The 72,089-nt window shown below is 36.2% G+C and overlaps 2 protein-coding genes across 4 annotated transcripts; both read left to right on the forward strand.

Moving 5' to 3' along the window:
- Positions 1 to 22,369: 22,369 nt before the first annotated feature.
- Positions 22,370 to 24,454, forward strand: LOC127096253 (uncharacterized). Its single transcript, XM_051034848.1, has one exon. The coding sequence runs from the start codon at positions 22,370 to 22,372 to the stop codon at positions 24,452 to 24,454; it is 2,085 nt and encodes a 694-aa protein (XP_050890805.1).
- A 4,799-nt stretch (positions 24,455 to 29,253) lies between these two features.
- On the forward strand, positions 29,254 to 32,150 carry LOC127096627 (uncharacterized). 3 transcript variants are annotated; one of them, XM_051035174.1, is made up of 8 exons: positions 29,258 to 29,537; positions 29,883 to 29,956; positions 30,439 to 30,581; positions 30,691 to 30,737; positions 30,828 to 30,936; positions 31,103 to 31,164; positions 31,476 to 31,587; positions 31,827 to 32,150. In XM_051035174.1, exons 1-8 carry the CDS (start codon positions 29,379 to 29,381, stop codon positions 31,976 to 31,978), a joined length of 858 nt encoding a protein of 285 aa, XP_050891131.1. In that variant the 5' UTR covers positions 29,258 to 29,378; the 3' UTR covers positions 31,979 to 32,150. The 3 variants fall into 3 exon arrangements, with proteins under 3 accessions (XP_050891132.1, XP_050891133.1, XP_050891131.1); XM_051035175.1 differs by lacking the exons at positions 30,828 to 30,936; positions 31,103 to 31,164 and having other exon boundaries at positions 29,254 to 29,537; positions 30,691 to 30,770; XM_051035176.1 differs by lacking the exons at positions 30,828 to 30,936; positions 31,103 to 31,164 and having other exon boundaries at positions 29,255 to 29,537.
- Positions 32,151 to 72,089: the final 39,939 nt, after the last annotated feature.

The following is a 72,089-nucleotide window of genomic DNA, read 5'->3' on the forward strand; positions in this document are numbered from 1 at the left end:
GATGTAGGTCAAATATTTCATGATCAATTCACCATAGGGTAGATCGATGTTCTTATTTTTTTTCTCTAGCATGTGATAAAGCATGGAATCTATCCAATTTTTCTCAACTTTATTTTCCAAAAATCAAACTACAGGAACATCTGATTTTTGGATGATGCTAAAATTGATTTCCTTGGTAAAATAACATAATTCATTTTATATTGAATCAACCTACTGTCTAGGCGTACAAGGCCTACATTGAATGGATATGGAATCCCAGAAGAAGGATCAATTAAAAGAGTGTGATCATAAATGTCAAAGTCAAATTCATTACCTTCAAAGTTTTTTTGATCATAATCTTGTCCAATGAAGGGTAGGTTACAAACCTGTGCAAAATCTTCAAGAGATTGAGTGATAGGGTGTTTCTTGACTTCATAACCAATGATACCATCTTTGTAAGTGAAATTTGCATAAAATATTCTTATCAAATCGGGGTACCTCTCTTGAGGTTTTTCAAATACAATGTTTCTTAGATCGGCAAAGTTTAAGGCTTTCATGAAAAAGCAATCCTTGAAGACTTCTTCATTAAAGTGGTGATAAGTGTGCAATTCTCTATCAGTATAGTGCCGATTGAAGTTGTTCTCTTGCTCTTGAATGGAGAAATCTTCGGAGAAATAGGATGGTTATGATTGAGAGAAGCAAGTTATATTTTATGCCATTTGAGGTGAAGATGGGTGATTGAGAAGGCTAAAGTATTTCTAATGCAATGCACAAGAAAATGTAGGATGATACGAGAAATAAGAAAGACTAACCTTTATTTATAGCCTTTGTCCAATCGATTGGAATAAAATGTCAATTGATTTGAGGCTTAAGATTTTGAGACTTAGCCATTGCAAATAGTCATTGCATTTATGTCTCATCCAACTATCTGTTGTGGTATGCTCCAATTGTTAAATTTATGAATTTTGAGATGACCCAATCGATTGGATCATAATGTGAATTGACTTGCTTCCCCATTTTCAGCATGTTTTGTTTTGGGCTTTTGTGATGTACCTCTGGTTAATTTTTTTAAACCCCCTTTCTAGAAAACACTTATAAACTCATCTTTTTTGTTAGTATACATGATTTATCAAGATGAGCAAAATTAAATTCATTATTTTAAAAGATTAATTAGAGTTTTTGATTATTTCAACCTTAAAATAATGTACTGCCTTTTATATCAAGAGGCCTTTATAAAACATCCCTTGACAGGGGAACACCAATCACATTATGATGTGTCCTTCTCTATGTATCCTTGGATGCGAGTGTTGGCTCAAACCACGAGATTGATAACTCCATCATAGATATATCCACTCAACCTTCTATGATGTTAACTGATCACTATGGATCATAAACATAGAGATATCCTCATAACTCTTGCTTTGATCATTGCCATTGATATTCATTATCATTTTACATTATTGGATCAAATATTTATTATATACTTAAGAGCATGCCTCTTGCCTTGCATAACTCATTAATTATCATTAAAGCTTCGAGCTACAGAGCATAGCTACAACACATTAAGGTTTCACCTTTGGTGCCCAAATTTTCTTAGGTTTCGGTGCATTAGTTTTTTCATAAGGTATAATTTTAAACCTTTTCAATTTGTCAAAACCTAAGGTCCCTAAATGACTAAATATTTTGCAGTGTGTGCATTCATAAACTGGACAATTCTTTTTCTTATGATCTAAATCTTTACTAGTGTTCTAGCCTTGTTAAGTTCTAGTCATTTCTTATTCAAGGAAGGCCTTTGACTTGATAGGATAAAGTCAATATTTGTTCCCTTGGTTAAAATTACCTAGGGTTTCATACAATTAAGTTACTTCCATATTCAGAGACACAAGTCTCACATGATTCACTTGATTTTTTAATCTTGGTTATTTCTAATTTAAGTGATTTATTACTTTATTAAAGAAACCCAAAATACTCCTTAAAGTCTAAGTTTAGTTTTTTAAGCTTATAGTTTTCTTCAACAAACTTTGCACTAATTTTAAAAATTTGAGTATTTGATTGTTTAGTTACCTCAACTTCATCTTCCTCGAATGATGCCTTTAAGAAAACTTCATCTTCTTCGTTGGAAGAGGATTCTTTTATAGTTCTTCCCAAGGCTGATATCTCTTCTCCTTTTCTTATTTCAAAGATTCCACTAGAAGATACATCTTCTTCATTGTTTCTTACACACGAGATTCTTTCATTCGATGTTTAATATTCTAAAGATCGTTCAACTACTGAGTATGTTATTTCAAAGGAACCCATTTGAGTTGTGTGATAGGAGTTTGATGAAGTTGATGATTCTTCAAGATTTGCTCCTTTATCCTTAAGTAATTGAACAAATTCATTCAACTTTTCTATAATTTACTTCTTCTTTGATACTTGTATGTGACAAACATACCAATATAACTTCTAATACTTCTAAGTTTTGAAAAACATTTAAGAGTAACATCTTCATCTTCTTTGCCTCATGTGCTTATCTACTCTTGCGGGATACTTGGAGAAAATTCATATATCATTTCAAGAGTATCCTAAATTTGCTTGGTGGTTTTTCAATTATGAACATAAGAGAATTTGCTATCATCAAGAGACATTACTATATATAAAACTCTAGGTTTTGAAATATATTTTAAGTTTTCTATTTTCTTCTTCACTTTAAGGGTCCAACAATTAATCGCCTCATTGGGCGGAAAGGATCCCACTTAAGGCTCCAATAATTATGATCGCCTCATTGGGAAACAAGGATCCCACTTAAGAGTCCAACAATTGATCTCCTCATTGGGTGGCAAGGATCCCACTTAAGGAGCCATCGATTAAGATCGCCTCATTGAACTCTTAAGTTTCCCGTAAGGAAACAGATAGCCAAACATATGGATTTTAACATAATGAAAAGTGAGACGCCTCATTAAAAACCCATGCCCCTTGTAAGAGCAAAAAAGGGAAAAGAGTGTGCCCCATAAAGTAACTTATTCTTTACAATTGGCATAAATAGAACACTCGCCCATAAAACTAAAAAACCCAAACAATATTAAAGAAAACAAATGGAAGATGGGTTGACGTCTTCAAGGGGTATGTCTCCTGAATCTTTAGACTTTAGTCTCTTCAATGGTTGCACTCTCCACATATTTTTCCAAATTCAATCTTGAGATTTGGAATTCCATTAATAACATCTTCAAACATGATCTTTATCATATTCTTGAGGTTGATATGACCAAGTTTTTGGTGCCATAGCTTGGTCTCATCTACCTTGGATATCAAACATGTTGATAATTGATTTTCATTTTGAGATACCCACAAATAACAGTTGCCTTTGGACCTTGAACCCTTGATTAAAACTTCTTGATCTTTGATAGTGACAATACATTCAACCTTGTTGAAGTTCACATTCAGACCTTGATCATATGGTTGACTTAGGCAAATCAAGTTAGTAGTTAGACCTTCTACCAACAACACATCATCAAGACAAGGTGTCAAACATTAGTGACATCTTAATGATGAGTTCTTGTTTCCTATGTACTGAGGGTACATATGTTGAGCAGGATGTTGAGACATGTGGTCCTTCATCAAAAACTCACTTTTCTTCTCAAGATAAGCAAACTTCTTAGTGTGAATTTCAATTCCTTTATTCATGAAGTTGTAGTCAAACCCTATACCCTTTATACTCCTAGACATTTTCTCAACTTCCAAGATTTCATCTAACATATCTGAACCATTGTTCAACATACGTATATATTATGTCATATTACCAAATTTAGACTTTAACAATGTGACTTCCTATTCTAGGTTTGCAATTATAGAACCCAATTTGTCTTTTTCCACAAGTAGAGCACTTATAGTTTTCTTTTGTTTCACTACTATCAACCATGCTTCCTTTCATTGAGTAGGTAAAAGTCTAAATGTTTCGGCCAACTCTTCTTCAGTGATTTCTTCATCACCAGACTCACTACCAGAATCATATTTTCCAGTAAAATCCATCACCTTGTTAGTTATTTATCTTTCACTCTCATCATTCGAATTAGACCAAGTGATTGACAATCCCTTTTTCCATTTCTTTAGAAAAGTAGGACATTCAACTTTGATGTGACCAAATCCTTCAAATTCATAACATTGTTGAAATTCTAGTTATCAGACTTTAGATGTCACACGGGTTGTTATGACATCCAATTCTGCACAGACAGGAATTATGCAGAACTTAAACGTAAGTGCAGTAAATAACACAAGTAATTGTTTACCCAGTTCAGTCCAACATGACCTACATCTGGGGGCTACCAAGCCAGGGAGGAAATCCACTATTAGTAGTATTAATTCAAAGCTAAACTCACCCGTTTACAACTTATCACTTAATCCCTACCCAATGCAATTTCAATCTTACACTAAGATCAGAGTTCCTACTCACTCCCCCTCAATCACCTCAGTGATTACTACCTTTAATCAATATTAAAGACAATTTGAAGTCACACTTCAAACAACTCTTGATTGTGCTTCACAACTTTAATCAAGATACACAGCACTCACGCTTAAAAGCTTTGAGCGACACAACACTTACAACTCAATGAACACCCTATGCCACAACAATCATCTACTTGATAATGGCTTGGCTTACAAGATACGTCTAATACAAGACTCACAAAAATACAGCAGTGAAGTATGATGGACACACAAAATCTTCACGCCTCAAAATCCCCGAAACTGAATGAAGGAACGCCTTCCTTTTATATTGCAGTACCTGGGCTTTTGCACCTGTATTCTCCTGAATTTAAGGTCACGCGAGTTCCCATAAATTCAACATTTAGGTTACTAACAAATAGGCTATTTGTTAGGTTCATTAAATGTAGCTTGGTTGTTGATTTCCTGGATTTTCTCTCAGCTGTTGAATCCCTGAAGAATAGCCTGAGAAAAAGCTGAAACAGAAAACTGAACAACCTACAATATAGCATATGCTGTCAGGAATGAATGTCACGACATTCAGCTTGACATCAAGGTCCATATGCTGAGTCTGTTTTTCCAGAAAACAGACTGTACAATTTTGCTGACCTGTACATGATCAAAATGACCATACTACAGTAACAGCTTACATTAATAAATGTCAAAGTGTCCAATTTAACATTTACACATTTTGCCTTAAGTTAGTTCTGTTATTCTCTTGAAGAACAAACTAAGTAACATGCTGAAGTATAGCAGAACATCACTCTGTCTAATGTTCAGTAGCTGCTGTCAATGATGAATGTCATAACATCCAGTTTGACATTCAGTCAGTAGGCCTTATGCCAGGTCTGGTCTTTCCTTGATAGCCAGACTGGAAATAAATACTAAGTTCTAACAGAACACCAGCTGTTCTATTCCTTAGTATCTGCTGACAGGTATGAATGTCACAGCATCCAGTTTGACATTCAATAAATCCTGTGTTAGCTAATCCTGCAGTAACTACTCAAGTGTGTCATGACATCAGTCAAGACATCAGAGTACAGTTAGATATTCTAACCTACAATGTAGTCACACATACATACCATGTCATGACATCAGCCAAGACATTAGTAACCAGCTAGTGTTTTACCATATAATGCAGCCAATTAAGCACCTACAATTTCCCCCTTTGGCAAATTTTTGGCTAAAACACTTTGATCCCCATAACAGAGTTCATAGCAGCGGAATCACACACCTAGCAGGAAATAAGCCTAGCTAATACACTCAGAGTGGCAGCACACTCACACACATGGAAGTTAAATAAAAACTTCACAAAGCAGCACACATACAGAGGAGCAGAAGTTAAATACAAAACTTCAACACACATCAGCTGCAGGGGAGGGAATCTGTCATGAGAGTCTGTTGTAGAGACCCACTCTGTTTGTCAGGGGTGGTTATTACTCCCCCTTTTTGTCAAAAATGTTGCCAAAGCCAACAACATAACCAGAGAACAATGACAGAGTTACAGACTTGGTTTTACTTCACAGTTTCAACCAAGTTAGCATCCACTTGATCTTGCTTCACAGCTTTGATCAAGTAATCACCCACTTTTGCTTTACAGTAGGTACCACCATATCAGATGCCATGATTTTGTTTCTGACATCCAGAACCACTCCTGCATGAACAGCATCCTTGAACTCCTGCAGGTACATTGGCCTTCTCACGGTAGGGTGTCTCCTTACCCTCTTGTAGCCACACTTGTTGCAAGTAGCATAACTATGATCTGTTGACCAATCAGAGCATAGTACCAATTGTTTAATAGGCAGAGATATTAAACAATACATCCCAAACATCAGTGGTTGCTATAAGGTCTCAGAGAGACATATTCCCAGTTTGCTCCTTAAGTTTTCAAACTGAGTAGCATCCAGAGCCTTTGTAAATATGTCAGCCAGTTGAAGGTCCGTGGCTACATGTTCCAAAGTGATCACCTTGTCTTCCACCAGATCTCTGATGAAGTGGTGCCTAATGTCAATATGTTTGGTCTTGCTGTGTTGGATGGGATTCTTGGAGATATTGATGGCACTGAGATTATCACAGAACAATGTCATGACATTTTGAGTGACATTGTACTCAGTGAGCATTTGTTTCATCCAAACCAGTTGGGAACAACTGCTTCCAGCAGCTATGTATTCAGCCTCTGCAGTGGACAGAGAAACACAATTCTGCTTCTTGCTGAACCAAGATATGAGATTGTCTCCTAAGAAGAAACATCCACCTGATGTGCTTTTTCTGTCATCAGCACTCCCAGCCCAGTCAGCATCACAGTACCCAGATAGGACAGGCTTAGACCCATGTGAATACAGCATCCCATAGTCACAAGTCCCATTGATGTACTTGAGAATCCTTTTGACTTGATTCAAGTGGCCCACCTTAGGCTCTGCTTGGTATCTAGCACATACTCCAACTGCATAAGAAATGTCAGGTCTACTTGCAGTTAGGTAAAGTAGGCTTCCTATCATGCTTCTATACAAGCATTGATCAACACCAGGCCCTCCTTCATCTTTGATTAACTTCAGATGAGTAGGCGCAGGAGTCCTCTTGTGCCTAGCATTATCCATACCAAACTTCTTAACTATGTTCTTGGCATACTTGCTTTGGGAGAGAAACATAGAGTCCTCCATTTGGTTTACTTGCATTCCAAGGAAATAGGTCAGTTCTCCAACTAGACTCATTTCAAACTCGGATTGCATCTGGTGAACAAATTGTTGAACCATTTGTTCTGACATTCCACCAAAGACTATATCATCCACATAGATTTGAGCAATCATGATTTTGCCGTCTTCATCCTTCACAAATAAGGTTTTATCTATTCCACCTTTTCTGTATCCATTTGAGGTCAGAAATTCAGTCAACCTTTCATACCATGCTCTAGGTGCTTGTTTCAACCCATACAAGGCTTTCCTCAACTTGTATACATGCTTAGGATGGTTAGGATCACAGAACCCTTTAGGTTGTTCCACAAAGACTTCTTCATTCAAGTAGCCATTCAAGAATGCACTCTTCACATCCATTTGGAATAGTTTAAACTTCAGGATGCATGCTACCCCTAACAGCAATCTGATGGACTCAAGCCTAGCCACAGGAGCAAATGTCTCATCAAAATCTACCCCTTCAACTTGAGTGTATCCTTGAGCTACTAGTCTTGCTTTATTCCTAGTAATTACTCCTTTCTCATCAGATTTGTTTTCGTAGATCCACTTGGTACCAATGATGTTGGTCCCTTCAGGTCTTGGAACTAGCTCCCATACTTCATTCCTTTTGAACTGCTCAAGTTCCTCTTGCATGGCAATGATCCAGTATTCGTCAGTCAGGGCTTCTTTCACATTCTTTGGTTCAACCTTGGATACAAAGCAGGAATTTGAGCTTATTCCCCGTGACCTGGTAGTCACACCACTATTGGGATCCCCTATGATAAGATCCTTAGGGTGGTCTTTCTGAATTCTGATAGATGGCACTTTGGTGGTTGCATCTGCTTCACATTCAGGAGGAGGTTCCTCTACTTCTTCAGACTTGACTGGAATGTCAGTTGAACTGTCAAGGAATGTTTCAACATCCTCCATGACATCGGTTCCTTCCTCTTTATCGTCCACAATAACATTTATGGATTCCATCAGGACATTGGTCCTGTAGTTGAACACTCTGTAGGCTCTGCTGTTAGTGGAGTATCCCAGAAATATACCCTCATCACTTTTGGGATCTAGCTTCCTTCTCTGTTCACGATCTGTGAGAATGTAGCATTTACTTCCAAAGATATGAAAGTACTTCACAGTGGGTTTTCTGCCTTTCCATATTTCATACAGAGTGGATGAGGTTCCTTTTCTCAAGGTGACTCTGTTGTGAACATAGCACGCGGTATTCATTGCTTCAGCCCAAAAGTGCATGGGGAGCTTCTTTGCATGAATCATTGCCCTGGCAGATTCTTGAATAGTTCTATTTTTTCTTTCAACTATTCCATTATGCTGAGGGGTTATAGGGGAGGAGAACTCATGACTTATTCCTTCAGAAGAGCAAAACTCATCAAACTTGGAATTCTTGAACTCCGTACCATGATCACTTCTAATCCGGACCACACAACTGTCCTTTTCCCTTTGAAGTCTTATGCACAGGTCTTTGAAGACATCAAATGTATCTGACTTATCTCTGATGAAGCTTATCCACGTGTATCTGGAATGGTCATCAACCACCACGTAAGCATATTTCTTCCCACCAAGGCTTTCAACCTGCATGGGTCCCATTAGATCCATGTGCAGCAGTTCCAGAACTCTGGAGGTTGTGGGATGTCCCAGCTTCGGATGTGACATCTTGGTTTGCTTGCCCACTTGGCATTCTCCACAGACTCTTCCTTCATCAATAAGAAGCTTTGGAATTCCTCTGACTGCTTCCTTGGATATAATCTTCTTCATTCCCCGTAAGTGGAGATGTCCAAGACGTCTATGCCACAGCTTCACCTCCTGTTCTTCCTTGGTTGAGGAGCATATTGTTGAAAAGTTAGAGACTTTAGGTTCCCACAGATAACAGTTATCTTTGGACCTGGTTCCTCTCATAACTTCCTGATTGTCACCATTAGTCACAATGCATAGCTCCTTAGTAAACTGAACATGAAACCCTTGATCACACAGCTGACTTATGCTGATGAGGTTTGCAGTTAGTCCTCTTACTAACAGCACATTATTCAGTTTTGGAACTCCAGAGCAGTCCAGCTTACCCACACCTTTTATTTTTCCTTTGGCACCATCACCAAAGGTCACATAGCTGGTAGTGTGAGGTTGAATATCTACCAGTAGATTTTCCATACCAGTCATATGTCTTGAGCATCCACTGTCAAAGTACCAGTCTTCTCTGGTAGAAGCCCTTAGAGCAGTGTGTGCTATCCTAGCATACCATTGTTGCTTCTTGATGGGAACATAGCGCTTATATGGTTTATGCTTAGGCCTGACATGCGAGGCTTGGTTAGGGAAACCATGAATCCAGTAGCAGAAGGCTTTTATATGACCAAGTCTACCACAGTGGTGACACCTCCACTCCTGGTATTTCCTCTTCTGATGATCATTCATCCTAGTTCCTCGATGTTGAGACATTGGCTTTGACTTCCGCTTGAACTTCTGAACTTTAGCCTTTGGGCGTTTGTGTTCAGCTGAGGATCTTTTCCCAAATCCTAGGCCAGATTTGGTTCCAGACTGCTGTCCCACCTTTAGAATCTCTTCCAAGGTGTCAGTTCCCTTATTCATCATTCTGATGGATTTAGTCATCTGATTCAGCTTGGAGGTCAGCAGGGCTATCTCACCATTTAGACCCTCTATGACAGACAGTTGCTTCTGTCTCTCATCTTCCAGTTCCTTGATGAGTTTCTTCTGCTTTTCTCCTTGTGCACGCACTTCTGCACTGGTGGTACACAGCTTCTTATAGGCTGCAGCAAGTTCATCAAAGGTCAGTTCATCTGCACTTGAGTCATCATCAGAGGCACAAACACTGGTTAGTGCAGTGACATGTTTGGCAGATTCTCCTTCAGATTCACTTTCAGAATCTCCTTCAGACCATGTGATAGTTAGCCCCTTCTTTTGCATCTTGAGATAAGTAGGACATTCAGCTCTGACGTGTCCATACCCTTCACAACCATGACACTGGATTCCCTTGCCTTGGTTGAACTTTTCATCAGAAGTTGATCTTTTCCTGATGTCAGACGGGATGTTCTTGACATTAGGTCTCCCTCTTTGATCAATCTTCTTCACGAACTTGTTGAACTGCCTCCCAAGCATGGCTAAGGCTTCTGATATACTGTCATCACCTTCAGTATATCCTGCTTCTGACTCTTCTTCAGCATTAGATACAAAAGCTACGCTTTTGTTCTTCTTTTCAGTATTCTCACACAAGCCCATTTCAAAGGTTTGGAGAGAACCAATGAGCTCATCTACCTTGATATTGCAGATGTCCTGTGCCTCCTCTATGGCTGTGACCTTCATAGCAAACCTTTTAGGCAAGGACCTGAGAATCTTTCTTACAAGTTTCTCTTCAGCCATTTTCTCACCTAGTCCACCAGAGGTGTTTGCAATTTCAAGAATATTCATGTGAAAGTCATGAATAGTCTCATCCTCTTTCATCCTCAGGTTTTCAAACTTGGTGGTCAACATCTGAAGTTTGGACATCTTCACCTTGGAAGTACCTTCATGAGTTACCTTGAGGGTATCCCAAACTTCCTTAGCTAGTTCACAGTGGTGCACCAGCCTGAAGATGTTCTTACTGATTCCATTGAACAATGCATTCAAGGCCTTGGAATTTCCAAGAGCTAGTGCCTCTTGCTCCTTGTCCCACTCTTCTTCAGGAATCTGCACACTGCCTCCATCCTCACCTGTCTTCGTTGGATGTTCCCATCCTTTGTTGACAGCTCTCCAGACTTTGCTATCTAGAGACCTTAAGAAGGCTATCATACGAGGCTTCCAGTCATCATAATTAGAGCCATCCAACATGGGTGGTCTATTTGAGTGTCCTATATCCTTGTCCATGGTACTAGAAAGTAACTTCCCTAGATCTCACCCAGAAATTCACAGGCAGGGTGCCTGCTCTGATGCCAATTGAAATTCTAGTTATCAGACTTTAGATGTCACACGGGTTGTTATGACATCCAATTCTGCACAGACAGGAATTATGCAGAACTTAAACGTAAGTGCAGTAAATAACACAAGTAATTGTTTACCCAGTTCAGTCCAACATGACCTACATCTGGGGGCTACCAAGCCAGGGAGGAAATCCACTATTAGTAGTATTAATTCAAAGCTAAACTCACCCGTTTACAACTTATCACTTAATCCCTACCCAATGCAATTTCAATCTTACACTAAGATCAGAGTTCCTACTCACTCCCCCTCAATCACCTCAGTGATTACTACCTTTAATCAATATTAAAGACAATTTGAAGTCACACTTCAAACAACTCTTGATTGTGCTTCACAGCTTTAATCAAGATACACAGCACTCACGCTTAAAAGCTTTGAGCGACACAACACTTACAACTCAATGAACACCCTATGCCACATCAATCATCTACTTGATAATGGCTTGGCTTACAAGATACGTCTAATACAAGACTCATAAAAATACAGCAGTGAAGTATGATGGACACACAAAATCTTCACGCCTCAAAATCCCCGAAACTGAATGAAGGAACGCCTTCCTTTTATATTGCAGTACCTGGGCTTTTGCACCTGTATTCTCCTGAATTTAAGGTCACGCGAGTTCCCATAAATTCAACATTTAGGTTACTAACAAATAGGCTATTTGTTAGGTTCATTAAATGTAGCTTGGTTGTTGATTTCCTAGATTTTCTCTCAGCTGTTGAATCCCTGAAGAATAGCCTGAGAAAAAGCTGAAACAGAAAACTGAACAACCTACAATATAGCATATGCTGTCAGGAATGAATGTCACGACATTCAGCTTGACATCAAGGTCCATATGCTGAGTCTGTTTTTCCAGAAAACAGACTGTACAATTTTGCTGACCTGTACATGATCAAAATGACCATACTACAGTAACAGCTTACATTAATAAATGTCAAAGTGTCCAATTTAACATTTACACATTTGGCCTTAAGTTAGTTCTGTTATTCTCTTGAAGAACAGACTAAGTAACATGCTGAAGTATAGCAGAACACCACTCTGTCTAATGTTCAGTAGCTGCTGTCAATGATGAATGTCATAACATCCAGTTTGACATTCAGTCAGTAGGCCTTATGCCAGGTCTGGTCTTTCCTTGATAGCCAGACTGGAAATAAATACTAAGTTCTAACAGAACACCAGCTGTTCTATTCCTTAGTATCTGCTGACAGGTATGAATGTCACAGCATCCAGTTTGACATTCAATAAATCCTGTGTTAGCTAATCCTGCAGTAACTACTCAAGTGTGTCATGACATCAGTCAAGACATCAGAGTACAGTTAGATATTCTAACCTACAATGTAGTCACACATACATACCATGTCATGACATCAGCCAAGACATTAGTAACCAGCTAGTGTTTTACCATATAATGCAGCCAATTAAGCACCTACAATTGTGCTCCTTTGCCTCTGTTAGGTTTGTCTTCATCGTTGCTCTTGCTCTGGGAACTAATGTCTGACACCTTGTCTTGGACATTTGTCCTCCATTTTCTGTCCATCCTTCTTAAAGATTTATTAAAATTTCTCCCAACAAGATCTATACATCCGATAGACTTTCTTCACTTTCACATTGATCTTTATCCTTTTTAGTGTTGGAAAAAAAGGTTATACGCTTGTTCTTCTTTTTTGACATGTCATTTATAGCCATCTCAAAGGTTTGTAGAGAATCAATGAGTTCATTAACTTTGATGTTTCTTAGGTCTCGTGCTTCTTAAATAGTTGTAACCTTAATATCAAACTTCTTAGGTAGTGATCTGAGAATTTTTCTGGTCAGCTTTTCTTCAAACGTCTTGTCTCTTAAGGAAAAAGAAGTGTTGGCAATGTCACACAGTCTGATGTTGAAGTCTAAGATAGATTCATCTTCATTCATTCTAAGATTCTCAAACTTTGTTGTGAGGAGCTGAAACCTTAAGATACATACTTTGGAGGTGCCTTCATGTGCAATTTTGAGAATCTCTCGTGCCTCTTTGACTTCAGTACATGTTTTGATCAATCTAAACATGTTCTTGTCCATGCCATTGAAAATAACATTCAAGGCCTTGGAGTTTCAAAGAGCTTAACCATCTTAAGGCTTTAAGATTGATGTTCCGTCTTTAGAGGTAATCACAGGGTGTTTCCAACCTTTTTCAACAACCTTCCATGTTTTGTTGTCCATGGATTTGAGAAAATCAAATGTCTTGGCTTTCTAATAATCATAGTTGGTGCCATCCACGACAGGTGGTCTATTGACTAATCCTTCATCCTTAGTGTTGTCCATTTGAACATAAATATTCTCCCTATAGCTCACCCAAATAGAATAGGGTGCCTGCTATTCCAATTGAAATTATGTTCTTAAGGAACAGATGTTGGACCAGATGTTAAATCCAATATGTTCAACATTTTATACCAGGTTTGACAGATAATATAAAATAATATGATAAATCATAAATCAAATAAAGAACACAAGAGAATTGGTAACTCGGTTCAATCCAACTCACCTACGCTTGGGGGGGGGGGGGGGGGGGGGGGGAGCTTCCAACCCAATAAAGGAAATCCACTCTCAATAGAACTAGTACAAAGTGTCTTAGATGAACAACCCTTGTTCAATGCCCATCTTCTTAATTCTACCAGTGTATTTATATTTAGGAATCCCCATAAATATGAGTCCCATATCACTTTCTTTCAATCACTAACCCTAGTGATCAATATAATAATCAGAATATTGACTGTTGAATTATAACTCAACTAACAAATCAATATATATATATATATATATATATATATATATATATATATATATATATATATATATATATATATATATATATATATATATATATGAATACAGATGATAGAGTGGTGCACAAACAACAAGACAAAAGAAGGACTCAAAATAGAAACTCTAACACAAAGATTCTTCAATACTTGTGAACAATTCAAACATTAGGTTTGAGTCTCCTTAAATAGAAATGCAACTTATAGACTTTTCTCCAATGGCCATAATATTTGATTAGATCCAGATTTGTAGTGGATTCTGTTTTGATTTTTTTTTCAAAAACCTCCAACAAAAAGATTTAATTTGTTTTGATTCAAATTTAAATCTCTATATAATTAGATGTGATCTTATTAAATATGCCAAAGAAAACTAATTAACAAATTTCTAAAAGATAACAACCAATCTAATTGAAACACAACCATAATTTTTACTCAGAACAACAATAACCATGGTCTGCTGACAAAGGCAAGATGTTATACACATGCTGGAACATCGGTTCCTACATGTGTCATTTTCTTCACCAAAACATCTTGAACAATCCATGTTGTTTTTCAAAATGTATCCAATCTAAAGGAACAACAATTAGGTTTCATACCATCAGGTGAAGATGACTTGGTAGCCAAGGAAATATGAGTACTAGAGACATCATTGGCTTTAGAGTTGGAATTGGGTTGTGATTGTTGTAACAAGCCAAAGAGACTATGATATTGTTCTTGAGTAAAATCAAAAGACTTGGAGCTCGAAGAGCATGAACCAAATGTGTCATTGTTTCCCTTGGAATCATTATAACTACTTACTTGAAAATCCTTGCCTTTGTTCTTTAGTTCTGAAGGATGGTCATGTTTCACAAAATAAGTGTCAATAATGTGATTTGTCCTACCATAATGAGTACATACTCAGTTTGTGCCTCGAGAGGGACCTCTCCATTTCCATTTGGGCTTGACTTAAGAAGTATTAGCCAAGAAATTTGCAGCGATGGAAGACTGGTCAAATGTATCAGAGGGAGGAAGATCAAGAATATGAATAATAAGTCCTCTTTCTTATTGAATAACCAATGAGAAAAAGTTATCAATGTCTGGTTATGGATTCATTGGTATTATATGTGATTTTATTTCACTGAACTTCTCATTGAGGTCTTTAAGAAAGCGTGTGACATAGTCTTAATCATGATAAACCTGTAAAGAATCAATGGTATTGCAACTACATTGAATCGATAATTTACAATGAGAAATGGGACGGTAATTCTCCAACTCATCCCAAAGAACCTTCATCTTGGTGAAGTAATCTGAAACATCCAAAATACCATTTTGAAGCTTGTAAACTTCTTCCTGAATATCAGAGATTCAAAAAATGTCACTTTGTGAGAATCGAGTCTTGAGATTTAACCATACTACAACTTCATATTTGATCCAAAGGATTGGTCTAGCAATGGATTCACCAATGGACCAATGAATCCATGCAAGAACCATGGTGTTGTAACGTGATTGTGGTTCATACAACAGAACAAAAATATTTGGCTTAGGAAGAGTTCAATCTACAAACTTTTCTTTGTTATTAGAGATCAATGAAATATGCATTAAGTGAGCCCAAGAATGATAATTCTTGTTATTCAAAAAGGATGAAACAAGAATGAGAATTGGACTTTAGTTAGGGTGAAGATAATATGAATTAGAATTATTGGTTGGAAAGTCTCCATAATTGACAAGGGCCATTGGATGAATAAGCAAAGAAGAAGAAGAAGAAGAAACCAGAGGTGAAGAAAGGATGTGGAAATTGCTCGTGATACCATATTGATGGAATAACCTGCAAAGGAGAAAACTCATGTTTATTAATGAAGTTGTGATAATTTGCATATATTGAACATGAGAGAGATCTTCCATATATAGAGATATCAAATGGAAGTTAGTTCACTAACAAACTAGATAACTTTCTAATCAACTAATTAACTATAAAAATATAGAAACACATAAAACTTGTACATCAAGTAACTAGTACACCCTCTGGTCACTATTATAAGCAAATTTAACTTTTTTTGGTACAGTTGACAATTAATGTATCTAGTCAATATATGGACTATGTACATTAATTGTCAAATGTACCAAAAAAAACAAAATTTTCTTATAATAATGAGTGAAGGGTGTATATCTAACCGGGTTCACCATTATTCGTCTACTTCTTTTGTTGACTATGAACTTTAGACTAAAAAGTAGTAAAATCGGTTAAGTATGATCCCTCGGTTTACATCATTGATCCTTAATGAACTTGAGATACACAACTTGGCAGCCGATTAAGTGATTGAAGACGGTGCTTGCTCCATGGAGGGGGGTGGTTTAACTGCAATCCATATGACATAAGTTTAAGTTAAATAAGTATGTTCAAGAAACCTAGTTAAATTCTAGGTTAATATGTGTAAAATTGAATTTAATTGCAAACCCCTCTTGTGAGGTTTAGACTTTGTTCGGGAGTTTGAAGGAGCAGGGAGGTGAAGGCTTTGAAAAATATGAATGATGTTAGGTCAAATAGTATATTCATCCAAGTCCCACATCGGGTAGTAGGAAAAAATAGAATTTGAGTATTAATATAGATAGAGATAGTTAGTTTTAGTTTTCTACACACTAATGATCATCAAGAGGGGGAAATATTCACATTGGGCCAAACACTCACCTAAAGGTCAATGACTCACCCAAACAAGTGAAAGAGACACCACATATTCACCAAAAACTTTAAGGTGATAGGTGTACGAATCCTCTTACTTATAAAATGTTCAACATCCACTTTCTAAGCAATATGGGACTTAGAACTCACACTTGTTTCTCAACACAACTCACACTTGTTTCTCACCAATCTCCCCCTCAAATGTGAGTTCATCCACTATGCTCACCCTCAAGCGGAAACTCTTTCATCCACATGCTTGTACCGCCATTGAGATACACTCTTATCTCGTCATGTGTACTTCAATGGAACACGCCGCCTGACCACCATGTCAGGAAGACTTTCGACAGAAGAAGTCGGTCCCTCATTCGAACCAGACTTTAATACCACTAATAGGTCATCAAGAGGTGGAAGCATTCAATTGGGTGAAACACTCACCTAAAAGTCAAAGACTCATCCAAACAAGTGAGAGAGACACCACATATTCATCCAAAATCTTAAGGCGATAGGTGTATGAGTATTCTTACTTATAAAGTGTTCAACATCCACTTTTCTAAACAATGTGGAACTTAAAATTCACAATTGTTTCTCAACACAACTCACAATTATTTCTCAACAAATGATTGCGTGAAAAGAATTGAAGGATTTTGGTTGCATAAATTTTGGAGGGTTTGTGTTTATTCATAACACCAAAAAAACCCTAATTTAAAAAAATTCAAAATTCATATTGAATGAGGATTTTGAAAGATTTTTTTGAAGGAGTTAGACAAATTATTCAAATATATCTTTTGATGTTATAGTATTTCAAAAATTAAAAATATAATCACTATAAACATTATTTATCATTCTAAACTATTTTTTTTCTAAATAATATTAAGAATTTATCAATATTTTTTTATTAAAAAAATATATTTTTTAAAAAACTCCCAACTCCCAAATAAAACCTAAACAAAGATAGAATTTAGAATGAAATAAATAAATAAATAAATAAATAAATAAAAACTTACGGAATATCCACATTATGATATAATGTGAAATGTAGTTACATAATTTCAAAAAATGTTGGCCTACAAGCATAGTATATTTGTATCATTTTGAAAGGATATAAATGGTGGCGAGTAATTTGGTTGAATCTAAAACACTATCAAATTGAAGGAATAATTAACACATACTAGTACTAGTATTACTTTTCCGGAGTGGATTAATTCGTCTGAGAAATCATAAAAAGAAACCTAACAATAGAAACTTCTACATAGGTTTGTAAATTCCATTCCATGGAACTTGGTGACTTTTATGGCCTGCTGTATTTGCCCGCTTGGTTTGGAAAAATATGGATTCCAACTACTTCTAGGTTGACTTGGAAACCAGGTGTTATTCGTGTGCTAATTATCCTCAAATTTTTAATGTTTCTACACCTAAAAGTCAAAGCTGTAGTCAAAGTCTAGAAAAACTAAGTACTGTTAATTATAAATGGGAAAAACTGACAAAACAATAAAACTTTGGTTATAGGAAGTTAGCCAAAGTTTTCTTTAGGTTTATACATACAATAATGATTAATAAACACAAATTTTAAACATCTAACCCGATTAATTACATGATTTTCCTTTTCTATATTTACACGGCTAAAAAGAAAAGAATTTTTTTTCCCCAGCATCATAGGATGTGAGAGTGTTGTTCAATATTGAGAGAAGTAGAGATACGATTAACTACATGTGCGTATTAGGATATTAACGATAGTAGAGATACCGAACTTTGTCATGAAATTATCATTATGATTGTTTTTTTTTGGAATTGTGGACAACTTTAAACATTAATGTTTTCAAGAAGGATGTCTTTATTACTTTGGATTAACATAACATTTTTTATGCTTATTCAAAGTGTTTTCAATGAGACCGATGTTCATAGGAGTTTTTTCCTGCCTTGCCCCTATTTTGAAAACTTTTTTCCACTATATCCCATTTTGAAAAAAAAATTCCAGAGTACCTCCTTTTTAAGTTTGGGCTCGTCACTTCAAGTGACGAGGGGGTGCTGAAAGATTTTTTGCGTCATGGGCTCGGCAAATGGAATGACGAGGGGGTGAATGAATTTTTTTTGCCTCATGGGCTCGTCACTTAAAGTGACGAGGAGGTGCAGGTTTTAAATTTTTTTAATTCTGTAATTATTTAATTCTTTAATATTGAATAAGTTTTTAATTGAATAGTTTTTTTTAATTCTTTAATTCTTTAATTCTTTAATTCTTTAATTGAAAAATAATAATTAATATATTTTTTTTTAATTCTTTAATTCTTTAATATTTTAAATAGTTTATTAAATACTAATAATAATTAATATAATTTTTTTTAAGTCTTTAATTCTTTAATATTGAATAGTTTTTAATTGAATAATTTTTTTTAATTCTTTAATTCTTTAATTCTTTAATTGAATAATAATAGTTAATATAATTTTTTTTAATTCTTTAATTCTTTAATATTGAATAGTTTATTAAATAGTTTATTCTTTAATTCTTTAATTTTGATATAATTTTGATAATTTTTAATTGATTTAAATAAATTGTAAATAATTATAGTTTTTAATGATAATAAAAAATTTGTGATATTATTATTTTTGAAATATTAATAATAAAAATGATTAATTGATATAATGGAAGCAAATTCATTTTATTGATATAATGGAATAAATACATTTTATTGATATAATGGAAGCAATACATTTTATCTATAGTGACCGCCTGTTCCACATCTTGTGCCAACTTTTTTGCGTTTTCCCTTGCCCAAGTCTTCTTGTCTTTGTCTTACGGGAGACGGAGATGAGTCGGAAGACAATTCATCAAGGGCGTTTTGTTGTTGTTGTTGACTTTGACGTTGTTGTGATGTGTTAGGAGGCATATGCATAACGTCGAGTTCTTGAACGCCAAAAGAAGGCATACTCATTAAATGGTCATCAGTGAGCTCAAAGTTGGGTAGTGAATGTGTGGTTTGTGTGTAGGTTTCGGGTGGGGTGTTTCGGATAGGAGGATAATACACATCATCAGGGTTGTATGTGGGAGTGGGATGGGCGTATGTGGTGTTAGAAGGTTGGGGTTGAGAATGAGGGTTTGAGTATTCAAAGTTGGGTTGAGGAATTGGAGTGTATTGTATGGGTGGGCGTAGGTTGGTTTGTTGTTGATATTGTTGGTTGTAAAAGTAGTTTGTTGGAGGGAATGGAGTTTGGGGATTATGGTGTTGGGTTGAGGTGGAATAAATGGTGTGTTGTTGGGTGGTCTGGATGCGTTGGTATGATTGTTGAGCTGAGGATGATGGTTGGTTATGTTGTTGCGGGGGTGATGTTGTGTGTTGGGTTGTGTGTTGGGTTGAGGAAGCTACACGTTGACGGGGATCATCCAAAAATTGTGTCGGAGCAACGTGCATAAAAGGAATTGATAAAAACCAATTCATGTATTCTCTACCCGGCTTAAACTCACCAATGACCGAGTTTCCTTGTAACACCAAATGCCTTCTTCTTTTCCATTCTTTCAGCTCTTCTTTATTTAAATCTTGCCAATGCGTGTCCCAAGCTTGGACCATAGTCATGTTATGGTGTTCACTTAGACATCTTGGCGGAGACGGTATTTGTTATTCAAATCCAAATTGGAGTTTGACTCGATCCGTCTGATGCATCTCAACGGTATAGAAACATATGATATATGTTGTTGCACTCCATACTCGGCTGTCATTATAATCAGGCACTGGATATTGTATGTACGACCTCCAAATAAACTGTTAAAAGAAATATAACTATTAGAATGTATAAAATAAATAACTTTAATATTATAATTAATATTAGAATGTATATAATAAATTTAAATAAGTTAAATATTATAATAAATCATTCTTACATCTTTTTCTTCCATGTGTTCTATTGCAACACGGTACCCTTGTAAATGATGTCGAGGATTAGTTCGATAATTCATACCTCGTTTGCACCATCTTGCATATTAAAAAAAAATACGTTAAAGTGAGGTATAAATAATTTTGATAAATATAAATTGCATTTAAATGAAAATCGTTACCTTAATGCATAAGGAAATGATGGAACCTCGTTACTAACCGGGGCTATCAAGGGTATGCGTGTGAATGCCCATACAGTTAGTAATACCACACATCCTCCTATGCTCTTTACTCCTTTATGGGCCGCCTTGCACATATGTCTATATAATGTAGCCAAACAAGCAGAACCCCAACTGTATGAATTACATTTTTCAAGGTCTCCTACTAAAGGTAACCAAGAAGAATGCAACAAATTATGACTTTTATCTGGCATTAAAAAAGTAGCAATTAAAAGTAAAATATAAATTTTTGCATGTAAAATATTTTCTGCCTCGGACGGGTTAGGGTTATTTTTGAGTTGCGTTAATACTGCTTCTAGCCAAACAATTTTGACAGAAGCCCCATTTTTATCCGAGGCGGTCGGTTCGATTCCCAAATTTTCCATGTAAACGTCATTGGTTACGTTTGTTGGCCCATTGACAGCTTTTCCATGGACTCGGAGACCGAATAACATGCTCACATCCTCTAATGTGATGGTACATTCACCGGTTGGTAAATGAAATGTGTGTGTCTCCGGTCTCCATCTCTCTAACAATGCCACAATGAGTTTAGAGTCTACTTTTAGACTTGCAATTTTTGCCACATTCGCAAAACCTGCTAGCTCCAAGTACGGTATTATAACCGCACTTGGTTGAATATATGAATGCGAATGAACCCGAAATTTTCCATCTTGCTGAAATTAAAATAAATAACAATAATGAATGTTTGGTCTAATAAAGAACGAAAAAAAACGATAATTAAAAACGATAATAAAAATGAATATTTGATTGAGACTTACGTATTCGGCGATGTTTGCCGCCGTCCCACGGTGTGATTCGCCCATCCATAGGAGAGACATCTTGAAAGGTAGTGTAGAAATTGAAGAGAATAAATATTTGATTAGGGAAAAAATGTGTGTAATAGAAATTGTAGGTAGATGATGAGTAAGAAGTGTAGAAGTATTGAATATTTATATGGGTAAAATAATAATAAAAAAATGTGGTAAAATTTTGAATAGTATATGATTAGACTCTTGCATGGCATGGAATGCATGTAAAAAAAATTGGAATCGGATTCCCCTGCAACATGAGATTCCCATGCTGAAGGGAAAACTCAATGAAAATTTTCTGCACCTAGTGCTCGTCACTTTGATTGACGAGTTGTGCCTACTTCTTCATCAACTCATCAAATGGAATGGCGAGTGCATTCGTTCTCTTCATCAACTCGGCAAATGGAATGGCGAGGGCTTTATGCTTAGGGTGTTGGCTCGTCACTCCAAGTGACGAGGTATCACATGCAACTTTCAGCACGCTTTTCCCCTCTCTCTCCTCTATGTTACTTGGATTTTGTTTTATTATGTTTACCAAATTAAATTGATTTTTCCTATAAATACTACTACTACCTCATTTACATTCATCAACTCAAATCCTCAATTTACATTCACACAAAATCAAATTCATATTTCCTATAAATACTACTACTACCTCATTTACATTCACCAAACCAAATCCTCATATATTTTCAAACTAAACTTACATATCCATGGCTCAAAGAAATTTAATTGTTTCTATCCATTCCGAAGGATCACTTTTCACATGTTCAAATGAGGGATTCTCATTTTGCAATACGAATGTAACTATGTTCAAGATCCACATCAACTCCGACTATTTTCATTTAAAAGACCGTATTGAAAAGAAGTTGCAACGTTATGTTGAAGACATCATTTATCGTCAACCATTATTTAATGGAGATGATAATACCGTCTTTCACATAATGACACCGATTAAGACTGACGAAGATGTCAGATCGATGTTTCAATGTCATGTAACATTATCTCAATTACCCAGCATTGAGATATATGTTCGTCTAGTTGATATTCCCGAAGAACAACCGAGTGACAATGTTGAGGAACAACCGTCTCACTGTTATCCAACGCAATCTGTACAGTCACACGACTATGGAATGAGTCAAGCCATTGACGAAGAGCCGACTCAAAATAATGAACCTTTCATACCAAATGAAGAGGTGGGCGAGAATAGTGAGGATGATCTTGAGGAGGTTCGATTTGAAGATCTTTTCGGTGTTAGCGATGACGATGGCAATGAGGAAATATTAGACACACCGGATGTTGCACTAAGAGCGCAACCAATTAGTTTGTACAATCCACCTGCGCACATGCAAAATATAAGTTTGGATGATGCCGAACCAAGCTCCGTTTTCGGCAGTTCCATACCAACTCACAACTCTGACGAAATTGAGGAGGGCATAGAGTATGAAGATAAGGAAGAGTGTCTTCTGGCGTTGCAACAATGGCATATAAAACGTAGTCTAGATTTCTCTGTGGTTAAATCTGACAGTGTACGTTTTGTCATCAAATGTAGAAATGCAACATGCAATTTCAAATGCAGGGTGTCTTTGCGCAAGGGCAACTCAAGGTGGAGAGTTGGTAAGTCTAGTGGGCCTCATACGTGCACAACCACTTCCATGTCACAAGACCATACAAAACTCAGTTCAGAAATGATTAGCAAGAGCATAATGGAGCTTGTAAATCGGGACGCTTCTCTTAAGGTGAAGGTTATCATTGCTCATGTTGTTGAGAAATACCGGTATATCATATCATACAAAAAGGCATGGATTGCAAAGTGTAAGGCGGTTGAGTCGCTCTATGGAAATTGGGAGACATCTTACAACGATCTTCCGCAGTGGATACTTGTAATGAAAACATATCTGCCAGGTACCATTATAGAATTACAAACCCTACCTGTGATTTCAAATGATGGTTCATACTTGGGTGACCAAAGGATATTTCATCGTCTGTTTTGGGCGTTTAGACCATGTATACGTGGCTTCGCGTATTGTAAACCAATTGTGCAGGTTGATGGAACTTGGTTGTATGGCAAGTACAGAGGGACTCTGCTGATGGCTGTGGCACAGGATGGGAACGGGAACATATTTCCGATAGCGTTCGCATTGGTTGAAAGTGAGACAAAGGAAGCCTGGAGTTTCTTTCTTAAGAATTTGAGAATGCATGTTACCCCCCAAGCAAATCTATGCCTAATATCAGACAGGCATGAATCAATAAAGAGTGCATACAACAACCCGGAAAATGGATGGCAATTTCCTCCTTCATCACACGTCTATTGCATCAGACATATCGCGCAAAACTTCATGCGGGAGATTAAAGACAAGGATCTGCGGAAAATAGTTGTTAACATGGGTTATGCGTTAACAGAGGCAACGTTTAACTACTATCGGGGGGAAATCCGAAAAACAAACAACGACGCTTTATCATGGATAGACAACATCCCTCGCGAGAAGTGGGCAAGGGCATTTGACGGAGGGCAACGCTGGGGTCACATGACAACTAACCTAGCAGAAGCAATGAATGCGGTGTTGAAAGAAACCCGGAACCTTCCAATCACTGCATTGGTCAAATCTACGTACTATCGTTTAGGATCACTATTTGGTAGAAGAGGCCATCAGTGGACAAAAATGTTAGCCTCTGGGCAGGTTTTCACTGATAACTGCAACAAGGGGATGGCTGAGGAAGTCATCAAAGCTAACACGCATAACGTCATGCAGTTCGACCGAGAGAGATTTTATTTCATGGTCCAAGAGAAGATTAATCATAACGACGGTCGACCAACCGGAACTTTCAGCGTTGATCTAAGGAAACAACACTGTGACTGTGGGAAATTTCAGGCATTTCACTTACCTTGCTCCCATGTAATCGCAACATGTTCGAGCATACGCCAGGACTATTCCATTCACATTCCAGACGTCTTCAAAATTCATAACGTCTTCAAGGTCTATCAGGAGAGTTTCCTAGGACTTCCCCATGAGGAGAATTGGCCATAATATGAAGGATTTACTCTTTGCCACGACGACTCTATGAGAAGGAGGAAGAAAGGGCGCCCAAACAGCACCAGGATTAGAACCGAGATGGATGACGTTGAGAAGGAGAAGAGAAGGTGTGGAATTTGTCACGAAATAGGACACATACGTAGGAAATGTCCTAATGTTGCAGGATCATCCTAAAGACCTCCCAGATGATTATCTTGTTGTTTTAAATATCCCTTCAGATGACTATGTTTATTTATTTATTTATTAACTACTATGCACATAATATATATAAACCATTTTGTATTTCTAATGTCTTTTGGGAACAAACATTTATGAAATACATTTGTTAATCAAAGGGTTATGGTTACAAAGTAAGACCACATTAACTAAACAACAACAACAACCAACACAACTGGTAATTAAAAAACTAATCAACAACAACAACCAACACAAGTGGACCTTCAACTCCTCTATTAACTTCACCACTATGTGCCGAAAACATACACTGGACATCTTCACCATTTTCTATACGATCCAGGTAATACATGTACGTACCATCGGGGCTTGCATCAGTCAACGTTATGTATGGACAACGATACTCTACTTTCCTCACATTCATACGACGCCCGCCCAACTGTCGGAAGCCAGTGTGGATGGCAGAAATCAGTGTTCTGAAATTCCATTGCGGATCAAGGCAAACACTCATTTTTTCACCGTGTCCATAAAATACAAGACCACAAACAGACATTATGAACTAAAGAAAGGATTTGGTGGTGTGAGTTACATTTCTACAAGTTCTGCTACTTATACAAAAATTAATAAGTGAATACTCGGCAAATCATTGGCCGAGACAGTAAAAACACAAAAACTTTTTGGCGGGAAAAATATCATTCCCAAAAAAAGATTGACATTTTGGAGGGAAAAATAACAATTTTATTATTAATATATAAAACACCAACTATTTCTATTATTAATATTCTAAAAATTATTCATTTTTATTAATAATATTTCAAAAATAATAATATCACAAATTATTATTATAATAATAATAATAATTATTTGCTATTTACTATCTATTATAAATTATTTATTATTTATTTTAAATATTTTTTTATAAACAAATTATTATTATTTTTAATTAAATCAATTATATTAATTAAATATAGAATTAATATATAAAAAACAATTATATTAATTATTATTAGTATTTAATATACTATTTAAAATACTATTTAAAATAAAAACAAAAAAAAAAGTATTCCTTTAGCAACTCGTCACTTCAAGTGACGAGCCCATGAGGCAAAAAAATTTCGTCCACCCCCTCGTCATTCCATTTGCCGAGCCCATGAGGCAAAATATCTTTCAGCACCCCCTCGTCAAATCAAGTGACGAGGCCCAACTAAAAAAGGGGGTAGACTGGGAATTTTTTTTCAAAACGGGGTATATTGGGATTAAATTTTTAAGAGTGGGGCATTTCAAGCAAAAACTCATGTTCATAGAGAATCAAAGTAGCATGGCGCCAAAACCAATACGAGTTGGTATACCATTACAATTTCCATCTACAATAATAATAGTGCAAGAGTAATTTTGGAAGTTATGTGCCCTGTTTAAGGTTTAATGAAGAAAATAAAGAAGGAGTGCTCCATGTAACACGTAGTTGTCGCGACGCGAAAAATGATCATCGAGTACTCGCACGCTCGAGATAATAGATTTGTCACCAATTTTATTTATTTCAAAAAGAAAAAAGGAAAGGGAAAATATCAATAAAACCTTAAAAGAAAAAGAAAATGACTGTCACAATCAATTTTGGGTTCCATAATTGATTATGCAAGGGGATGATATTAACACCTCTCACATCAGTTGTACTCAATGAGAACCTTTTAGTTAGAGTTGCGATTAGAATGTTAGCATATGTCAATTGTTTTCTTCAAGTAATTAATAGTGTAAAAGGAAAGAAAATGGGTCGCAAAAATGTTTTTTATTAGTGTACCTGACAAGATTGTGAGTCTTTCTCCTATGTATCTTCAGGTGCGATGGAGAATTCAATGATACGTAGTTCTGGGTAGAAAATATTTGCTTATTGGTCGATTTTAACAAAATCTATTTTATCATAATCGACGGAAAATATTATTTACCCATAACAGTTTAGAAGAGTGGATGTTTGCATCACACTGAATGGATATCTAAATATCAACATTCGCAGGAAAAACGTCATTTAACTCACTCACACTTATGGTGGACGAATCGTTATTTTGCATCGTCTCGAGACGAAATATCTTTCATTTGTGAAAAGGGTTTCGATCGCGCAGGGGTGAGAAAATAAGTTTGATGCGTTTGGATATTTTTGAATGATTGATGAATATTCAAACGGTAGGCTAATTACGCCCATCACACGAACATTCGGGAAAAATATAAGAAATTACTTTCGCACAAATCCTTTTTTCAATCGAATTATTTATGAAATTCGTGTGGCGAATCAAGTCGTATTTTTTTTAACGGACGACAAGTATTCAAACGGTAGGCTAATTACGCCCATTACACGAATACTCAGGGAAAATAGAAGAAATTACTTTCGCACAAATCCTTTTTTCAATCGAATTATTTATGAAATTCGTGTGGCGAATCAAGTCGTATTTTTTTTAACGGACGACAAGTATTCGAATAGTAGGCAAATTACAATCACCACACGAATATTCGGGGAAAAGAGAAGAAATTACTTCCGTCCTAATCCTTTTTCGTCCAAGAAAGAGTTAACTTGATTCGATTATATAAAAGTGTTTTGATGTGATTGAAGAACGTCCAAACGGTAGGCTAATTACGACCATCACATGAACATCTGGGGAAAGGAGAAGAAATTACTTCCGCCCAATCCTTTTTCAATCGGTTACTTATTGCGAAATAAATTTAATTAAGTTATGAAAATAAGTTCGAAGAAAAGTCGTGCAAAATAATCGAAGCGAGTTAACACGCAAAGGTAAAAGCGTAAAAATGCAAATGGAGTTGACGTTAACGAATAGTAACGCGAGGTCGCGATATTGGTCTGGTCACCTACCTCTCGTAAGGTTGCGAGTTTTTTCGTATGACCACGAGTTCTTTCATATGGCCGCAAGTTCTTTCGTAAGGCCACAAATTCCTTCGTGTGACCACAAACTCTTTCATAATGCCATAAATTCTTTCGTAAGGCCACGAATTATCTCGTATCATCACGAATTCTCTCGTATGACCTTTTTAAATGCAATGATATTGAAACGTCACGTGCCAAATACGAATTGAATGACGGATTGCTACGCGATACATAATAATCGAAAATGGATTGAAATGCGTACAAAAACCAACGCAAAGAAGCGAAAACGTAAATAAATGAAACTTAACGTGGAAAGACATAACGTAATGCAAAGACAATTTGGATTTCAGAACATCAAAAATGACGTCCTCTGTGAGCTCAAAATCAACAGGAGGTTTTGCACCGTTGAAGTACACAAATGTGAGATACTAAAATTGAGACATAGTGAGCTGGGATGTCAACGGGGCAATGAATGTGCGGAGGATGTTTCCCCACTCCTCGCCCACCCCCCAATATTTTCCCCATCCCCATCCTCCGTCACAGGGGAATATTATTCCCCATCCCCACAGATCCCCACGGAGAATCGGAGATCCACAAAGGTCGAGTCTTAAAAAAATTTCTATATATTTCTCGATCAAAACTATAACACTAGTATTTCGTTGTTTTTTCCTTTTTTTAAAAAGATATATTTTTAATCTTTATTTTTTAAAAAGATATATTTTGAATTTTTTTTAAAACACATCTTCTATCAATAAGAAAAAAAGTGCAAAAACACTTGCAGTTACGAAAACATAACTACTAATTTACTAATTGAATGAAAAATAAGTTACTAATTGAAGTGTAGTGAAGTCGAAGAGTAATTACCATAAACCCAATGAACAAAGGATAGTGGTTGTTGTGATGATGATGGTGAGAATGCATGAGATGAGGAATGGAGAACGCAAAGAGAATTGAGAAAAGAAGAATAGGAGACGGTGTGTACACTGTATCTAATGGATGGACTTTTATAGGGTTGGATACTTGGGTATTGAAACAATCCATTATACACTAAAACAAAAAAAATAAAATGATTCATCGATAACTCTTGATTTTCTAATATATTAATTATTATTTTAATGAAAAAACATGTAAAATTATATAAATATATATTATATAATATATTATATATAAAATTTAAGTAGTATGGTCGGGATCGGGGAATCCACAGGGTGCATGGTACTTTCCCAATCTCCATCCCGAAGTGTCATCGGAGAACTTTTCCCTCCATCCCCGTCCCCACGGGGAAGAAAATCTCCAACTTCGGAGTTCTACACATATAATCCCCACAGGGATCCCCATTAACAAATGCAAATTGACATCCCTAATAGTGAGTTGTTTTTATTAAAAACATACGAGATATATTTATACAAGTTTTAAACCATTATGAACAACACAAAACTATCGATGCAATCACAATCCTACAAAAGTGTCGACATAATCACAACAAAAAACAGTATAAATCTTTTGATACGCACCAACTATTTCAACAATCCGGTAAAAACCTAGACCTGATTTTTTGTATGAACTATCGGATTTTTGCGACTGAAAGAAAATTTTACAATATAAAATTAATAAATAAAATAAAAAGGACATTTTTGCCATTATAAAAATTTACGAGGGTAAGAGATTGAATTGAGGGTGTGTCAGGTAGATTTCTCCCAAAGGCCAAACCAAAATGGTTGACTACTTTTATATGGGCCTGACTCATGGGCCATAGTGAAGGATTTCCCGCCATTCTGTTCTTCTCTCCTTCACTGCAAATGCAACGCAACGCAACCGTTTCAGATGAAGACGATAACAATCACAAATTGAAATTGATTTGGTACACAATTTCAAATGTTGCAAACCCTAGTTGCACCCGCAAGCTTTCGCTTCTCGAATCGAATATCCCTCCGAAGCTTCACTGTTCGTGCATTCACTTCCTCTACCGATTATGAAGATCAGTCTCGTGGTGGCCTCCCTCGATTCTTCTCCGAAACTCTCCCTCCTTCCAAGGTATTCTCTTCCCCAATGATTCTTTCACAACAAGATTTCTATAAAATCAATCATGAATTTGACTAATAGGTGTGTTGCTTCAATTTGGAAAAAAAATCAGTTGATAATACCTCTCTTTGTTGAGCTTTGTTGAGTGTAGAGTAGACACAGTACTTGATTTTTTTGAGCGGGGTTTTAAGCAAAAGTTCATAATTTGGGACTTGTAAAGTTAGTCTTTTTAGGCTTGCTAAGAATTCATACTTTTCTGCAAAACCATTGCGGTTGGGATGCGTTTTTTTGTTTGGATTGGCCAATGGTTTGAAGATATTTATTTGTTTGTTTTTGTTTTTGTTAATTTTCACTCAGGGTAATGTTATTCGGGTAAAAGGCGATGAATTCTGGCACATGACTAAAGTATTGAGGTTGTCCACCAATGCTAGGTAACCATTATTCGTAACAGCTAGTGAGTGGAAGGAAATTTGTTTGATTTTCAATTGATTTTGTCTTTGAAATTGGATATTTCTTTTGACAAATTGAATAGTCTTTCAAAGTTATAGTTATAGACATTTGATTTCTAATGAGCATTAGTGCATTCGGTAAATCACAGTAGATTGAATGTAGAACATTCCATGTCTACAAACCTTGTTTGTCTGTTATTAAATGCTAGTTCTTTTTATGTGGTAATGGGAAGGGGTGAGGAGAGTTTAACTATGCAGTGGATTTTCAATGGTTTCTATCAATATTTTGGTTCTTATTTTTTGTTGATGTTGTTTTCTCAATCACTATTTACTCTGCTTTTTAAGTCAATGGAAGTAAAATGTAAGATAGTTATTGCCCGTGTTTCTAGGCCATGTTTCAGTATTTCTGTCTAGCACCATGAGCTAGAATATTTTTGTTTACGATCCAAATTATGATGTTCAAGGGTACAGCTCTTCAATGGGAAAGGGGGTCTGGTAGAAGGGTGCATACAGAACATTGACCGCACTGGACTTGATTTTGTTGCATTAACTGATCCCAAGTTAGTACCTCCACAGAATTCACAATTGCATGTTTTTTCTGGTTTTGGTAAGTTGGTGTAGTATTGCTCTATTGAAGAGAAATTACTTATTTATGATTACTTGTTTTCAATACCTGACTTTACCACTTAATTTTTCACATGTTGAGAATCTTACAGGTACTCTGAAGGGTGGCCGTGCCGACTGGCTTGTAGAGAAGTGTACAGTATGTTTCAATAGCATATTGAAATTTTATCTGGTTAGATTAATGCCTCTATATGTTATGGTTGTTTTTCTTCCATTCATGACTCCATAGGAACTTGGAGCCAGTAGTGTTACTCCTCTATTGACTGAACGTTCTCCGTCAATCTCACAAAATCGGGTGGATAGACTGGAACGTGTAATTTTAGCAGCATCCAAACAATGTAAATGTTTTTCCTTTTTGCATTTGAAGCCAAACATTTATTTTGCTCCTTTCAGAAATTTCATTGGCCTATTTAGACTGAAGTTTTAGAGTTGGGTCTGAAATGAAGGGTGACCCCATTTTGATTTTGGTCAGTGAACCATTTTGTCTTATTGCCTCTTTTTTAGGCCAACGACTGCATGAAATGATCCTGAAACCTCCTGTAGAGATTGGTGATATTTTGCATCTTGTAAGTTCTCCATTCTAACTACATGGCAAGAAAGTTGCCATGAATTTTAATTGTAGTAATTTTTTTACCAGGGAAATGTAAAACCTATCAACATTGATGATTCCATCTTATGTATAAGTGATATATTTGTTATTTCTCTTTTTTTTTTCTTGGAAGTTGGAATTCTTTGAATTAAATAGAGATTTGATTCCAGTGGTGTTAGGTGTTAACAATTCAATATATGTGGCTACGTAATCAATTTATGAATTATGCTCATAGAGTTCCAACACCTGTCTTTATGATCATAACTTGACCTATTTTCTGTCATTTAGATTGCGCAATCAGAGCTATCTCTTGTTGCAACAGCAGAAGCAACTCCTGTTCTTAATGCATTGTCATTGGGAAAGGAAACTAGTGGCTTACTCATAATCGGACCAGAAGGCGGTTAGTATACTTAATAAGTCTAATCTCACTTTATTGTTTCACCACATGTCTAGATATTTGGTAGTGAGTTGAGTTTAGCTGTAAGGTTAATTATCCTGGTAAATTCTCCCTGTTTTTATCAGGCTAAAATCAAAACGCGTGTGATTGGCAAATAATTGTTGTGTTTCTAGGAAGGGTAGGTTTATCATCAGGCTCAAAGTTAAATTAACGCTAGTTTATGTTGTACTGGTGTCCTGCAGATTTCACTGAGAAAGAAGTGAATATGATGATGGAAGCAGGTGCTAAAGCTGTTAGTCTCGGGCCTCATCGTCTTCGAGTTGAAACTGCTGCAATAGCACTTTTGTCTACTGTCATGTTATGGTCTGACTCTCAGCAAACTTCAGTCTCTTGACTCATCTGTATATTATGTTGGGTCAGACATGATTATATTCTACAAACAATATATATTTTGTATTACTTGTCTGTTAGGTTTAATTATTCTAAGTTCACATTGGGGATGAAGATATCAATTATCTATTTGATAGTTGGGTCTTGATCTATTTTTATCAGAATAGATTTGTGTTCTCCCATTGTTTTAAAAAATTCCTAAACAACACAAATGACTCATTTTTCATCGGTCAAAAATGAAGCTGTAAATGTCATGCTTTGATGAGTATGATTCGTGTTAATGAATGGTGCAAAAAATTATAGTTATTTGTATTGTATGTTGTTTTAAATGAAATTACATCTCTAAACAAAGAGTAAATTTTTAAACAAATGTCATGAGCCAAAAACACATTTCAACTTCTCTTCATTATTAGACTCATAGTCGTTGTCTAAAAAAATATTTTTTTTTTGGTCTCTTAACTTAGGGTGTGTTTGTTTGATGGAATGAAATTATAATCTCGGGAATATTATTCTTCAGAGTATTATTGTTAGTAACTTTTGAAATTATAATCTCAAAAATCAATGTGTTTGGAAAAATAATGCATGAAATCTGAAGTGTTAATGAGGAGACATTCACGTATCTTTTGAAGATTCCACTAATGTTCTAGAGTAAATCAAGATTTAGAACTAGTCCAAGGTGTGACACATTGGTGAATAATATGTTAGAGACATTCAATTCAGTATTTATAACTGCAAGAGCCAAGTCTATTGTGACTATGATTAAAGTGTACCTTATGCAAATGTGGGAGACCAACAGGCAGAAGATTATCAAATTTGATGGTAACATTCTACCAAATATCAAAAAGAGAATGGAAAAGGAATCACAAAGAACAAACCATTGGATTGTTAGGTAAAATTGTGATTTGTGTACTGATGAGTTGTTATAAGTTGTGCTTTGTTGTTTATTGATGGATTGTTATGTAAAAATTGTGCCTTGTGTTTTCTGCATCTGTTACAGGCGTGTAGGTGAATTTGACTACGGTATTAGGCATATATCATTCAATGGAGAATAATTTGTTGTCAATCTTTCAAAACGTGAATGTTCGTGGACTATGGTATTAGGCATATATCATTCAATGGAGAATAATTTGTTGTCAATCTTTCAAAACGTGAATGTTCGTGTAAAAGGTGGATGTTGTCAGGGATGCCATGATGTCATGCAATTTCATACATGAAAGATCAACACTTAGAAGTTGATGATTTTGTGTTTGATTGTTGCAAAAAGGATTTCTATGAGGCTTGCTATGCAATAGTGCTGATTCAGTTAATGAGAAATCTCTATGGACAAAAATAAATGTTAGAACAAGATGTTGTGTCTACAATTCATCTCTAAGGTTTTGATGATAACAAAGGATGAAACAAATTGGTATCCTAATAAATTTATCTAAGTGTGCAAGACTCTAACAGAAAAAGGACCAGATAGACAAACATCTGACATCACGCAAGTCCATAATACACAACTTAGAATAAATAGAAGCATACGTTCTGACTCTGAAGAAAAGGAAGCTCACAGAGTCTGACGGTAGAAGACTCAGACACTCTGAATCTGAAGAGTTCCACACAGCTACTCTGATGAGTTGTACTCCGAAGAAGGCTCTACAGAAAAACATATCAAGAACTTCTGAAGAAAATCTACTCTCAGCAACTATCTGAAGTATACATGCTGAACAAGAATATCTGAACTCCACGTACTCTGATTCAAGGTCAACCACAAGACTTAGCTACGAAGTATTCCACCTTTGGTATGAATCCAGATTTGGAAAAGAATAAATACTCTCCAAAAATTGCAATGGAAAGGACAACGAACTTAATGCCAATTAAAGTCCATCATTGCCAAGATATTCATTAATTCCCCAGCTAATAATTTCATGTTCAAACCACTATATAAAGGCAAGATCATCATCATACCAAAAAGAAGTATACACACAAGAATACTGCAAACAAAATTACATATTCTCCTTCATCCTTGTTCAAATCTGTTTACACGAGCTATTGCTCTAAGTGTAAAACTTTATTGTTCTTATTGTGTTAATATTGCTTACTTAGAAGCACTAAACACTTCATTGTAATGCCAAAATAGTTGTTGAATATTTCCTCAAGTGACTTGTGAAGTCTGTAAACTTGATAGGGCTAAGAGATCTTTACTCTCTTAGACGCTTTTATTGTAATCTTTCTAGATTATTGGATTAAGTCCTTGTTGAAGGAGAAATCACCTTGGTCGGGTGGACTGGAGTAGCTTTGAATTTCAAGCGAACCAGGATAAACTTATGTGTTGATTGCTTTATCTTTCGTGTGAGTTTTAATTGCAAAAGTTTTTATTACCTGTGAAAACAATTCAAACCCCCCTTTCTTGTTTTTCTCTACCTTCAACAAATGTTGTTGATTAACAACCACCACCCTTAAAAAGGCAACCTGGTAGACCCAAGAAGAAAAGGAACAAAGAGGCTGGAGAACAAATGAGAAATGAGTCACAAATGAAACGAGTAAAATTTGGTATCAAATGTAGTCAGTGTCATAAAGATGATCACAACAAGGCCTCATGCAAGTTGCCTCCTCTAGTCACTTAGCCAGCACAAGGTGACTCTGCACCCAATAGTCGGTCAACACCATCTACACCTACTAGTCATCCAGCACCTGCTCGTCAGCCAGCACCATCTGCAATTGTTAGTCAGCCAACACCATCTGCATCTGCTAGTAATCCAACACCATATGTAACTTCAACTCAACAAGCACCCAAAAAGAAAAGGAGACTTCAAAAAGACCTAAAACCTGTTATGTGCCAACCTTAATAGTTATGTTTTGTTGTTTTGGTGTGTACTGGTTGATGTAATGGCTTATAATGACACTTTTGTAGATTATGACTTATAATGACACTTTGTGTAGCTTATGACTTATAATGCCACTTTTGTGTATCATGTGACTTATAATGTCACTTTTGTAGCTTATAACTTATAATGACACTTTGTGTATCATATAGCTTATAATGTCATTTTAAATTAAATTATAATTTTGTTGATGATTATTGGAATGATATGGTTATGTTACACAATTCTAAATTGTATACATTTCGGTTTTGATATGTTACGCAATTACAAATTGCTTATCATAAACCAACAAAAGTACATTTATAAACTCATGGCACACAAAATACATAAATTCATAACAATGTTGGTTGCACTCATAAACTCATGACAGATGCAATACACTCATAAACTCATGACATATAAAATCCCAATATAAAAATACATTATTACAAAAACAACATTCAACACTAAGCTCAAAATCTTAACCACAATGGACATTTTCAACCATCCTCTAGTGTGGAGAACCTCATTCTTCAATTTGTAAATTTTCTTCTTTTTCCTTTGAATCTTCAAATCCCTTTCATCAACAATTTCGTCATCTAACCACTTGAAGAAATTACAACCTTATTCATATGATTTATGTAATTTCTACAACCATAATTTTTTTCAAAGTTCACACTGTTCATGTCACTCACAGTACGAATGACACATTCATCTTGGCAAAATCACTATATCCTCTTGTTTCTTCGAAGAATAGATCCAGCTATTTCAAATGAATGATTGTTTGACATTGAAGAACTGTTTGACAACTTTGACATTGAAGAAGATGAAAACCCTAGAAACGCAACTTTAAAATCCAAAGAAGTGGAATGAAACTTGAAAAAGAGCTTGATTAAAACGCATATGCAAACGCAAGAAAGAAAAAAACCTAGAAAAAAAGATGACCGAAAGAAGAAGCAGGTTTAATACAAGTGAAACCCATAAATCAAGGTTTTTAAATCCTTTTGTGGAGTCATTCTTTTACCAATTACCTAGTTGTTACGCCACATTGACAACCCTTAACGTTTTTTCAAAAAAATTAACAGAATGCTAATGGAATTAATTTTAAAGGAATAAAATATAATATTTTTTTGTTAAGGGACTAAATCGAAACTTTAAATTAATTTAAGGTACATGATACCTAATTATGAAAAAGAAAAATCAGTTCATCTCACTTTTGGTCAATTCTCTTATAATAGTTGAATAGTACTGACAATTTTTTTTGTGCATCTTATATTTTCGCAACTCTCAAACTACTCCTTCAATGATTGATAAATTTTTTAAGTATATACATTAGCTCTATTATAAAACAATAAAGTCTTATCTATTAGAGAAATAATTATATATTTCTTATTGATCAAAAGGTGAATGATTACATGAACTTATAGCTGATTACATGAGAGAATTATGATAGAATATTCTCCAACGGCTATATTAGGAGGGCCTAAATAGGGAGGAAAATAAGGCTAGAAAAAGGAAAGAAATAATAGGTAATTAAATCCTAAGGCTAGCAAATAAGAAGGAAATATCAAGTAATTAATTCCTAATAGCCCCCCTTTAAGCTGGAGAATGTATGTTTAACCGTCCCAACTTAGCAAAAATAGCAGAAAATGGTTGCGGTTCCAGCGGTTTGGTGAACAAGTCTGCCAGTTGATTGTTAGAAGTAATTGGAAGTAAATGAAAAAGGTCGGTTTGTAGTTGTTGACGGACAACGTGACAATCAATATCAATATGTTTGGTTCGCTCATGGAATATTGGATTCATAGCAATATGTTGCCGTCACAATATAAAAGAGCCGGTTTTGTGAATGAGATGTGTAGGTCTTGAAGTAAGTATGTAAGCCATTGGAGTTCACAAGTGGTAGAAGTTAATTGTATATTTCTTATTGATCAAAAAGTGAATGATTACATGAACTTATAGCTGATTACATGAGAGAATTATGATAGAATATTCTCCAACAGCTATATTAGGAGGGCCTAAATAAGGAGGAAAATAAGGCTAAAAAAAGAAAAGAAATAATAGGTAATTAAATCCTAAGGCTAACAAATAAGAAGGAAATATCAAGTAATTAATTCCTAATATTATGAATACTGTTTCACTCTTTGCTAATCTTAACAATCTAGTTCTAGGTGCGACAAGTGTATGTGAACAACTTTCATAAAATTTTAAAATTTCATATTTATCTTCAATAGTTCTCTCAAAAACAATTTGTGCACTACATTGTATCATGTTAATTTTCTTTTTCTACTCTTGATAAACTATTTTCAACAATTGACAGAAGTATTTTTTCCACCTTAAAATCTTGTTTTTCCTTTCTAGTTTTAAATATTCTTATCTTTTGTTCCGACGACACATAACTCACTTAATTCATTTTAAATCTTAATCTCATATTTTAATCTAGCAAGTACTATTTGTTATTTTCTTTCTCTTGAGCAAATGTCATTCTCACATATAAATGGAATACTTATTTAAATTAACCTCCATGCTTAGCATAATGTTCAGACAGACATGCTATAGCTGTCTGTCCTCTCGGTATGGTTAGCCAGTTCAATCCTATAACTTGGACTGAATCAATTTAAAAACTATTGAAGAGTGTTCAATGTGGAAGAAAAAAAATCATGATGAATGGAAAATTTAATCATATATTTTATGTGTCGTGAATCGCATAAACTACTTTCTATTTATAGACATATCTAGTCCAAGTAGAATATATTCTTGAATGCAAGGTTACATTATCATATAGAACCATTTTACATTATCTGTTCATAAGATTTTCTAGTATCCAGCTAGATTTTCAATCAATTGCGAGGGCCATGACAAAAGCAACATCCAAGAAAAGTAAGCTTAAGCACTTCCTATTAGGCCCAGTAAGAGTTCTCAAGAAAGCAAGACAATTCTACATGAAAACTGTTATCGAATGCGCCGGAGGGTATGGTTTCGGAGCTGTCAATCACATTCCACACTTGCCTAAGTCCATCATCATCAATGTTGATGAAGGGGAAGATATTGTAAGGAAGCAAAACCAATCGGGTTTGAGGTGTAAGAAGAATACTGAGGTGAGAAAGATGGGGAAGATCGACGAGGATCAACCTTGTTATTTTGAAAACAATCAAATTGGTTTGAAAAACAATGTTTTGCATTTGTATCCAATGAAGAGGACTAGTGTTGTAGAAAATGTGACTGTGGATCATGAGTTGTGTTGAGGTTTGTTTTACTTTGTTTACGAGAAAAAGTTATTTGTTCTACTTTAACAGTTTTGCTATGTTGACACTCGTGTTTATTTGCACCCAAAAAAATTTAATTAAATTGTCATATTATTTTCTCTCTTTTTGTTTACTTATTTAATGGATCGGATTATATTATGCAATTTTTTTTCTCTTTATTTTTTTTTAATCACATTTTCTCTCCCTCTTTACGTTTTTAAGAAAAATTAATAAACCAATGTTTTTTTACTTTTTTTAGGAAAAATTGGTAAAATAACGCTTAATACGGCGTAAAAAGTTGGTTAATGAGATTTAAAATTTGGTTAATATAGATTTAAACATCAAAATAGAGAGAAATTGTAAAATAAAATTGGTTAATGCAGGGTAAGAAGTTGGTTAATGACGTTTGATGTTTGGTTAAAATGGACTTAGACATCAAAACATAGAAAAATTAGTAAAGTAAAGTTGGTTAATACAATATAAGAAGTTGGTTAATGACATTTAAAATTTGGTTAATAGATACTCAGACATCAAAACACACAAAAATTGGTAAAATAAACTTGGTTAATGTAGTGCAAGAATTTAGTTAATGCCATTAGTTGGTCCAGTGGTGATTGGCGTTGGATTTGGTGGGAAGAATCACGGTTCGATCCCCGTCGTGATTAGGAGGGGGCTGAAATCATTTGATGTCAGAACTGACCCCCAAACCACCAAACCAGATTAAATGGTCCATTAGGCCGGATACAGGTGGTGAAAAAAATTGATTAATGCAATTCAAATTTTTGGTTAATATTGCATAATATTTGATTAATACAAGCACATACATCATACAAATCAACATTACATACACATACAAATAAATAACATATATGAGTTCCCTTCATATTGTGCAGATAAACAAAACAAACCCACAAATTGAGTCAAATTCTGCGCTTCAACATTTTTTTTTCAAATTCTACGATACAACCCAAATTCAAATTCTAAATAAAATATTATTGATTACAAATTCATCTTAGTCTTTTGCCCAAGCTTCCTTGGCTGCTAACAAATTATGTTGACTTTCTGATTATGTAATGTTTAATCAATAAAGAACTCAAGCTGATAACAAAACAAACCAAATTGAAAACCAAAATCAATACAAAAATAAAAGAATTTTCTTAAAACAAAACCAAAATAAAAAACATAATCAATACAACAATATATCAATATCGAAAAAGACTTCAACACCGTGTCTATCAACACTTCCGTTCTAAATATCATCGGGTAGATGGTAAAAAGAAAAACAATGAAGAACATCTAACCTTGTTGAGAGAACAAAGTTTTCTATACCACGTCATGTTTCGTTGAGAGTTAAAAAAAGAAGAAAAAAGTGAGAAGGTGAAATCAATTAGTAATGAGTTTCTTTTTTTTAATTACTTTCAAACTATTATGTCTATACTATTTAGTTAGAATTTTATGTTGGAATTAGGAGAATTCTGAATCAATCTTAATGAACAAGAATTAATCTTTTTGATTGATTACTCCTCTTGTTCTTCAATCTCCACTCAAGTGAATCAATCAACCTTGGTTGTATGATGATTCTGTTGTGCAATTGATGATGAAAGAAGAAAGAAAAAGATGAATTGAGAAGAAAAATAAATTAGGGTTTTGGAGAAAAGGGGAAGAAGAAGAATTCTGCAAAGTTTTTCTCTCTTCCTTCAAACTGAAGTTTTATTCAATCTTTTTTTCTATGCAATTGTATTCATCGTACTTTACAATATTAGGATATCTCCCTATCTATAGGATGGGATTGCTTGCACACCAAGCAATCTCCAACTAACCTAACTAAGCTAAAATAAAAACTAGAATTAAGTTAAAATTTTTGTCGAGATACACTTCTACGATATTTTGACAGCTATACAAAATCTATACAATATTTCGACAACAACAAAATCTGTTAAAAATATTTTGACACAAAGAATTACATTCTCAACATTTTTAGTATGAGTTTAAACTAAAAATGAAATTGTAATGCTAACAAATGATAGATTTATTAATGTATTTTGATTAATATTTTTTATATATAAAAGTCAAATATTGAAAGAAAAATAGAGGGATATAGAGAGGGAGAGGACTAGGCCAAAGTCATCCTCAAGAGCAGAATTTAAAGTTAGATAATCATAACTTGTTTCTACTCAAACTACTATAAAGCCTCGTGGATATGTCAGAGAACTAAGCATAACTAACAATGTTCAGTCCCTCATTGGCCAAAGTATATGCACATATGTTGCCTTCCCTATAAACATGAGACACCACAAAATACATATACCTTGTCAATGTTTTGCAGTTATCTCAACGCTGCCTTGAAGGTCAAGGAATTGAAACAAAAGATTAGAAGGCCTTTACTATCAATTATTTATGTGTATATTGGAGTAAACGAGGTTTGAGAGATTGTTGAAAAAGGTTATAAGGAATCACAAAATGAGGATTCCTTACGAATATTTTTCAAGAGTTCTAACTATTTCAAATTAATTAAAAAAATGGTGAAAAGTTATAAGATGTGAGAATTATGGAGAAGGTACTCCGCTCATTAGACCCTAGATTTCAATATATTATTGTGACAATCGAGGAAACAAAAGATTTATAGACTATGACAATAGAGCAACTTCATGGATCATTACTAGTTTATAGGGAGAAACACAAGAAAAAGAAGAAAAAATTTCAAAAAAAATATTCAAGATGCAACTAAAAGAGAATGAAGAAACTCAAAGAAATAAGAGATGCCAACTGTGTCGATTGTGTGGAAAAAAGAGCATGCTCGTAGAACTTGATAAATCAGTCAATGGAAATGTCTCATTTGCGATGATTCCAAGGTTCCACTGAAAGGAAAAGGTAGTATATTCATTCGTTTAAAGATGGAAAACATCAATTTATTTCAAATCTTTACTACATTCCAAACATGAAGAACAATATTTTGAGTTTGGGACAATTTTTAGAAAAAGGTTATGATATTCACTCAAAAGATTTAAGTTTCTCCATCAAAGATGGAAAGAAAAATCTGATCATGAAGGTATAAATGTCGAGGAATAGGATGTTCTTGTTGAATATCCAAAATAATGTGGCAAAATGTCTCAAAGTGTTCTACAATGAGGCGTTGTACCTTTGGCATCTTCTATTTGGGCACTTAAATTTTGGAGTCTTAAGTCTGATGTAAAAAAAAATGTGGTGAGAGGTCTACCGCTAATCAATCATCCAGATTAGATGTATGAAGTGTCATACCTCAAAATTACCCTATCTTCCATACAACTTTCATCTGGTCTATGACTTTAATTCATGTGCATACATTCATCTTTAATCACTACATTTGCATTATCATGGTTCAAAACAAAATGGAATGCTTCACGAGTCCAAGGAATGGTGGTGCTTGAGGAAAACTAGGGACTTACATCTTTGGTTTTGGATTCATCAGGATTATTTGGTCAATATGGGGATGATTATCCATTCATCTATTGGATTTTAGTTCAAAACATTGCATTATACACTAAAATTGCATTTTTATGTAAGTTGACCAAAGTCAACTGATTGAGTTTTGACTCATAAAACATTTTTTTTATTACAACCATTTTTGCACAAATCCATCATCATATTTCATCATCATAGCATGCTACATGATCACATTACATCACATTGGATAAAATTGAACAAGGAAGGAATTTGCGCTGCATCCATTCCATTCTCCTAAAACACCATTTGTTACGCATGTAACCGGTTACGCCCTGCACACATCCTTTCTCAACACAACCCAGGATCAACATTCTTCGAGCATGTAACCGATTACAGTAATCAATCACACCTATTGCGCGTTGTCCTGATTTGCAGCCCATAACACTTGTTAACGTGCATGTAACCGGTTACACATGCTTTGAGTGGTCTTGTTTTGCAGTTCATAACACAAATCCTTGTGGTGGTAACCGGTTACGATAACTGGTTACACCTGCACCTGCTTGTTAAAAACAACAACATATCAGTTCAACAGCAACAACACTATAAACTAGTCCCAATTCAATTTTTTAGCATCATTTTATTTTTGAATAAATTCACAAGTAATTCAAATAATTTAATTAATTTCCATTTTATCCAAATCCAAATTCCTCAATTTCATTCCAAATCTACCATTGATCAATCTCTATAAATTATAATTCATTCTCTACAATTCTTTTTTGACTTGAACCTTGATCATTCAAACTTTTGAACACTCATTGTAAATTCAAATTTTCTCATCTCACTTTATCTTCTCCAATTCCTATCCCTACACTAAATCTTTTTTTCTCACCAATGGAGCAAGCTTCACATTAAAGTTTGTTATCAATTGAGCTAAACCTCCTACACTCTATATTTCTTCAAGTTTAGAAAATCAACATCAAAAACAATAATCAACTTCAGAATTTTCAGAATCGAATAATTGAAAAACATAAGTAGAAGATCAAAGAAGCATGCCTCTGTTTTTTGCATCTCCATCACCTTCAAATTTCAGCATGTTCTAAGGCAATCTCCGTCTTGCAGGTCAGCGATTTTTTATCCTTATCTGTTTGCTGAATTTTTTATACCACAATGTAGCTTGTACATTGGAGAATCGAAGCCCTAAGGTTTGGTGGCTTGATTCTCCTTCATCTCTATTTAATTTTAGTTTTGGGGCTTGGGGTTCTTGACTTTAGTGCTCTAATTTTTAGAATTGGTTAACTCTTATTTAGAATAAATGAGAGATTAGGATAAAGGAGGTTGAGAGGAGTAAAATGATGGTTCTATTTCTTGATTCTGGCGCGGTGGTGTCGGAGCTCCGGTGGTGGTGGTTTCTTCTTGACATGAAACTTTGCACATGAGATGTAGAGATGTCGATGAAGCATGTTTGTTGAATTTTTCCTCTCTTATTTTTCTTATGCTATTATTTTTATCTTGATTTTATCTCTTGTATTTTTGTTAACACTTTAACTTGATTTACTTTTTAACTCAAATTAAAATCTAACTACTAACTATTAATTATTTTTTATTTCAACTTTCGATTGCTTGGTTGATTAATCTTCATCATCTCAAATCATACATAGATGAATATCCTTTGGTTGATTCAATCTTATTCAATTCAAACTTGTTGATAAACTATCGATTGATCATTTTTGACACTTTGAGTTGATGATAGGTCATCCCTTGGAGAAACATATATTCGGGTCCTTTGATTTGTTGATAGATGATCATTAAGTGATTGTTTTTTCTAACATTTAACTTTTAACTTTTATATTATGCAATGCTAACTTCTAACTTCTAACATTTAAATTTGTACAATTTAAATTCCTGTCATTTCAATTCTTTCAATTTAATTCTTGCACATTTCATCTACTTCATCATTAACATTTCATTTCATCTTTATATCATTGTTATTGCCTTACTTTGTCATAATCTAAAATGAACAAAAATATGATAAAAATGGAAAAGACCAAAAAAGACTTAACTCATCTTCATTGAGACCTAAGCTTGGAGTATTATGGATATTATGGATTTTGTGTATGACCCAAGCTTTACATGGAATGAGACTTAGAGGAATTATTAGTACCCTTGTATGGAATTGGACTATTAGAATGACCTATGCACAAATTCGAGTTTCCGAGGACTTGTAGTCTTTTATTGCAAGAATGGTTTTCACTCATGGCATCACCTTAGGGAGACATATTGATTATATTATCCAATTGTTAACTTAGAACACAATGCACACACCATGCTTACTCTTGGTCTACCTTACAACGATACCCTTTATTTCTCGCACATATCCCTTGTATTTTTCATGTATCCCTCTCCCCACTTTGGTGTACTTTTCCCCCCGTTTTCCTTTGTTTTGTTGTTGCTTGTTAGCCAACCTTAGGAGCTAGGATCGTCACCACATTTCAAAACAAGAAAACAAACCCATGATCCCATGTCAAGCGACATTTTCTCAAATCAAACTCAAAAGGTAATAAAGTACGATTAGGATTGCACACTTTGTGTAGTCGTGCAATTCAAATCAACCATATTTTCACACAAAAACCTAAAAACAACACCAACTCATCAAATGCAATTTTGCGCCTTAGGGCATCATGTTGAAAACCCCTTTTCAAGGTAAAAAACAACCAACAACCAAACATTTTTCTACCACGAACTACGGGGCTCTAATTTCTCACTTCAACAAGTGAGCATACGTAGACACGGGGGCCCAAATCTTTGGCGAGCGCACTAATAAAAAACTCACTTCCACTCTGTAAGCCTTTAGCAAATAATCATTAAGATGACGACACCCATTCAAACAAAAGACAATATAGATGTTTCCGATCGAGTACGATGGATGTGAGGGGGGCTAATACCTTTCCCTTGTATAACCAACTTCTGAATTTATTCATGGTTGCAACGACCATTCTTTTACATCAATATATCAATGTCGAAAAAGAATTCAACATCGTGTCTATCATCACTTCAATTCTAAATATCATTGGGAAGATGGTAAAAAGAAAAACAATGAAAAATATCTAACCTTATTGAGAGAGGAGAGTTTTCCGTACCACGTCGTGTTTCGTTGAGAGGAAGAATGTGCTGCGAATTCATTTATTGAGAGAGGAAGAACACCGTTGTGAAAAGCGATGCTGCTGTAATCTAGTGGGAGAGAGACAATGAGTTGATGAGAGAGAAAGAAGTTATGAATCTTAAATATAAGCTCTCTTTTAAGGTTAATCATAACACTTAATTTTTATTGACCAAATTACATGTGTTTATTAATTAAATTACATAAAACCTAGTATTTAATAATAGTATAAACGTGTAGTGTAAAAATGAGTGTAAAGATATTATTTATATTACTTTAAATCATAAATAATTGTTTTACTTTTCGGTTTAAATGTTATGTCAGAATTTCGCACTACTATGGCAGAACCTGCGAAAATTCACTCAAAACAACTCAAAACATCTTTAAATCATTAAGAAACAATACCCACATGATTATAACACAATCGCATGTTAATTCCTATTAATTTAGCATGTTATTACATTGATTCAACCACAAAACTCAAAATTTAATCATGTTTTAAAAGCCCTAATTTTACATTCAAACTCATGGTTATGAACACATAACATATGCAATAATCACACTAATTAAAGTACAAGAAATTGCAAGTAAATCATGGTATACAAAGAAAATTTCAATCAATTGTTCATCATATAACACAAATAAACAAAAGAGGGAAAATGAAATTAGAGGTTAAGGGAAACGTCTCTACCCTTTTATGTATTAAACACCCATAGATGAAGAATCCCCCTACCTTATAATTCTAGAAAATTCAGCAAATCAACCGTCAAATGCTTTCTTCTCTTAGTTGTGAAGATTTTTTTTTCCTTTTGTTATTGTTAGCATCTTTTTGATCCCATTATTTTGTTTGATTTTTTTAGATTAAGAAAAATATCCTAATAAAATAAAAGAAGCGTGTTTTTGAATTTTTATTTTATACTTATAATCAAAACAACTAACCTAAGCTAAAAAAACACTTACAATTCTAAATTAATTAACTAAACCAATTTAAATATAATGAAGCCTATTTTTTTTTGTATTTTTTTTGCAATTTGGAACAATAAAATAAAAGCTACTAAATGAAATAAAAGAAGAAGTGAAAATGGTGCAGAAGTAATCATGGATTGTGTAGAAATCATGCACTCTAAGTCCAAGCCCAAGATGGAGAAAAACCTTAAAAAAACTTAATCAAAATATATAATCGAATAATAAAAATGATAAGAAAAAAGTTAGTTATAGGGGAGGGGGTGAGTAGAATTGGAATTAAAACTCATCAAAATTTAAATAAATAATAATACTAATAATAATATATTAATAATAATAATAATAATAAATATAAAAATAATGAATTATAACAATTATAATAATAAAATAAAATAAAAGTAAAATAAAATAAAAGAAGAAAATGAAAAAGGGAAGGTTAACAATAAGATTTAATGGTTATGGTGACGAGTTTGATTTGTGTTGTTGAGAGTTTTGTTTGATGTTGTTGAGTGTGATTCAGTTTATGTGATTTATATGAAGATGTGATGAAAGTTCAAGAGTGAAGAATGATTGTGTGAGATTTGTTTATGTTTTTGAAGGTTTGGTTTGAATTTGGAGGATCGGATTGGTGTGTATGAATTTCTTTTTTGTGGAAATTGGTTTATGAGTTTTGGTGCTGTTGTTTGATGTTAGAATTTGAAGGTTGAAGGTGATGGATGATAATTGATTTGTTGTTGTGGTTTAATGGAGATGATGAAACAAGAATACATGGGATAGTGAATGTAAGATTTACATGACACTTTTTATTTTTTTCATCAAAGATATGATTATGACTATGTAAGAAATAGTGTAATTTCTTATGTACAAAAATAAGACTAAAAAAATAATAAGGATTTTCTACGAGAGAAGTGTGTAAGAATGGGTGATATATGATAGTTGGTGTGAGAAGGGTTTTATTGTTGTTCTTCTTTAGTGTGAAGAGAAACAAAAAAATGTGATTGGTGATTCTAAGATTTGATTGGAACTTGAGAGCTAAGTTTGTACAAATTATGAAGTATCCATGAACTTGTATCTTGTGATTGATTTGATGATGAAAAATATTGATTTTGGAAAGATTCTTGCTTTTAGGATTTTTAGTCTATTTTGTGCATAAAATCAAAGATTTAAAATAAAAAAATTAAAAGTTAAAAATGCCTACAAATAAAAAATGTAAACAAATAATAAAGACTAAAAAATAAGTGAACATTTGAGTTTTTGATCATTTTTTCAATAAAAATAAGAAAAAAGAAAATAAATACAAAAAATGAGTGCAATGGAATTTATTTATACAAATATTCGACTAGCTAAAATGAATAAAATTTAATTAAATCAAACTATAAAATTAAAGAATAATAAAAAATAAAAACAACTTTATTTTATTTTGATTTATGACTATTTTTTATTAATCACATTGATTCTCTCATAAAATAGAAAAAATGCAATAATTAAAAAAAATTCAGATTTTTTTTTGTATTTTAAATAAAAATCAAATGAAATTAAATTACTATCCTAAAATAAAATGTGAATAAGATCTTTTCAATTTTTTTTATTTTATGATTTTTGACTATTTTTAAATAAAAAGTGAAAAAAATAATTAAAAATTAATCATTTAAAAAAATTCATATTTTACAAATACGAAAATTAATTAAAAATAAAATAAAAACACAATTTTTTTAATCTTTACAAATAAAATATAAATAATGGTGAAATGCGGAAATGCACTAAAAATGAGAAAAAGTGGGACTTGAACCTGAGACATCAAGACAAACATACTCATTATACTATCAACTAAGTTATCTCATTCATTTAAAATAAAAAGTTTCTTAAAACTATATTAGGTAAGTCAGTCAAATTTTTGGGTATGACATCTGCCCCTATTTAATTACCTCTAACCCGGGAGCATGATTGACGATAAGTCATTATGTGACTGCGCTAGGAGATAATTAAATACAAGAAAACCCAAAATTTTCTCTATTTAAGAGAGTTGTGAGAGTTGCCAGGCGTGTACGAAGTCTTGACCATGTTGGGGATATAAAATTCAATCGTCATCGATATAAGAATCAATGCTAAATAAATCATCCCTCGTGAGAGAAAAACGCTAAATGATAGCGAAGCAAGAACCGAAAGTAGTGACAATGGTATAAAAACTGAAAAACAAAGATCACAAACGTGTAAGAATCGTAAAATGAAATGACAGTGGTGTAAAAATCGGAAAATAAAATGACAAACTGTCTAAGAACCATAAAATGAAATGACAAATGGTGTAAGAACGTAAAGTAAAATAACAAACAGTGTAAGAAAAAAGACAAACGGTGTAAGAACCGTGAAATAAAAGACAAATGGTGTAAGAACCGTGAAATAAAAAGACAAACGGTGTAAGTACCGTAAAATAAAATGACGACGGTTTAAGAACAAAAAAAAAAGACAAACAATGTACGAACCGAAAAATAAAATGACAAACGGTGTATCAACCGTAAAATAAAAAGACAAATATTGTAAGAACCATGAAATAAAAGACAAACAGTGTAAGAACCATAAAATAAAAAGACGACGGTGGAAGAACTGGGCAAATAAAAAGACAAACGACGTACGAACCAGAAAATGAAAAATGGTGTCCGAACCAGAAAAGTAAAATGACAAATGGTGTACGAACCGAAAAATAAAAAGACGATGATGTAAGAACAGGAAAATACAATGACAAAGGGTGTATGAACCGGAAAATAAAAAGACGATAGTGTAAGAACCGTAAAATAAAAAGACAAATGTTGTACAAACCGTAAAATAAAAAGATGACGGTGTAAGAACAGTAAAATAAAAAGACAAGTGGTGTAAGAACCATGAAATAAAAAGGCAAACGATGTAAGAACCATTAAATAAAATACAAATGGTGTAAAAAAAAGGAAAATAAAATGACAACGGTGTAAGAACAGAAGTAAGCAATGATGTGAGAACCAAAAATAAAAAAATGGTGTAAGAACCAAAATGAGTGACAACGGTATAAGAACCAAAGTGAATGCATGACAACGGTGTAAGAACCGAAGTGGGAATGACAACGATGTAAGAATTAAAGTGAATGAATGAAAACGGTGTAAGAACCTTGACCACGTAAGCATCTGGCTTGAGATCTTCAAAATCTTCAGCTAAGTAACCAAACTTCAGAATCTTCAGTCAGAACCTTAACCACGTCAGCGTCTGGCTTAGGATCTTCAGAGTCTTCAGTTAAGTAACAGAACTTCAGAAGCTTGTCATTCTTCAGAAGTTTGATGATCAGAGTCACATCCAGATGCAGAAGTGGAGAGAACATTGTAGTAACAACATAACATCTTTCTAGAAACTCTCAGGAATGAATCATCACAGAAGAAGAAAGAACATTGCAGCAACAACATGACATCTTTCAGAACCTCTCATGAGTGATTAACACAAAAACGGAATTCGGAACAAATGTTCAGAAACTGATGACGTTGCACGTGATAAACTCAGAATCAGAACTGAATGTTAAAGCTACACAATAACAAACCATTAGGATACCAAAAGTGTTCTCACAGAAATACAACATTGTTATCATAAAAACTCAAGGTATAGATGCATAATTAAATCTTGTTCTAATAATCTCCCCCTTTTTAATGGTGACAAAACCATGTATTTTGATGAATAATTCTATACAGGGTAATCACAGAAAGATACATCTCACAAAAGCACAAAGCTCCCCCTAATATGTACAATCTTAAAAAGATAAAATCAGAATGAAAGAACACTTTCCTGATTAACTTTTTTGAAAAACCAGAATGATCTTCCATCAGAATCTGGTTTGTCTTCAGAAGTTGCTTGATCTTATCCATAACATTGGTTGTCAAAATAATATTCTGATGAACTTCACTTCAAAATCTTGGTTGAACTCTTTTGAAGAAGCTTCAAAGTCTGGTTCTCTTTGAAAGAGCTTTTAGAGCTTGGTTACGAATTATTCTTAAAGAGCTTCAAAGCCTGGTTATAAACCCTTCTTAAAGAGTTTCAGAACCTGGTTAAGACCTTAAGACATGGTTGAATCAATTCTGATTTACATGGAATCCACAATTCCTCAGAACTTGATGTCTGATTATGATTCCTAGTTATGTTTGGTTGGATGTCTTTCTCAAACAATGAAGTTAAAGCTACAGACTCAGAGAGTAGACCCTTTCTTCAAAAACTGGTAACTTAAGTTCTAATCTGAAAAACTTCAAAAGCTTCTATTTTTTTTACTTTTCTCTTAAAGAAAATTAACAAACTATTCTTTGAAGTAGTTGTTAGCAGAAACATTACAAAAATTTTGGGTTCTAATTTATGAATATAGGTATATCAAAATCAATTACATTTCTCCCGTTTTTTCCAAATTACGTTTCTCCCCCTTTGCCATCAATCAAAAAGACAGACAAAATAACATGAGAAAACGATAAAATTTCATTGATAATTCCTGAAGTACGAAGGTACAAAAGTTTGCAAAGATAAAAACAAAAACACTTAGACAAAATAAAAACACAAAAGTGCATAAACTATTTTGAAAACTAAGGATTAGGGTTATGAGGAGGGGGAGACGAAAGTTTGGAGAGAATCATCTTGAACAGAAGATCTTGTATGGCCAAGCGTTTTCTGGCCAAAGCACTTTCTTCTTTCATCTCAGCAAGAGTCTTCATGATCACTTCAGGAATAGCCCCAGGAAAAGTTCCAGCGGCATTCTTATTCTCAGAAACAATAATTTATTGTTCTGGGTCACTATCAGCTTGCTATTTGTCTTTGGAAATGACTTGCTTTCCTTTGTCCAACCGAGCAGAAGTAACCTCTTGATGACCAGAAGCTTCCTCAGCCTACATAGCTACTTCCTCAACTTCTGGAGCAGGAAAACATAATGGAGCACGCCGTAACTATAAGGCTTTCATTACAAGTACAAACCTTGAAATGAAACTCCTTTCAGAAACTTTGTATCCAAAATTCTCTAGCTTAGAAATTTTGGAATTTACCCATCCCCTGTCAACTTTCCAGGCCGTATCACTTTCTTCTGGATTAGGGGATAGAAAACTAGTCCATATAGTAGCGTGAAGGCACCTTTTAGAATCTGATTCAAATTTCCTCAAAATCTTTCCAACATTGGGTTCTTTACATTTGGGTTGGCTAGGCTATCTGATAGAAAAATCAGTAATGTTCGGGTTAGGATATGGGCCATAAACACTGGCAATAACAAGAGAAGGGAGGTCTGAAAATTGTTCAGCATCAAAATCAGACACAATGTGCTCTGGTTCAAAGTTTAACAAGCCTTCGGGAGTGCTCTCAGACTCCTGGTTACCAGAATCTCTCGAAGGATATTTTCTGGGTGTTGTATTTGGATTTTGTGGTTGGGGAGCATAAATATATTGTGATGGTGGTGGAATGGGTGATGATAGTAAATATGGATGAGGTAGTGTTTGTGGAATTTGTTTTTGTTGTTGTTGTTGTAACTGAGTTTCCGAAACTATAGGAGTTTCTATAACAGGTTCTACAGAAGTTATATTTGTAGGAGGTGGTTGTGGAATTGGAATAGGAGTGTGGAGAGTGTTATGAGATGGAGCTGAAGATGGTTGTGTTGGTAAGACATTTTCAAAAACATGAGAATTAGAACCAAAAAGATTTCTGGCCGTAAAAGACTTACCAGGAATGGTTGCGTCAGATGCCTTGGATGATTGTTGAGTAATACCAGAAGTATCTTTCAGAATCATAGCTTTCTGGCGCTCACTGAGGGGAACCACATCTTCATCCAGAAACACAACTACCTTCTTCTTCTTATTCTACGGTCCAGAAGATCCTTCTCCATGAGCGTCTTTCTTCCTCTTCCCATACGCATCTGGGTAATTTTCTGGCAGGTTGAATGGATCAACCAATGGATCAATACCTTCTTTATTACAACTTTCAAGGTAGTATGCTAGAACTTCCGGAGGATCAATCTTGGTGAAGATTGGGAAATTATCAACAGGAATCCTGGTTCCACAGATATCTTCCTTGGTAGGGAGGTAATATATCTTAGCAATCTTGGAGATAAGACTCATGCTTCTGAGATTTTTTCCCCAAAAAAACTTTTCAGCATCCTTGACTAACTCAGAAGTTAATCCACTTATCAGAAGGTCATCGACAAGACCATTCTCCATCATAAGGTAAAAAAATCAACCTTCCATTTGAAATGAACCTTCCCCTTTTTGACAAATTTCCAGTTCTATTTTCTCTAATCGAATCCTTGAGAAACTTGAACAAGATTGCTGAAATCTCCAACTTGAACCCTCTTTCCAAAAAAAATAGCATATACTTATGAGTAGTGTTGATGTGATAAGAAGAGTTGGTGTTGGGTCTATGATGAATATAATCCAAGATAATCTTGAACCATACCCTCAGATTATCATTCAAGTCTTTAGCACTTGGACTTTTTCCTCTATCTAGCTTCGTTCCTTCCTTAAAGATTACTGATGCTACTATAGCCTCTCTCTCCTTGCATCAGTCTTGACCATGTATACCCTTTTTCCATAACCATTATGAGAAATTAGGTATGCAATAGTTTTCTCAGTAACCACAATCTTCCTGTTCATGACGAAGGAAGTGATTATGTCCTTTGTAGCAGTTGCATGAATCCAGAATTGCTTCACAAGCATTGGATATATTGGACCAGTCAATCTTTTGAACAAAGCTTTCCACCGTTGGAGTTCTAAAGTCTTAGAAAAATCAAAAAATTTATCCTTTAGGTTTTTGAATTCTACTATGGTTTCACACAGAACCATAAGTTCATCAACAAGAGTGTTGAGAGTTAATTCAGGAAGACCTTCCATAACAGGGTGATTTTCATCATCACAGAGTGAAGGGGAGATTGTTGTGGTTGATTCGCAACCGTTGAAGAAAGTTTGAAGATGATGAACAGTTGTAGAGAGTTTGAAGGTTTAAAAGATTAAAAGTGTGGGAGTAATGTGAGCGTAGTGTGAAATGTGAGTGAAGTGGGTTTATATAGAAATTTTTAGTGATTGTGATGATAAGGGATACACCTTCATAAGGAAACGTAAGATTTTTAACCTAATCCTAAGAAAAAGAAAACCCAAAGTGTCACGTTAACATCATACATGCTCAGAAAGTGGGACAGCTGTCACCACTAAGAGTCACATGATATCAAATGAATTGATAATCATTTAATGCAACAACTGTTCAGAATCAAGAAGACAAATCGATAAGATTGCTTTTGATCATAACCTTTCTGACTCATGAAACTTCCTCACTTCAGAAAGCTCATTTCTTAGAATCAACAAACAATAAATCCTCAGAACCTAATCAAGAGTTCTGGAAGCTTAACATTCTGATAACATATTTTCATTTTAGACAAGAGTCCATAAATAAGTTTTTTAGAATGAAAACGAATTTATCCTCAGCAAGGGGTTTTGTAAATATATCAGTCCATTGATGGTTTGTATCAACAAATTTTAAGTAAAAAATACCCTTCTGAACATAGTCACGTAAAGAATGATGTTTAATCTCAATATGTTTAGCCCTAGAATGCAAGATAGGATTCTTGGATAAACAAATAACATAAGTGTTATCATAGAGAATAGGAATGTTGCTCTCAAAAACCTGATAATCTTCCAGCTAACTCTTCATCTAAAGTATCTGAGTGTTGCATCCAAAAGTTATGATATACTCAGCTTTGATTGTTGAAAGCGCAATTATTGACTGCCTTTTGCTAGACCACGAGATCAAATTGTCTCCAAGAAATTAACAACTTCCAAAAGTAATTTTCCTTTCTATTATGTGTCCAACATAGTCAGTGTCACAATAACCTACTAACTTGTAGTCAATTGATTTTCTATAAAACAAGTTAAGGTTAGTAGTACCTTTCAAATACCTAAAGATTATCTTAACAGTAGTTAAGTGAGTCTCTCTAGGGTATGATTGGAAGCGAGCACACAAACAAACATTGAATAAAGTATCATATCTAGAAGCGGTTAGATAAAGGAGAGAGCATATCATATCTCTGAATAGCTTATGATTTACCTTACTGCTTACCTCTTCCTTCTCCAAAATGCATGTATGATGTATTGGAGTTTTTAATGACTTGCATACTGAAAATTTGAACTTCTTCAGAAGTTATATTGTATACTTGCTATGGTGGATGTATGTTCCTTCTAAATGTTGATCAATCTGAATCCCTAGAAAGAACCTAGTTCTCCCATCAGACTCATTTCAAATTTTGCCTGCATTAACTTAGCAAACTTTTTACATAACAAAGCATTAGTAGAACCAAATATAATATCATCAACATAAATTTGCACAGTCAGAATACCATTCTTAAATGTTTTGTAAAAGAGTGATGTATCCACTTTCCCTATGGTAAAATAATTTTCCAAAAGGAAGTTACTTAGTCTTTCATACCAAGCTCTAGGAGTTTGTTTTAGACCATATAACGACTTCTTTAGTTTGGAATCAAAATTTGGGTTTTGAAAACTTTTAAAACCAGGGGGTTGGTGCACATACACTTCTTCAGAAATGTACCATTTAAGAATACACTCTTAACATCCATCTGATAAAGAATGATGTTATGATTTACTGCAAACGAAACTAAAAGACAAATATAATCTAACCTGGCAACTGGTGAAAATGTTTATGTATAGTCTATACCTTCTTGCTGACTATAACGTTATGTTACCAGTCGAGCCTTGTTTCTGACAACTTCTCCTTTCTCATTGAGCTTGTTTCTAAATACCCATATAGTTCCAATGACATGGAAACCCTTTGGTTTCTGAACAAGATCCCAAATGGAGTTTTTGGTAAATTGATTTAGTTCCTCTTGCATAGCCAGAATCCATTCATTATCTAGAAGAGCTTCATCAATAGATGTGGGCTCTATCAAAGATACCAAAACCATAAGAGTTTCTTCATAAGGTTTGAATGAAGATCGAGTTTTGACCGGTGCGTCTTTATCTCCCTGAATCAGTTCTTCAGAAGGAGAAGTTCTTGATCTACTCTTCTTCTGATGAGTAGGACCAACGACAACTTTTGATCGAGTCGCTTCTGAGTCTTTTGCTTCAGCATCCTTGGTTTTTCCTTCTGAGTCTTTATCTCCAGAATCTTTATCCTTTGATTCTGAAAAATTGATCTTCATATCTGCAAATTTCTTAACTAACTTTGACTTTTTAGGATCAAGCTTATCATTGAATCTAACATGAATTTATTCTTAAAAAATTTGTGTCTCAGTGTTAAATACTTTGTAGCCCTTTAAGCGTTCAGAATATTCTAACAATAAGCACTTTTGTGCCTTAGATGGCATCTCACCCCAAAAAGCCCAACTTTGATTGGCATCTCACAAAAGTCCAACCTTGCTTGGCACACAATACCTACAAATGGCCCAATCTTCAATAGTGCAACTTAAGACTAATACAGTGTATGCATCAATCATCGCATTAATACATCTTATCACGCGTAGAATATCCATGAATGTGGAGCATTACACCGTCCAAACTTTAAACAGACATACATGACATAACATAACATGCATACATAGATACATAACATAGGCTAAGACTCAGGAGTCATCATGAGAGTCTGCATCAATCCCCAACTAAGTCTGCAACAGATCCCAGCCCAAGCTTCTCCCTAACTCTTTTCTCATTGTACACCCCAGTAAGTCGGTCTTAAGGACAATTCCTGAAATTCTGGTGTAGTCAGAATTCAGATGTTCTACTCCACGTCATGACATCTGATCTAACATTGTAACTAATACAGCAAGATAGTTATTAACCACTGTACTAATATGCACAAGTTCACAGATGTCACGACATCTCATTCTATGTCACCCTAGAATGTATGAACACCTGGTTCTGTGCATCAGGATGAAAGACTCAACAGAAATCAAACCTAGCACTCACTTCTGTTGTTTTCTTCCACAGTTATCAGCATGATGTCTTACTGTTGTTTGAGGACATCATCTGTTACATTGTTCCAGTGTGTATATCTTTTACTTGTATTTCCTGAATTAAAGGTTGAACACGTCAATCTAATTTCCACTTATTAGATTGCTAACAACTAGGTTATTTGTTAGGTTCATTAATTGTAGGTTGGTAGTTGGTTTCCTGGTTTTTCTCTAAGCTATTGAATCCCTGAAGAATAGCCTGAGAAAAATACTGAACCAGAAAAACCAATCATCCTACACTTTAGCACCTGCTGTTGGGAGTGAATGTCACAACATTCAGTTCGACATCCAGAACATATGCTGAGTCTGTTATGTTCCTGGACACGTGCTGTGCTAAGTTTGCAATACTGTAAAAGACCAACTAGTCTCTACTTCAGTATCAGCCTTCAGTATCAACTGTCAGAACATCCAGTTTGACAGTTTCACTATGATCCTTCAGCCAGGTCTGTTATCCTTAAAGAGAACAGACTTAAATAAATACTGAACTAAAGTTAACTTACTTATCATTCAGTATGCACTGTCCCTGATGAATGTTACAGCTTTCTGATTGACATTCAAACAGAAGGCTATATGCCAGGTCAGTTATCATCTTGATAAGCTGACTGGAATACCTGCTGAGTTATGGCAGTAATAAACACATGCAGAAGGAAAACAAACACAGGAAATTGTTAACCCAGTTCAGTCCAACATGACCTACATCTGGGGGCTACCAAGCCAGGAAGAAGATCCACTATTAGCAGTATTAATTCAGAGTTAAACTCACCCGTTTACAACTCTTCACTTAATCCCTACCCAATGCAATCTATACCTAGGAACTCCTAGATAGAAACCTCCAGTTTCCATTCCTATCACTACAAGTACAATGTAATGTTAACACACCTTGAACTTGCTTCACAGCTTCATTCAAGAACAAAATCACTCTTTCCTACAGGCTTTGAGTTACAAAATTCTCAGCTTTTACCACTGAGAAACATATGGTAACCTTCCCACAAATTGGGAGGTTTACCTCACACACACACCCAAATTTTCATTCTAGGAGGCTTACAAATACTAGGTTACAATCAGCTATTTATAACCTAATCACCCAACTGGATTTGGGCCTTCAGAAATCGCAGCAGACTTGTTCTTTGCTGTTACAACTTCAGCAGAAAAATTCTGCTACAAACAAGGTCTTCAATCCTAGAATCTCTCCATATATATCTCCATATTTTGAGCCTATATATCTTCTGATTGAGTCTTCAAGACCTCCACATGGGAGTTAGGATATTCACCAGATATCCTTGCTGATCCCAGAATATATACTGAATTAATTAATTCAGGTTTCTACACATGTGCGATGTCACAGACCTGATGTCGTGACATCGTACATGACATGTTGGTCCAGATGTTGAATTTCTTCAACCCAACATATTAAAACAACAGAGATGATTACATTATTTGTTTTCTAAAATTAATGCCAATCCTAAGGAATCAACAATCTCCCCCTTTGGCAAATTTTAGCTAAAACAAATAAACAATACACTGGACAAAACATCCCAATTTGGGAATGCTCTTCATCTCCGTCATTGACTCCACCACCACAAACACCAAAGTTGGTGTACATGGGGAAGAAGAGGGATAAGACTCAGTTGTACCAGAACCCTTCCCCTCAACCGGAGAGCTTCCTGAAGAATATGTAATACTGAGTACATAGTCAATGTAACTCAGATCACAAGGCACAACTGTCTTCTTAACTCAGATCACAAGACACAAGTGGTAAACCCAGTTGGTGGATTTTGTGCCTGATGCCAACTCCTGTTTGCTGCCACATCCACAGTTGGCTTGCTTCTGGTACATTCTCAACCCCAGGACTATATTTCTCTCCCCCTTTTTAGCTAAACATTTGTAAACACTACGCCAAATAAGGGAAAAGAGGGCGCTTATTTTGGCCTATAACAGCGCTTTTAAGCGCCCTCTAAAGTGGCGCTGGCATAGGTAAAGACATCGCTTTGTTTTCCTGGAGAAAGCGCTGTCTAAAGTGGCCACATTATAGTGCGCTTTCAGAAAAAAACGCCCTATGGAGTGGTCCATAAAGGGACACCTTAGAGGGCACTTTTAGGAAAAAGCACCCTCTAAAGTTGTCAATGTAAAGTGTTTAGAGGGCGCTTTCAGGAATAAGCGCCCTCTAAAGTTGTCAATGTAAAGTGTTTAGAGGGCGCTTTCAGGAAAAAGCACCCTCTAAAGTTGTCAATGTAAAGTGTTTAGAGGGCGCTTTCAGGAAAAAGCGCCCTCTAAAGTTGTCAATGTAAAGTGTTTAAAGGGCGCTTTCTGGACAAAGCGCCCTCTAAAGTGTTAGTTATTTTAAAAAAATTTGTTTGAAAAACAGTGGATATTTAATTGGTAACCTGTTCACATGCTGCAAAAGTGTAAAATTCATATTGATTTCATCCTTTAATCCAATGTTATACACCATTAATCCATTGATATATACAACATGAATCCATTTATATACAACATTAATCCTCCATATATACAACATTAATATATGATTCTTTGATCAACAATATACAACAACATATTCATGATTTAGTAAAATTACAACAACAATATACAACATATATACAACAACAGCATACAACAACAACATTCCATACATATATGTACAACAATATACAACCTAGCTATATGATTCTTTGATCAACAATGAATTGACACAATTCATCCTTGATTTCATCCAAATTTGCTCTTGAGTAAGTTTTGTATTCCTCAAAGTACTACAATTAAGAGAATAAAACATATTCATGATTTAGTAACAAATTAGATGAAATATTCGATAATATTAAAATAAACCCTAAGTTATTATTCCATACCATTTTTGGGATGTCTATACGATTCAACGCAATGATGTCTCTCATAAATCTCAATACAAAAAATCCGCAATCGACCGAATTATTTTGCTGAGGACACTACACAGAAAAACAAACAATATATATATAGTTAATTTCTTACAAACACTATTATAAGCAAAAAAACAAACACTATTATAAGCAAAAATAAGATACTTAATATATACCTGAACTCTGATCCAGGTAATGTCCTTCCTATTGCGGTATTTCTTTTTCAATCTAAATTTTATTATTGCCCTAACAAAATAAAAATGTATATTGAGATCAATCTGACAGACATAATTAAATATACAAATACACACGAATATTTAGGGGAATTTCACTTACGCGTCAATCGTCTTCTTCATATTCGGATATTTACTCCAATCACCCGATAAAGAATCGAGATAATACACTATTAGTCTCGAAAGATCCATAGCAACTAACACCCAGTGACCACTGTAAAATAAAACAAAAATTTAGATGAATGAAAATTTTCTACGTAAAAGATATACATAGATTAGAATGAAATTATTAGAAAGAAAATCTAACCCGTTGCCAGAATTAAACGGTAAAAAATACAAACTGGGTGTAGTATTATCGCCGGCCGCCATGAATATATCGACTAGATCATTCTTTACGGATGTTGGATTATTCGTTATTAACGTTGCATTGATACGGGAAGCAGCAATAAAATTGAAACGGTTACACAATTCAGTTCCCCGCATCAATGTTACATACATATACCTTAAATAGAAACATAATAAACATTAGACTACTCATTGAAATGTGTAAATAAATTGTTCAACTAAGTAAATTATAGATTGATCGGAGTACCATATGTATGTATGAATGACAGTGATGCCCAATTCGGTGTGTTCAAAAAGTTGTTGGAAGTCCTCCTTTCCAATTATTTCGAAATGAGCAGCTCCGAAAACACCTTCATCAAAATTTATAGTACGAATGGCCCCATGCATAATATCGGACTCCTCCACCATTTTCTCAAGACGCATCATAATTTGAGATTTTGTCCCGGACGTCGTTGGAATATCCTTAGCAGCGCTTTTCAACTCTCGACCGGGAACCTAAGAATTCATATAAAATAAATCATGACTTTTTGTGATGCAACAGAATCGTTGCGTATATAATTCAATGGGTATATATATTTGTACCTCTTTTTGAGATGCAACCGACTCGATGCGTCTTGAAATCCCTTTACCAACTTTATGTGTGGGTCTTGTAGGAGTCTAACATTACCATATAATTGATTAAATATCATAATTGTAGCTGAATTGAAATGTGAATACTAAATATTCATAATCATTTAGAACATATATACCTCGGCATCAGGGAAAATTAGATCTGACGGCCAACCAACAAAGGATCCGACTGCATCTCGCATCAACGTTGTCTCTGAAACAACGTCAGGTAATGGTAGACGGGCGTCCGTATCTAATACGAGGTCAACCGAAACTTTCATAAATCCCACCGGGAGGGGATTATGGTGAAGTAATTCACCCGAAGTATTGTGCACTTTTCCCTTGCCAACCATGCGATAAGTTGGTGACGATAGATACCGCTGACAAGGTGAAATGCCCTAAACCAATAATAAATGTTATTGTTAACTTGTATATGTGTCAAGTAAAAAAGTGCTATTTTAATTTCATAATAACATATATAATTACCTCGGGAAATTTCGGTTGATAATTGATACTAGCTCGGTCACTAGTATCTTTTGCCTCGGAGGCGCACCTTTCCTCTCTATACCTTGCATTCTCGATTTGCAGTTGGAGTACTTGTGCCCTTAACTCCGCCAAGGTCTCCATCACCTCTTTGTTGGTAGGATTTTTTGTTTTTGGTTTTTTATAAAATGACGACGGAGTCACACCAAAACCCTTACCCCTTGTAACACCTCAAATTTGCACCCATCATTGTACATACATTCTCATATTAGGTCATAGCATATCATGGTCCATTTGCATAGCCTTGCATTGTCCCATTTGCCTCAAGTGCAAGCCAATCAAGAAATTAGGTCAAACTGGTCAGGAGATCAGTCAGTCAAGCAGGCAAGTGCATTTTTCAAGGAGCCAAGGCTCTAGGGTCGGTCCAACATGTTCACATGACTTGGGGATCCATTTGAAGTGTTTTGGTCAAGGATTGGATGTTCAGAAGTCATCAGTCAATGCACAATCAGTCAGAAACCCTAAAAGTCAACTGTTGGTCAACTGTCCATTTAATCAGTGGTTTGATAGTGGGATTTGGTTTGAGAGAGCTTATTCATGTCCAAATAGGCCTCATATATCATGTCAAACACCATCATGGAAGAATTTGAAGCCAGATCAGAAATTTCCAAAAATGGAAACTGGACCTGTAACTGAAACTTACCAAAAATGGAAAGTCTTGATCCTCAAACTTACATCATGATATAAGCTTCAAATGAATTTTTGCCCAACATGAAAGTTGAAGATCTTGTTCTCCCATTTCCGAAAAGTCCAAGAACACTCAATTCCCATGTATGGTTGGCAAGTTATGATCGAATCATTTTCAGAAAATCTTGAACTTCAAAAGGCCATATCTCTCAAACCATTTGGCCGATTTGGGTGGGGTTTTTTCCTACAAGTTATATTTGATCCCCTCTTTCCAAAAATGTAAATTTCATGTACCAAAACTTCACCAATCAAAATGGCATTTTTGAACTTGTCTTATTTAATTTCAAGTGAGTTGAATTTTGACTTTTCAAAATAATCATTTTTTAACCATTTGGCCAATTGAAATAGCTCAGAAATTTGGTTTTGGTCATGTTACAAAGTCAAATTCGTGCAAGTACATACACCCATGCCAAGTTGCTTGAAAATTGAAAGAAAGTACATTTTTTACCAACTCTATCCCATATTTCCATGGATTGTGATTTGTACTCAAAAACAGAATTTTTGGACATGATTTTCTGTCAAATGAAACCTCTAGTTGCAGCATCAAACACTCAGATTTCATTCACTCTCAAAAAGCTTCATTTTTGCATTTTTCAAAATCTGTAAAAAAAAACTCTCAAAGAACTGAGCCTGGCCATTGTTGTTTCACCATCCAAGCATCATTGTGAACCTGTTTCAACCATCATTCTCCAGCTGGAAAGCCATGTTCATGGACTGTTTTGGACAAGCATCATCAATGGCAGAAGTTGTTTGCATCCAAACCAAGCCATTTCAAGCCAAGCCAACTTCACCATTCATCATTTAAAGCCCTCTAGCACATCTGTTTCAGGCCAAAAACACCAAACAACAACTAAATCTCATCTGCTCTTCCAACTTGGTAAAATTTCGACTCTCTCTATTTCCAAAATCATGATGTGCTTTAGGTAGACCTTGTTATGCTGGTTACAATGAGCTTTGATTCATAAAAAATGGTTGCATATTGAGAGAAATACATGGATTTAAAGTTTCACCCTCAAATATGTTTTTGTTTGGTTCTTGGTTGTTAGCTTGATTTAGTGAACATGAAGGTTGGATTATGGATGTGCGTGCTTAGACGAGCATTTTGATATATTGGTTGTCAATTTTGGTGCAATTTTTGTGTTACTGGAAATGGTTGTGTTGAATGTATGAGTACTGCATATTTTTTTCTGCAACATTGAATGCTGGAAATTTCCTCTTTTACTGTTGCCTAGCCGTGTAGATCCATAAGGGTTTGTTGTTTGCTGCGCATGGTGTTTCATGAAGAAACACAATGATTGGTTGTGCGCCTGGCCCATGCTGAAACGCCACTGGGCCCTTATTTTTTTTTTTATTTTTTTTTTTTTTCATTTTAACAAAACGTTGGCCTGCATGTGTTTTTCATAAAACACTTCATGCATTGTTCTTTTTCTTTTGCCACGCAAGCGGAACCGTTGGACAGGGCAGGTTTGACTCGGTCCCACTTGCCACCTAGGATTAGTGATCGGCACTGTTCACCCTTTTAATTCCAAAGTCATTCTCTTAAATTATTTCCAGATTGCTACAGTATGGCTAGGCATTTAGTTACGGTAACTTGGTATTAGCCACAACTTACGTACCGCATGTGTTAGCCTAGGGTGAATTTGATTTGCTTACTTTACTGCCATGCACTGCCATGCCGTTATCTTATTGGTCCGCGCACTGTTGACTGGGATGTTGAAAATCCCATTTAATGAAGCGCTGAAGCTTCATGCTCAGCAAGCGTTTTTCTTTTTTTTTTTTTAATAATAATTAAATAATCATTTTTCATTTGTTTCATTTTTTTTTTCCAATTTCTTTACAATTTTCAAAATTCATAAATAATTAAAGGATGATCCAATTGAGATGAGATTTTTTGCATTGTTCTCCATTCTTCATATAGTTTTTTATGAGCATTTTTATTCAAATAGTGCACGTGTGGATTTTTTTTTTTTTTTTTGAGCTAGGGTTTTGTTCATGTGCCCAATTTTTGTACATCTTGCCAAAACATTTGTGAAATGGTGATACTTTGTCCAATGGCTCCCAAATTTTTTGTGCTTAAACTAGACACACTCGTGGTGATTTTGGTGTAGAGTTTGTGAATTTATCATTGCTGGTTTGTGAGTTATGATTTTTTGAATTAGGGTGCGACAATTTGTGTCACACCATTGATGTGCAACTTCATGATTTTTGATACCATGCTTCTTGACCTCCAAATGGATTGATTTTTTGCATGAATGTACTCTTGGATGTCTAGTTTACATGTGAATTTTCTTGGAATTATTTATGGCATTTCCTAATTGTTTGAGATTTTATCCCCTGTTTGGTCTAATGTTGACTTTTTGTGATACATGTTCCCATTTCATTTGTGAAATTCTCATACTTTATTAGATGGACATGAAATTTGACATGTGATTACTAGACATCTTAAGGTTCATCATGGTTTTAGTCCCATTCATTTCTCATACACCATCCCTGATTTATGATTTTTCTAAGTTGATGCATGTTTGGTTGACTTCATTGAGCATGTTCAAAATTGCTTTGACTTTCTGATTTTCATTGACTGCCTTCCACTTGTCCAAATGAGATGAAATTTGACATGCTTACCATGCTGTGGGTTGGGATTGGTCATGATTTATTTGGTGATTTTTGGAAATGTTTAAGATTGCTTTTGATTCAAGTCTTGCTGTTGACTTCTTTGAGCTTCTAAATGCCATGTTTTGACCTAAATTGTTCATGAAATGATGATAGTGATTGATATGAATGTGAACCCAATTGGTATTGATTCTTGATGGTTTGAACATGATTTTGGACACTTGTCATTTGCTGTTTTGACTTTCTCATTCTCTTTTGACCCTAGGCTTGTCCTAGTGGTCCTGTTACTCACCTTTGAGCTCATGTTTTCAGGTTAAGCCACAAATGCTTCAATGAGACCAATACAAATTGATTGAGTGTGCTTGTTTATCATGACTAACATGCTTGTTTTGTAGGTTGCTTGGCTCACATGCCTTGAACCTTGTGCATTGCACATCTATCTGCTTGTGCTGACTGTTAACCTTTGTTTCATTCTGATTTAACTTTGACTTGTATACTAATTGTGCTTGACTGATTTCAGGTACTTTAGTTGCTTTTAGTTCCTTGTGAACTTTGCTTTGCTTTGCTTCATAAGCAATTTGCATTGAGGTATACCTTTCTATCTTCATGTAGTCTGGAAGACCTGGCCTGTTACTTGGCCAGGCAACTGTTTGAAGTCCTCCTTAAGAGGCAATGTTTGTGATTGTTTACTTTGGTCCTTGCATAGAGTCAAAGTCCTCCTAAGTGAAGAGGCAATTGGCAGAACCCAAGGGATACGCAATCTATCCCCTGCTATTCTGTGTGTCATCTGCTTTGCTCACACCACTGTGTTGATGCATTGCAGATATAAACCCAAGATCTTGTACAATTGTACAGTTGAGTCAGTTTTAAATGTGTAGAAGGGTTCCCACTTTCTGAACCCACACATTCTTGTCTTAAGCTCTCCCAGGCCAGGGATAAGAGCTGTGAAGTCTTATCTTCACTCACCTTTCATCTGCTTCACCTTAGCCCCTCAATGGCAAGGTTAAGAGCACATTCACCCAGTTCCAGAGGTTTGTTTGTTGAGGTTGATATGACCCCTCGACTAAAACCTAACCCTTGTTTGAGCCACTTGCTTGTGTATAGTGTGTGCTACTTGTGCTGGTATGTTTGTTTGACTTGCTTCCTGTGCAAGTTAGGGTTAGTTTAGACTTGCTTCCTGTGCAAGATAGGTTGTGCTTGGCTTGCTTCCTGTGCAAGTTAAGTGTGTGTGTGGCTTGCTTCCTGTGCAAGTCACGATTAGGATAGGCTGGCTCCCTGTGCCAGTTAGCTAGAAACCTTAACTTAGGGATGATTTTGCATGATAACATCTAGGCTCGAGTCGAAGTCTCCCTAGTGTTGTGTCTCCCTCTGTTATCTGGTTAGGCTAGTCCTTTTTCCCTCTGTAGGGGAACTACGTCGCCCTGATCCTCATACCAGATGAGGTACGTAGGCAGGAGATGAGCTGATCTCTCCGGGCGCCCGTGTCTTTGTTTTGTCTTGTTGTGTGCTTGGAAGCTGATGTAAGTCCATCGAGTGGCATTTGGGTTCCAGTGTGGGTTTGTTGGTTCGGATGCTGATGTAAGTCCAGTGATTGGCATTCAGGCTCCACGTTTGCCTCTTTGTGTGTGTTTTGGTTCGGATGCTGATGTAAGTCCAGTGATTGGCATTCGGGCTCCATGTTTGCCTTTGCCTGTGTTTGTTTGTGTGCGTGTCAGCCGAGCTACGAATGCTCTGATTCTTCTCTCGTCCGAGAAGATACGTATGCATAGGATGCGACATCCTAGCGAGCATGTGTCGTTTCCCCAGTCCGAACTACTTCGACTCTGATGTCTATGGCTGATAGACTAAGTAGGCCCAGGATGCGATATTCTGCCGAGTCAGTTTCAGTCAGTCTCTTTTGTCTCTTTCAGCCAGTGTGTGTGTGTTTGAGCAGCGTTTTTAGCAACCATTTTCCTTCTTATTGTGCGTGGATCCCGTCGAGTACGACGGATGCGTAGGGGTGCTAATACCTTCCCTTCGCATAACCGACTCCCGAACCCATCCTCTTTGGTCGCGAGACCATGTCTTTTCCAGGTTTACTTCGAGCGTTTCCTTTCCCTCTTTTGGGATAAATAACGCACGGTGGCGGCTCTGTTGTTCTTCTTTTCCCGCCGGTTTTTCGCGTGATGCGACAGCTGGCGACTCTGCTGGGGATATAAGAGAAGTTGACCTGTGCTGGTCCGTCTTCCCTAAGCGAGTCTCTCCTAGCGCTCTCTAGGATAGGTTTTGGTTGCTGTTTGCTGTTATATTTATTGCATTCATTTATTTATTGTTTGCATTTATGTTTGCACTTATGTTTGCATTCATTCACATTCATTATTCATCTGGCTGGTTGTCTGTTTCTCTCTGTTGGGGTGGGAGTTACATGAGGTAAAAGGCCCAATACCCAGGCCATGAGTGAAATCTAGGATACTTAGGAATAGAGTGATTCATGGGAAGCGGGTGGTATTACGCCACTTAGCGGAACATTGATATCACGAGCAGTTCAGACCCTGGTGGGATATTATCGTTACACACTTCGGGTGTGTATATGATGATGTTCTGCGAAAGGTTATTTATGCTGCGTTTCTCTCGACCTTACCCTGGCCTAGATGACACCCGTGAGTGGGGAGGGAATGATCATTATTACAGGTATAGTTGGTGACTTGTTGGTGACTTGTTGGTGACTTGTCATCCTGTTGGTGACTATTGGTTCAGAAGTTTGGGGTCTCAGATGACTTTGGGTTTCAGATGAATTTGTGGTTCCAAGTTCAAGCCGAAGCTTTGATCCTGTGTTCTGAGAGACACAGCCAACCAGTCCAGTCTGCATCATTTGCATCATAGCATATTTATTTTTCAAAAGAAACGCAATAAAAAAAGATACAAAAAAAAAAGAAAAGAAAAGAAAAAAACTAATCCCTGCATGCATGTCATTTCTCAGGTACATTCCAGAGCTTGTTCACTGATAGAGATGGCAACAGTCCCAGAGTTGAAGCGGAAGACTTGTTCCTACAGCTTTCACCGTGAACCTTTGACGTCTCTGATTGAGTTGAGCAACCTTATGACCAGTGGTAACCAGAGGGGGTTTGTTGACCAGTATGGAGATATTCTGACACTGTTGAAGATGGTAGTCGATCCGGTGCCGTTGCAGACTCTTCTACAGTTCTACGACCCAGAGCTTCATTGTTTCACCTTTCAAGATTATCAGTTGGCGCCTACTCTTGAGGAGTACTCCATTCTGCTGAGTGTCCCGGTCCGGTATCAGGTTCCTTTCTTGGATGTGCCCAAGGAGGTTGATTTCAGAGTTATTGCCAGAGCTCTCCATTTGGGTATCAAGGAAGTCAGTGATAGTTGGAAGTCCAGTGGGGATGTTGTAGGGTTTCCTTTGAAGTTTTTATTGAGGGTAGCTAGAGAAGAAGCAGAGAAGGGAAGTTGGGAAGCCTTTCATGCTCAGTTGGCCGTCATGATCTATGGGATCGTCCTGTTTCCGAATATGCCAAATTTTGTTGACTATGCTGCAGTCAGTATTTTCATTGGAGGAAATCCAGTTCCTACTCTGATGGCTGACACTTACTATGCCATTCACAGTAGGCATGGTAAGGGTGGGGCTATCAGGTGTTGTCTCCCGCTGTTGCTCAGATGGTTCTTGTCTCTCCTGCCAGTCAGTGGACCTTTTGTGGATGCTCAGAGCACGCATAAGTGGACTCAGAGGGTTATGTCTCTTACCTCCTATGATATTAGATGGCAATCTTACCGGATGGATGTGCGCAACGTCATTATGAGTTGTGGAGGATTCCGTAATGTGCCACTCATAGGGACTAGGGGTTGCATCAATTACAACCTGGTTCTTTCTCTTCGCCAGTTGGGGTTTGTGATGAAGGGAAGACCACTTGAGGCTGAGGTAGCTGAAAGTGTGTATTTTGAGAAGCAGAGTGACCCGGCCAGATTGGAGCAGATAGGAAGAGCTTGGAAGTCTATTGGTGTGAAGGATGGATCTGTCTTAGGGAAGAAGTTTGCCGTTGCTATGCCTGATTACACTGATTGGGTCAAGGAGAGAGTAGAAACTTTGTTGTTACCCTACGATAGGATGGAGCCGTTGCAGGAGCAACCACCTTTGATCCTTGCTGAGAGTGTGCCTGCGGAGCACTACAAGCAAGCCCTGATGGAGAATCGCCGTTTGAGAGGGAAGGAGCAAGATACCCAGATGGAGTTGTACAAGGCCAAAGCTGATAGTTTGAACTTGGCTCATCGACTCAGAGGAGTGCGAGAAGAAGATGCTAGCAGACTGAGAAGCAAGAAGAGATCCTACGAGGAGGTGGAGAGCATGTTAGATGCAGAACACCGGGAGTGCTTGAGGCTGCAGAGGGTTGAGGCCAGCTATCAGAAGAAGATCAGAGACTTGGAGAAGCAACTCAGAGATAAAGACATCCAGTTGAAGAAGGAAGTAGACTTGAGACAGGCATCAGAGAACCACCTTGGAGGAGAAGTGGTAGAGCTTAGACGACAACTGAAGGAGAAGATCACTCTTTTGCCAGAATGTTCAGAATGTGACCTGTTGATAGACCAGTGTCAGTACTTGAAGACTCTCATTCCGGGAGGCCGTTTGTCTTAGCTTGTATCTTTGATATGTATGTTGAGAATCACCTCCAGGCTTGTTGGATGGGATTCATTGTTGTACTCCGATTGTTTGGATTTTCTTTGTCGACTTTGTTGTATGATCCTGTTACTCATATAGATGAGGTTGTTGGTTTCACCTTGTACTCATCACTCTTGTGTATGTTGTTTCTGTGCTTTTGTGTTGTTCTTGCTGCAGGTTGCCATCTTTTGAGGATGACTCAGGCTCTTTGAATGCCTGAGGAATGAACATATCATGTGCATCATACGCATCATTAGCACCATACTCATATCATTTTGCATAACAGGTGTTCTTGGTCGTGACTTCTCACTCTTGGTTCCTGTTCAGGCAGGATAGCTGATCAACGTCCGCACCGCTACTCAACAAGACTGAATCAACAGAGAGGTATGGATCAAGTTCAAGCTGAGTTGGCTGAGATGAAGGCTAACATGGCCCAGTTTATGAATATGATGCAAGGGGTTGCACAAGGTCAAGAAGAACTTCGAGCCATGGTTCAGAGACAAGAGGCTGCAATTCCACCGGTCAACCATGCTCCGCCAGAGGGAGGCCCGGTCAATGATAACAATGTTGCTGCTGCTGTACCCATCAACAACTATGCTGTAGGTGATGAGTTGGGGGGTATTCGAATCAACGGTCAACCTATTGCTCCAGATGCCGCTAATGCCAGAGCAGTCCGTGCCCCGGCCCGTAATCCTGCTCCGATTGTTGACAGACAAGAGGATATGTTTTCTCTGCTCAGTGAAGACGAAGACGTTCTGGGAAGGGTTAATGAGAGGGATCGTAAAGTTGATGCCCTTGCTGAGAAAATTAGAGCTATGGAATGTCAGAATTCTCTCGGTTTTGATGTTACCAATATGGGGTTGGTGGAAGGTTTGAGAATCCCTTACAAGTTCAAAGCACCGTCCTTCGATAAATACAACGGTACTTCTTGCCCTCGCACCCATGTGCAGGCTTATTATCGAAAAATCTCTGCGTATACCGATGATGAAAAGATGTGGATGTATTTTTTCCAAGATAGTCTATCTGGGGCTTCTTTGGACTGGTACATGGAATTGAAGAGAGATTCTATCCGCTGTTGGAGGGATCTGGGTGAGGCCTTTTTGAGGCAATACAAACACAACATGGACATGGCACCGAGCCGGACTCAGCTGCAGAGTCTTTGTCAGAAATCCAATGAGAGCTTCAAGGAGTACGCCCAGAGGTGGCGTGAACTGGCTGCTAGAGTTCAACCCCCTATGCTGGAGAGGGAGTTGACAGATATGTTTATCGGTACTCTTCAGGGTGTGTTTATGGACCGGATGGGGAGCTGCCCATTCGGTAGTTTTTCTGATGTTGTCATTTGTGGAGAGAGGACTGAGAGCTTGATTAAAACTGGGAAGATCCAAGATGCTGGTTCCTCTTCTTCTAAGAAGCCGTTTGCTGGGGCACCTCGTCGAAGAGAGGGTGAAACTAATGCTGTTCAACACCGCAGAGATCAGAACAGAATTGAATACCGTCAAGCTGCTGCAGTAACCATTCCGGCACCTCAACCTCGTCAACAACAACAACAAAGAGTTCAACAACCGCAACAACAACAACAACAGCAACGTCCGTATCAGCCCAGACAAAGGATGCCTGATCGACGTTTTGATTCGCTACCCATGTCGTACGCCGAACTGCTGCCCGAACTACTCAGGTTGGGGATGGTTGAGTTGCGTACAATGGCTCCGCCTACAGTATTGCCTCCTGGGTACGACGCCAACGTCCGTTGTGACTTTCACTCTGGGGCACCAGGGCATCATACTGAGAAGTGTCGGGCTCTCCAGCACAAGGTCCAAGATTTGATCGATGCCAAGGCAATCAACTTCGCTCCAGTGCCTAACGTCGTAAACAACCCTATGCCTCAGCATGGTGGGCATAGAGTGAACAATATTGAGGGGAAAGAAGCTGAAGATCTGGTTGTTAATGTTGATGATGTTCAGACTTCTCTGCTAGTTGTGAAGGGCCGTCTGCTGAATGGGGGTGTCTACTCGGGCTGTGATGAGGATTGTTTGGGCTGTGCAGAATCTGAGAATGGTTGCGACCAGTTAAGGGCCGGTATCCAGGGTATGATGGATGAGGGTTGTTTGCAATTCAGTAGGGCTGTAAAAGATCGTGGGACAGTGTCAACTATCACCATTTACTTTAAACCGTCTGAAGAACGTGGACAAAGGGTCGTTAGTGCACCTGCAACAAATGGTACCCCAGTTACCATTTCCGTGCCTGTAACCATCAGTGCTCCAACTACTATCGCTGCGTCTGGAAGAAGGGCTGTTGAGAATAGTAGAGCCGTGCCGTGGAAGTATGATAATGCTCACCGCAGTTACAGAAGGGCTGAAAGTCAGACGAGACCAGTGAATCAAGCTCCAGTGACAATTGGTTTACCGAATAGAGTTCCTGCAACTGTTGGTCCGGCTGTGGATAATGTAGGGGGTCCAGGAGGTTTTACCAGAAGCGGTCGTCTGTTCGCACCGCAGCCTTTGAGGGACAATAATGCTGAGGCTCTCGCCAAAGCAAAGGGTAAGCAAGCTGTGGTTGAGGAAGAACCTGTCCAGAAGGAAGCGCCCGAGGGGTCATTTGAGAAGGACGTGGAGGAGTTTATGAAGATAATCAAGAAGAGTGACTACAAGATTGTAGATCAGTTGAATCAAACTCCGTCCAAGATTTCTATACTTTCACTGTTGTTGTGCTCTGAGGCACACCGTAATGCCTTGCTGAAGATGTTGAATCTGGCTTACGTGCCTCAGGAGATTTCTGTCAATCAACTGGAGGGTGTGATGGCCAATGTGAGCACCAGGCATGGTGTAGGATTCACCAACCTGGACTTACCGCCTGAAGGGCGGAACCATAACAAAGCCTTGCACATCACCATGGAGTGCAAGGGGGCAGTGTTGTCTCACGTATTGGTAGACACCGGGTCGTCGCTGAATGTGTTGCCTAAGCAGATTCTGAAGAAGATTGATGTGGAAGGGTTTGTGCTTACTCCCAGTGACCTGATCGTTCGTGCTTTCGACGGATCCAAACGTTCTGTGTGTGGGGAAGTTACCTTGCCTGTGAAGATAGGTCCTGAGGTATTCGATATCATCTTCTATGTTATGGACATCCAGCCCGCCTATAGTTGTTTATTGGGGCGTCCATGGATTCATGCAGCAGGGGCAGTCTCGTCGACTCTCCATCAAAAGCTCAAGTATGTCTGGAACGGTCAGATTGTGACTGTGTGCGGTGAAGAAGAGATTCTGGTGAGTCATCTATCCTCGTTCAAGTATGTTGAGGTGGATGGCGAGATCCACGAAACCTTATGCCAGGCGTTTGAGACTGTGGCTCTTGAGAAAGTGGCGTACGCTGAGCAGAGGAAGCCAGGTGCTTCAATTACTTCTTACAAGCAGGCTAAGGAGGTTGTTGATTCTGGCAAAGCTGAAGGCTGGGGCAAGATGGTGGACTTGCCTGTTAAAGAAGACAAATTTGGCGTTGGTTACGAGCCTCTCCAAGCAGAGCAGAATGGTCAAGCGGGTCCGAGTACCTTTACCAGCGCTGGGCTGATGAATCATGGCGACGTCTCTGCAACCGGTAGTGAAGACTGTGACAGTGATTGTGATCTGGACAACTGGGTTCGCCCGTGTGCACCAGGGGGGTCTATCAACAACTGGACGGCTGAAGAAGTGGTTCAAGTTACTCTTCTGACAGAGTAATTTTCTGTTTTTTGTCATTTTGCATGAAAATCCTACGTTCTGCCCAAGGCGTAGTGATTCATTGTAGGGCCTCATCATGTTTTAATGATTATCATTAATGAAGGACATTTTTTGAAATCAAACTTTGTGATCCCTGTCTTTCTATTTTTTGTTTTCATCTTTTTTCAAAACAATAAAAATGGCAATGTTTTTGTTTTTTGTGACTTTATTGAACTCTTTTTCTAAAACAAAGCATTAAACATGC

Source organism: Lathyrus oleraceus, chromosome 6, assembly GCF_024323335.1.
Source record: "Lathyrus oleraceus cultivar Zhongwan6 chromosome 6, CAAS_Psat_ZW6_1.0, whole genome shotgun sequence".
NCBI lineage: Eukaryota > Viridiplantae > Streptophyta > Magnoliopsida > Fabales > Fabaceae > Lathyrus > Lathyrus oleraceus.

What these genes read in the sequence shown, in the direction of transcription:
- LOC127096253 (XM_051034848.1), top strand. Translation starts at nt 22,370, where the DNA reads ATGACACCGATTAAGACTGACGAAGATGTCAGATCGATGTTTCAATGT.
- LOC127096627 (XM_051035174.1), top strand. Translation starts at nt 29,379, where the DNA reads ATGTTGCAAACCCTAGTTGCACCCGCAAGCTTTCGCTTCTCGAATCGA. An exon ending in GGCTTGTAGAGAAGTGTACA is followed by an intron (nt 30,738 to 30,827) that starts GTATGTTTCAAT and finishes ATGACTCCATAG; the next exon opens with GAACTTGGAGCCAGTAGTGT. An exon ending in CATAATCGGACCAGAAGGCG is followed by an intron (nt 31,588 to 31,826) that starts GTTAGTATACTT and finishes GGTGTCCTGCAG; the next exon opens with ATTTCACTGAGAAAGAAGTG.